Genomic DNA, 72,089 nt, shown 5'->3' on the forward strand with positions numbered 1-72,089 from the left:
ACCTGTCATCAGGAAGGTCATAAAGCAACTCAGTGTTCGTCTGTTGGTAGAGTGAGTTCCTGGGCAGGGTCAGGGTTGAGGATGATATCAGCTGGAGGGTCTATTACTTCCAGTGGTCTGAAAAGGAAGAACCCTCCATTGGCTGAGGCCAAAGCTTTTCAAATGACAGTCGATACCACGATGGTGACCGACGACGTGATAATTGGTATGTTTTTGATCAATTCGATACATGCTCGAGTATTGTTTGATTCCGATGCAAATAGATTATTTATGTCGTTAGACTTTTGTACTAAGTTAGAATCACCTAATACTTACTGTGTTATCTCAACCTATTAGTGTAGAGGTAATTGGTGGTAAGTATGTTCTAGTCACAATGTTTGTGTCTGGAGCTACTATTGAAATTGATGGAAATCGTTTCCCGTTAGTTTGTTTAGTGTTGCCCATTGCTAGTTTCGTTGTAGTCCTAGGTATGAACAGGTTAAGTTTACATATGGCTAATGTCAAGTGTCATAAGAAGATGATAGTTTTTCACTTAGCGGATGGGACACATCCCGTGGCCCGAGGAGAACATGGTGGATCTAGCTTTTCGTTACTCTCCATGATGAAGGCTAGAAAGTCTGTAGTCATGGTTTGTGTAACATTTTTTGCTTATGTTATTGATGTGAAAAAATAGAAAAAAAACTATTGTTGACATTCCAATTGTGTCTTATGTTCCCGATGTTTTCCGGATGAACTTCCAGGCTTGCCGCCTATCTAGAAAGTTGAGTATAGGATTGAACTTTTATCGAGTGCTACTCCAGTTGCAAAAGCCCCGTATCGGTTAGCTCCTTCCGAGATCCGATAAATGATGTCTCAGATTCAGGAACTACTTTATAAAGGTTTTATTCGACCGAGCTTTTCGCCATGAGGTGCGCCGGTATTATTTGTTAAAAAGAAAGACGGTACTTTACCTATGTGTATTGATTATTCGAAATTGAACAAGAGGACAGTTAAGAATAGGTATCCATTATCAAGGATAGATGATCTGTTTGACTAGTTGCAGGGTGCCTCATTCTTCTCAAAGATAGATTTAAGATCTGGGTATCATCAAGTTAAGGTTGCAGAGTCAGATATGTCATAACCCGGATTTTTCCATGATTATATATATTATGTGAGATTAATATTTACATGAATAAATGTTTCCAACATGTTAAGCAATCAAACTTGTTACGACTTGATTAATTGAAACGGTTTCTATGTAAACGTTTGACCACCCAGTTTGTCCGATGATTCTCGAACATTATAACTTGTATATGACATGATAATATATATATATATATATATATATATATATATATATATATATATATATATATATATATATATATATATATATATATATATATATATGTTTAACATGATGAATTGATATTTAAGTATCTCATTATGTATATTAACAATAAACTATATACATAAAATAAGACTACTAACTTAAGGAATTCAAAACGATATCTATATGTAACGATTATCATTGTAATAACGTCTTACTATTTATATATCATATTAAGATATATTAATACACTATGTTATCATGATAATATAACAATTTAACACCTCATTATATATAATAACAATGGATTAATTGCATTAAACGAGATCGTTAACTTAAAGGTTTCAAAACAAACGCATGCATGTAACGACTAACGATGATTTAACGACTCCATTAAAATGTATATATATGTAGTGTATTAAGATGTATTAATACACTTTTGAAAGACTTCAAGATATATATCAAAATACTTCTACTTTACAAAAATGGTTACAATTACATTCTCATTCATTTTCATCAACAATTCTACTCGTATTCAATCAGTTTTCGTACTCGTATTATACCCAGCTTCTAGGTGTACATACTATTGGTATATACACTTCAATGATCAGCTCTTAGAAGCCTTAATGAGTCATCAAGACATGTGGGAACCATCATTTGGCAACTAGCATGAAATATCTAACAAAAATACAAACTAATGGAGCATATATGGACACCCCATATTCACGTGAACCATCACCATTCTAACACATTCATTTTCCAACTTTCATGCATCAAACACATCTCTCTCAAGTTCTCTCATATTGTTCTAAGTATTCTTCATCATCTTCATCAAAATCTACATCAATCTAGCTCATAAATCCAACCTTTGATCAACCTACAAAACAACTACTCAAGAACACATCAAGAACACTTTCAAGTTTGCAAGATTACTTCCAAGCTTTCAAATCCATTCCAAGTAATCATCCAATATCAAGAAACCTTTGTTATTTACAATAGGTTATCTTTCTAATTTAAGGTAATATTCATATTCAAGCTTTGATTCAATTTCTATAACTATAACTATCTTAATTCAAGTAGTAATCTTACTTGAAACTGTTTTCGTGTCATGATTCTACTTCAAGAACTTCCAAGCCATCAAAGATCCATTCAAGCTCAAGATTATTTCTTGTCATTTCTAGTAGGTTTACCTACTATACTTGAGGTAGTAATGATATTCATAAAATCATCGATTCATACTTATATAACTATCTTATTCGAAGAATATAACTTGTAATCACTAGAACATAGTTTAGTTAATTTTAACTTGTTTGCAAACAAATTTAATCCTTCTAACTTAACTCTTACAAAAAACCTAACACACGTTTTATATCTATATGATATGCTAACTTAATGATTTAAAACTTGAAAACACGAAGAACACCGTAAAACCGGACATACGCCGTTGTAGTAAAACCGGCGGCTGTTTTGGGTTGGAAAAATAAAAACTATCTTAATCTTTGAATATAAAGTTAATTTTCTGGAAAAATGATATTTCATATGAACATGATGCTATATCCAAAAATCATGGTTTAACACAAAGTAAAAGTATGTTTTTCAAAATGGTCATCAAGATGTCGTTCTTTCGACGGAAATGACTACCTCTTTCAAAAATAACTTGTAACCTGTAATTCTGATTATAAACCTATACTTTTTCTGTTTAGATTATTAAATTTCAGTTCGATACAAAACCATAGCTATTTGATTCACTCAAATCGGATTTGTGATGAAGAAATTATGGGTAAAACAAAATTGGTTAGAATTACTAGTTTTAGCTACGAAAATTTTTATAACAAAACTATACTAATCATATCCTAGCTAACTTATCCTACATGTATTTATACATATCTTGATCCCTTATTAGTAGAAATACAAATTATAATAGTCGGAGTTTATTTCTACGACAATATATTATAGTCTTAATATAAAAATCGTAAGACACTCTATATATATATATATATATATATATATATATATATATATATATATATATATATATATATATATATATATATATATATATATATGACTAGATATCCATAGACACATATACAATGTTTTGACATATCATGTTAACATCATCTATATATATTATTTTGAATAACCCATAAGACACTATATGCGGTAATGCTCGAGTTAGCATATAATGGGTCGAGGTTGATTCTAAAATAATATATATACCATGCGTTGTGATCGAGTCTGAGACATGTATACAATGGGTCGTGGGGTGATTCAGACAATATATATATTATGTGTCTTAATTATATTAAGACAATATATAATAGTGTTAGTTAATTCTAACATATATATATATATATATATATATATATATATATATATATATATATATATATATATATATATATATATATATATATATATATATATATATATATATATATATATATAGGGGAGATCAAGGGATAAGTGGTATTTATGGGATAAGGGGATAAGTAATATGAGATTTTTATATCTTTTACATTAGAGCTTCAATTTAAAAAAAAAATTCCGTAATATACTGACATTGTGTAGATTCATAAATTTTTTTTTTTTTTTTCAATAGGAGCTCAAAATGCACCTGATGCATGTTAACGTTTTTTGAGGTTTTTTTGAGTTTTTTTTAAAATTTAGCCCGATTTAGAGTTTAGGTTTTAGGAGTTAGGGTTTAGGGTTTAGGGTTGAGGGTTTACGGAGTAAACCCGAAAACCCTAACCCCTAAACCCTAAACCCTAAACTCTAAACCGTTCATTTAAAAACTCATTCTAAAACCCTAATTTCAAAACCCTAAACCCTAATTTCTAAAGCCTAATTGCTAAACCCTAAACACTGTTTTTTTTAATCAAAAGTCATTTTTTCTTTGTTTTTTCTTAAGATGCATCTACTGCATGAAAGGCAGTTAACATGCATCAAATAACATCAAAACAGTGGATAACATGCATCAGATGTATCTTAACGCTCCATTTGAAGAAAAAAAAATTTCTGAATCTGCACACTGAAAATAGATACCAGCTATTTTTTTTTTTAAATCGTAGCTGTAGAACTCGAGATATAAAAATCACAAAATCACTTATCCCCTTATCCCACTTATACTCACTTAGCGCTGGATCTTCAACCTATATATATATATATATATATATATATATATATATATATATATATATATATATATATATATATATATATATATATATATATATATATTTGGATTATTATGGACTACTAATTGTGGACTACTAACGTTGGACTGCTAACTTGACAACTTAATATGTTAAAACGTAAATAAAAATTGATATGAATATATTTCTATCATACTTTGATATATATGTATATATTTGTTATAGGTTCGTGAATCGACCCGTGGCCAAGTCTTATTTCCGACGAAGTAAAAATCTGTGAAAGTGAGTTATAGTCCCATTTTTACTATCGAATATTTTCGGGATGAGAATACATGCAGATTTATAAATGTTTTACAAAATAGGCATAAGTACTTGAAACTACATTCTATAGTTGGATTATTATACCGGATATCACCCTTTTTAGCTTGGTAGCCTAAGAATTGGTGTTTATTATAATTGCCACCAATTGACGCGAATCCTAAAGATAGATCTATTGGGCCTAACAAACCCAATCCGGGTTACTGTCGAGTCCCCAAAATAATTAAGGATTTAATTATGACAAAACTGTAATTTATTTGCACTAAAATATTATGTGCAGCCAGTACAAGTTTGTTTATGTATAGACAGTAAATATTACTATGTCAAGTGTTCAGTATGCTGCCTAGTCTACCAGCACAAGGTAGAGTGTATTCTTCGAATCAGCATAGGATGAGTACTTATCAATTCAAGAATATCAAGTGACTCAGCATAAGAAGAACCAGTAAACCTGGTAAGCAGCATACAACACAAGACAGCCATGCTCCATTACAAGCATGGTGATTTCCTGAGTGGTCTACATCAATTGTACTATTCAATAGAAGTCGAAGATAAAGTTGAACAGAAAAGGACACGCGTCGGCGGCTGACAATCGACCTTACAAGACCACATGGGAATGCAGAAGTTTAACGCATGTACAGACATGTGTTATACTTTGTCAATGCCTAGGGAACACAACATTCTATTTGTTTAAACGAATAGTGGTGCCAAACTAAATTGGGGTGTTCCTGCAAATAACTACCAAAGAGGAAAAAGGAGAGCACGCTCTCTGATGCAGTTGTCCCCACAAGTACAGACATCCTATGTACCAGTGGACAATAGAACCATTACACGGTTAAAAGGACTACTATGAATTGTTGTATCCACTATTATAACAACTAGTAGTGTGGGTTTTGTTATTTAGAGTCCAAAACGTGTAATAGCTTTAAGTTTATCCTCATAGCTATACTTAGGTAAATCTGTATCAACCAACTATCATTCTGCCAAGGATAGTTGTAATTCTTTGTGATTTAATCAATAAAGAATAACAGTTGAAAAATTACCTTTGACTCTATTTAAATTACATGCTTGAATACTAAACTGTGTTTAATTGGTCAGTTAATTAAAAGAAATTGTATTCACCCCCCCCCCCCCTCTACAATACTCCTGTTGTTAATCAAGGGTCCAACAACTAGTATCAGAGCTTTAGTCTTGATAATTTAATATCTTGGATCTGAATTCTCTCATGGATGCATACTCAAATACAGCTTATCTTGAAAATGGCTTATCCAATAGACCACCCAAATTCGATGAAGATGAGTATGAAACTTGGAAGGCAAGGTTCATGCTTCACCTGGAGTCTATTGACCCACTTATGCTTGGTATTGCCACAGATGGTCCATTTATCCCAACTGAGACTATTGATAGCACCCCAGCTACTACTGACACTCCTGTCATTCCTGTCAGAGAGGTTATTCTCACTCCAGTCAAATGGGATGCTGAGGACAAACGTCGTGTTGGACTTGACCCTAAGATCAGAACTCTGTTAGCTATAACTTTACCTAACCACATGTTCAAACTGATTAAGGGAAAGTTGAATGCTAAGCTTATGTTAGACTATCTAGATGGTACTTATGAAGGCATGGATGAGGTTAGGCAGAACAAGATTATTTCTTTTAAAAGAGAGTATGAAATGTTCTTTGCCTATAAGAATGAGACCCTTAAGCAAACCTTCATTATGTTTAACTCCTTAGTTGCTGACCTGCTTACTTTAAAAATCACATATACTGATTTTGAACAAGTAAACAAATTCATTGACTCACTGCATACTAAATATAAACCTGTCACTGACCCCTTAAGAACCACCCAGACCTTAAAGAACTTTAACATGTCCTCTCTTTATGGTACACTTTGGAACCATGAGAAGGCAGAAGCTAAACTTAAACTGAATTTAAAAGAAAACTTTAAGCCTGCCCCCACCACCTCAAAATCCTCAAAAACTGATGATACTGTTCTTATTGCTGCTGCTAAAAAGAAAGCTCAAAAAGCTTTACTGGTTCAAAAGTTGATGGCAGAAGATGAGTCAGCTGAAGATGAGGTGGAAAGTGGTACTGGGTCTGAAGAAAGCAGCGATGATGAAGATGATGTGGAAGGGTTTGCTGAAGGTATGGCTTTACTGGCTAGGCAGTTCAAAAGAGTCAATCGTAATAGAACCAGCAAGCCATACAAAGGGAGTAAGAAACCAAGTGCTAGGTATATCAGCAAATCAGTCAAGGGTCCTAAATCTGAGTGTTACAATTGTGGTAAGGTTGGATATTTTGCTGCTGAATGCATGTCCAGGAAACCTTCAACATCACATGCTAAATCCTTCTTAAAAGCTGATAAGTACAAGAACAAGTACAAAGCTATGAAGGCTCAGATGAAGGAAAGTGCAAAGGCTGATAAGAAGGGAAAGAAGCCAGAAAAGGTTCTAGTTGCTGAGCATCATGATTGGGATGAAACCAGCTCTTCTTCATCTTCTGACAGTGATACTGATGATGATGATGCTGTTTATGCTTCTGGTAAAAAGCTGTGTTTAATGGCCAAGGAGGTCGAGGAGTCTGATGAGGATGATAATGGTAGTATGTTTTTGGCTGATATGAGGGAAGCTGATCGGAAAAAGGATTCACCTCAATGGAAATCTGAAATGTTGTATAAGGTTGATAATTTTCGAACTTATACTCATGATGAAAAAGCTGAAATGTTTGACTACCTAAGAGTTGATCTATGTAGAGGCAGTAAACATGAAGAAGTTTTGAAAAATGATAACCAATCTTTAAATGATAAACTTAAAAGGAAAACTGATGAAATTAAGATCTTGAAGGATGAAATTTCAAAACTTGAAAAACAAAATATTGCTTTAAAGTCTCTTCACGTTGAGGCAGCAGATGTTAAGAACCAGCTAAATAACCTCAAGAAGGTTGTTGCTTCATGGTGTACATCTGCTCAATGCACCGCTAAGTGTGTAAATGAGCAGGTGCCTGCCCAAGTTGAAGCTTTCTTTGCTGGTGACTATGCTGCTGCTGCTGCTCTCGCAGAAGTTACTTACATGGACCCCATTCTTGAAACAGATCCTGAAGCTGTCTTGCCAAATACCTTTGCCAAGATAGTTAAGGGTAAAAAGGACTTAACAAATAAGTTTATCAGACCTACTGAGACCCCACCACCATCCATGAAAGAAATTTTGGAGGATGAAGTAAAAGCCAAGGAAATCAGTACTTCAATTAATGAAACTACTGATCTCTCAAGCATTTACTATATGACTCCAAAGGAAAGACACATTAAAAGGGAAATCACTGAAAACAATCAAAGAAAGTTAAAATCAATTGATTCCCCTTCGCGTTCAAATTCCACCAATGCTGAGTCAGCTGAAGAAAATTGTCTTGGTCAATCAGTAGCTGCTGACAAGCCAGCAAAACGGAATACTGGCAAGTTAAAGGCAGCAATCAAGATTCACAAGAATCGACCAGCATCAGCTGATGGGTCAGTAACTTCCCACACAGACTCGTCAAACAACAAAGGCAAAGCAGTATACCATGATTATGGTACTGGTTCTAAAAGGAAAGTTGCCCTTAAGGGAAAAGCAAAAGTAAACCAAATTGTGGAATCATGTGCTGGGTCATCTATCACTAAGATAATGACTGTCAAGCTTAACCAGCTCATAGCTGCCATATCTGAAAGTAGACTCGATCTTACTGCACCCATTTACTCAGTGTATGACCAGTTACTGATACCAAATGTGAGAAAATGCTACAAATGTGGCAGCAAGTTTCACTTAGCTAACCGGTGTACTATAACCCTAACCCCATCTGCTGCTGCCACTTCAAGAAAACCAGCAGACAGGAAGAGATCATCAAAGATGACTCTTCCAGAACCCATCCTTGGATGGGTTCCCAAAAATAACTAATCTCTTAGCTACTGTGCAGGGCATTCAAAACAAGCAAATCTGGTATCTCGATAGTGGTTATTCGAGACATATGACCGGATGTAAGTCCCTGCTAATGGACTATCAAGAAAAGGATGGTCCAGTTGTATCATATGGAGATAATTCGTTGGGTTACACAAAGGGTGTTGGTACTTTAACAAATGGGAATGTTACAGTTTCAAATGGAGCATATGTCATTGGGCTTAAACATAATTTACTCAGCATAAGCCAGCTAACAAGCAAAAGTAAGATAGTTCTATTCAGAAGGAAAATTGGCACTATTTTTGATAAGACAGGGAAGTCACTGCTGACAGCAAAAAGACATGAGAACATGTATCAAATCGACATGAACACAGCAGTCACAACAACTGATACTTGTTTTTATTCAAAGGCTGCAGACAACCTCAAGTGGTTATGGCATAAGAGACTCTCACATCTCAACTTTAAAGATATTCATATATTATCTAGTAAAAGTTTGGTGTATGGGCTACCCACAATGTCTTATGTGAAGGACAGATTATGTCCTGGATGTGAAAAAGGGAAGCATCACCATGCCTCATTCAAATCAAAGCAGATTTCATTTGTTGAGAAACCATTTCACCTTCTTCATATGGATCTTTTTGGTCATGTTAATATAGCCAGCTGTAGTGGGAAGAAGTATACACTAGTGATTGTTGATGAATATTCCAGATACACTTGGGTGTTCTTTTTGAAGCAAAAGAGTGAAGCTGCTGATGAAATTATTAATTTTTATCAAAAGAATGGAACTACTGAATGGGCAACTGGTGAAGCAGCTTAGAAGTGATCATGGTACAGAATTCAGAAATGCAACATTAGAAGAATTTTGTGCTGACAAAGGTATTTCACAGAACTTTTCTGCTGTGAGAACACCTCAACAGAATGGTGTTGCAGAAAGAAGAAACAGAAGTCTCATTGAAGCAGCAAGATCTGTAGTGACCCGAACTTTTCCATGTTTATATATATTAATTGAGATTGATGTTTACATGATTAAATGTTTCCAACATGTTAAGCAATCATACTTGTTAAGACTTGATTAATTGAAATAGGTTTCATATAGACAATTGACCACCCAAGTTGACCGGTGATTCACGAACGTTAAAACTTGTAAAAAAACTATATGATGACATATATATGGTTATATATATAGTTAACATGATATTATGATAAGTAAACATATCATTAATTATATTAACAATGAACTACATATGTAAAAACAAGACTACTAACTTAATGATTTTGAAACGAGACATATATATAACGTTTATCGTTGTAACGACATTTAATGTATATATATCATATTAAGAGATATTCGTACATCATAATATCATGATAATATAATAATTTAAAATCTCTTTTGATATTATAAACATTGGGTTAACAACATTTAACAAGATCGTTAACCTAAAGGTTTCAAAACAACACTTACATGTAACGACTAACGATGACTTAACGACTCAGTTAAAATGTATATACATGTAGTGTTTTAATATGTATTTATACACTTTTTAAAGACTTCAATACACTTATCAAAATACTTCTACTTAACAAAAATGCTTACAATTACATTCTCGTTCAGTTTCATCAACAATTCTACTCGTATGCACCCGTATTCGTACTCGTACAATACACAGCTTTTAGATGTATGTACTATTAGTATATACACTCCAATGATCAGCTCTTAGCAGCCCATGTGAGTCACCTAACACATGTGGGAACCATCATTTGGCAACTAGCATGAAATATCTCATAAGATTACAAAAATATGAGTAATCATTCATGACTTATTTACATGAAAACAAAATTACATATCCTTTATATCTAATCCATACACCAACGACCAAAAACACCTACAAACACTTTCATTCTTCAATTTTCTTCATCTAATTGAACTCTCTCAAGTTCTATCTTCAAGTTCTAAGTGTTCTTCATAAATTCCAAAAGTTCTAGTTTCATAAAATCAAGAATACTTTCAAGTTTGCTAGCTCACTTCCAATCTTGTAAGGTGATCATCCAACCTCAAGAAATCTTTGTTTCTTACAGTAGGTTATCATTCTAATACAAGGTAATAATCATATTCAAACTTTGGTTCAATTTCTATAACTATAACAATCTTATTTCAAGTGATGATCTTACTTGAACTTGTTTTCGTGTCATGATTTTGCTTCAAGAACTTTGAGCCATCCAAGGATCCATTGAAGCTAGATCCATTTTTCACTTTTCCAGTAGGTTCATCCAAGGAACTTAAGGTAGTAATGATGTTCATAACATCATTCGATTCATACATATAAAGCTATCTTATTCGAAGGTTTAAACTTGTAATCACTAGAACATAGTTTAGTTAATTCTAAACTTGTTCGCAAACAAAAGTTAATCCTTCTAACTTGACTTTTAAAATCAACTAAACACATGTTCTATATCTATATGATATGCTAACTTAATGATTTAAAACCTGGAAACACGAAAAACACCGTAAAACCGGATTTACGCCGTCGTAGTAACACCGCGGGCTGTTTTGGGTTAGTTAATTAAAAACTATGATAAACTTTGATTTAAAAGTTGTTATTCTGAGAAAATGATTTTTATTATGAACATGAAACTATATCCAAAAATTATGGTTAAACTCAAAGTGAAAGTATGTTTTCTAAAATGGTCATCTAGACGTCGTTCTTTCGACTGAAATGACTACCTTTACAAAAACGACTTGTAACTTATTTTTCCGACTAGAAACCTATACTTTTTTTGTTTAGATTCATAAAATAGAGTTCAATATGAAACCATAGCAATTTGATTCACTCAAAACGGATTTAAAATGAAGAAGTTATGGGTAAAACAAGATTGGATAATTTTTCTCATTTTAGCTACGTGAAAATTGGTAACAAATCTATTCCAACCATAACTTAATCAACTTGTATTATATATTATGTAATCTTGAGATACCATAGACACGTATACAATGTTTCGACCTATCATGTCGACACATCTATATATATTTCGGAACAACCATAGACACTCTATATGTGAATGTTGGAGTTAGCTATACAGGGTTGAGGTTGATTCCAAAATATATATAGTTTGAGTTGTGATCAATACTGAGATACGTATACAATGGGTCGTGGATTGATTCAAGATAATATTTATCGATTTATTTCTGTACATCTAACTGTGGACAACTAGTTGTAGGTTACTAACGAGGACAGCTGACTTAATAAACTTAAAACATCAAAATATATTAAAAGTGTTGTAAATATATTTTGAACATACTTTGATATATATGTATATATTGTTATAGGTTCATGAATCAACCAGTGGCCAAGTCTTACTTCCCGACGAAGTAAAAAATCTGTGAAAGTGAGTTATAGTCCCACTTTTAAAATCTAATATTTTTGGGATGAGAATACATGCAGGTTTTATAAATGATTTACAAAATAGACACAAGTACGTGAAACTACATTCTATGGTTGAATTATCGAAATCGAATATGCCCCTTTTTATTAAGTCTGGTAATCTAAGAATTAGGGAACAGACACCCTAATTGACGCGAATCCTAAAGATAGATCTATTGGGCCTAACAAACCCCATCCAAAGTACCGGATGCTTTAGTACTTCGAAATTTATATCATATCCGAAGGGTGTCCCGGAATGATGGGGATATTCTTATATATGCATCTTGTTATTGTCGGTTACCAGGTGTTCACCATATGAATGATTTTTATCTCTATGTATGGGATGTGTATTGAAATATGAAATCTTGTGGTCTATTGTTACGATTTGATATATATAGGTTAAACCTATAACTCACCAACATTTTTGTTGACGTTTTAAGCATGTTTATTCTCAGGTGATTATTAAGAGCTTCCGCTGTCGCATACTTAAATAAGGACAAGATTTGGAGTCCATGCTTGTATGATATTGTGTAAAAACTGCATTCAAGAAACTTATTTTGTTGTAACATATTTGTATTGTAAACCATTATGTAATGGTCGTGTGTAAACAGGATATTTTAGATTATCATTATTTGATAATCTACGTAAAGCTTTTTAAACCTTTATTGATGAAATAAAGGTTATGGTTTGTTTAAAAATGAATGCAGTCTTTGAAAAACGTCTCATATAGAGGTCAAAACCTCGCAACGAAATCAATTAATATGGAACGTTTTTAATCAATAAGAACGGGACATTTCAGTTGGTATCAGAGCGTTGGTCTTAGAGAACCAGAAAATTTGCATTAGTGTGTCTTATCGAGTTTGTTAGGATGCATTAGTGAGTCTGGACTTCGACCGTGTTTTCTTTAAAAATGATTGCTTAACATTTTTGTTGGAAACTATATATTTTTAACATATGAATATTATGTGATATATTAATCTCTTAACGTGTTTGATATTACGTGATAGATGTCTACCTCTAGAACAAGTCCTATTGACTCACCTAATAATAATGAAGAGTCAAATGTAAATTGGAATGATTTGTGGACTGATTCACAAGTTCCCGAAGAGGAACCGGAAGAAGAGTCGGAACCGGAAGAAGAATCGGAACCGGAAGAAGAATCGGAACCGGATGAAGAAATAGAACCGGTGGGAGAAATAATAAAACGGTTAAGTAAAAGAAAATCCTCAACCAACCGACCAAAGTTAATTATGGTCAATGGTGTTTCCGCCAAGGAAGCAAAATATTGGGAGGATTACCAATTCTCCGATGAATCGGATTCCGACGAGAATTCCGATGATGTTATAGAAATTACCCCAACTGAATTTAAAAAGGCAAAAGAAAATAATAAGGGAAAGGGCATAAAAATAGAGAAATCTAATTCCAACCCCGATGAACTTTATATGTATCGTCAACCGCCGAAGTCCTTAAGTTGTAACAATGACCCGGGAACCTCTAAACCACCAGGTTTTTCTAAACCAATGTGGACAACGACGGCTCGTATTAGGGGAACATCATATATCCCTAGAAACTTGGCTCGTATTCGTGTGGTGTAATATATGGAATATAGTGTTCTTATGCTTTATGATATATGTAAAAATTGCTTGTATTAATAAGTATTTTTTTTATGAATCTAACTCTTGTCTATTTTACAGTTTAAAAACACAAAATGGATAGACAACCCAATATTTTAAGAGACCTACCCGGAGACATGATTGATGAAATCTTGTCTAGAGTCGGCCAGAATTCTTCGGCACAACTATTTAAGGCGAGATCAGTTTGTAAGACATTCGAAGAACGTTCCAAGAATGTCTTGGTTTATAAGAGACTTTCGTTTGAAAGATGGGGGATATCACATTGGGAAACCCATAAGTTACGATGTGTTTACTTTGACGCATATATTGCGGGGAACCCAAATGCTATTTTACGCAACGGGTTAAGAAATTATTTTGACTCAATATATCCGAATATTGGACTTCGTGATTTAGAAAAAGCGGCTAACATGCAACATAAAGAAGCATGTTATGCTTACGGATTAGTAATGTTCGCTTCTCACCAAAGTGAGAACAAGAACATCGGGCTACAACTATTAAACAAAATGTTTCCACAAGTGACGGAGTCGGTAATTGGGGTAAGAAATGAGGTTTTTAGATTATTACGGGACTGTTGGACATTACGTAACCCTCGTCCCTTTGATGACGTTACAACACGCTGTCTTATCAACGGCCATAACGGTTATGTTGCACAAGACCAAGGATGGGAAGTAGTCCTAGTAAAACCAGAATGCATGACTTGTTTCTGGACGTATGAATTACGTGTCTTTATTGCCTTTGCTGAACGACTTGTGTACTAGCTAGAATTGTCTTCACAACTATCTTGTATCAAAGTTATTGTGTGCTATATTTCATGCTTTATGTAAAATAAGCGGTATTGTAAGTTTGTAAAATATTGTATAAAAGTTTGAACGCGAAATATTATTATAATCAGTTTTTCATATAGAATTGTAGTAGTTGAATTGTATATTAGCTACTAAGTATGAACTTAACGGGTAGGTACTACCCGAATTTAAACTTATAAAACGCTAATATGAAGAAAAAGCTTTTATAAATGAGTTCATATTATGCTACGAAATACTATTAACTACTCTTAATATTCTGTATGATTAACTTGTTCCATTTAACTATTTTGAAGGAAATGGCACCGACTACTCGACACACCGTGAATATGAATGAAGAGGAATTCCGTACTTTTCTAGCTTCAAACATAGCCGCAGTACAGGCTGCGCTACATACCAACAATAACCTTGGATCTAGCAGTACAGGAAATCGTGTAGGATGCACCTACAAAGAATTCACTGCCTGCAAACCTTTGGAATTTGATGGAACCGAAGGACCGATCGGATTGAAACGGTGGACCGAGAAGGTTGAATCGGTGTTTGCCATAAGTAAGTGTACTGAAGAGGACAAAGTGAAGTACGCTACGCATACCTTCACAGGTTCTGCGTTAACATGGTGGAATACCTATCTAGAGCAAGTGGGACAAGATGATGCGTACGCACTACCGTGGTCAGCATTCAAGCACTTGATGAACGAGAAGTACCGTCCCAGAACCGAGGTCAATAAGCTCAAGACAGAACTTAGAGGGTTACGAACCCAAGGATTTGATATTACCACGTACGAAAGACGATTCACAGAATTGTGCCTATTGTGTCCGGGAGCATTCGAAGATGAGGAAGAGAAGATCGACGCGTTTGTGAAAGGATTACCGGAAAGAATCCAAGAAGATATAAGTTCACACGAGCCCGCCTCCATACAACAGGCATGTAGAATGGCTCACAAACTAGTGAACCAGATTGAAGAAAGAATTAAAGAACAGACTGCTGAAGAGGCCAATGTGAAGCAAGTCAAAAGAAAGTGGGAGGAAAACGGTGATAAGAATCACCAATACAACAACAACAGCAATTACAACAATAATCGCAACAATTATCCCAACAATCGCAACATCAATCGCAACTACAACAAACGGCCCAACAACAACAACAACAACAACAACAACAGCAACTACAACAATCATCCCAACAACAATAATAACCGCAACAACAACAACAATCAGAAGCAACTATGCCAAAGGTGTGAAAAGAATCACTCGGGGTTCTGCACCAAATTTTGCAACAAGTGTAAAAGAAATGGTCATAGCGCGGCGAAGTGTGAGGTCTACGGACCAGGGGTTAATAGAACGAAAGGAACAAATGGTGTTGGAACGAGTAATGGCGGAGCAAGTAGTGTCGGAGCAAGTTATGCCAATGTAGTTTGTTATAAATGTGGAAAACCAGGCCACATTATTAGAAATTGCCCGAACCAAGAGAACACGAATGGACAAGGCCGTGGAAGAGTTTTCAATATTAATGCGGTAGAGGCACAGGAAGACCCGGAGCTTGTTACGGGTACGTTTCTTATTGACAATAAATCTGCTTACGTTTTATTTGATTCGGGTGCGGATAGAAGCTATATGAGTAGAGATTTTTGTGCTAAATTAAGTTGTCCATTGACGCCTTTGGATAGTAAATTTTTACTCGAATTAGCAAATGGTAAATTAATTTCAGCAGATAATATATGTCGGAATCGAGAAATTAAACTGGTTAGCGAAACATTTAAGATTGATTTGATACCAGTAGAGTTAGGGAGTTTTGATGTGATAATCGGTATGGACTGGTTGAAAGAAGTGAAAGCGGAGATCGTTTGTTACAAAAATGCAATTCGCATTATACGAGAAAAAGGAAAACCCTTAATGGTGTACGGAGAAAAGGGCAACACGAAGCTACATCTTATTAGTAATTTGAAGGCACAAAAACTAATAAGAAAAGGTTGCTATGCTGTTCTAGCACACGTCGAGAAAGTACAAACTGAAGAAAAGAGCATCAATGATGTTCCCATTGCAAAAGAATTTCCCGATGTATTTCCGAAAGAATTACCGGGATTACCCCCACATCGATCCGTTGAATTTCAAATAGATCTTGTACCAGGAGCTGCACCAATAGCTCGTGCTCCTTACAGACTCGCACCCAGCGAGATGAAAGAACTGCAAAGCCAATTACAAGAACTTTTAGAGCGTGGTTTCATTCGACCAAGCACATCACCGTGGGGAGCTCCTGTTTTGTTTGTCAAGAAGAAAGATGGTACATTCAGGTTGTGTATCGACTACCGAGAGTTGAACAAACTTACCATCAAGAACCGCTACCCACTACCGAGAATCGACGACTTATTTGATCAACTACAAGGCTCGTCTGTTTATTCAAAGATTGACTTACGTTCCGGGTATCATCAAATGCGGGTGAAAGAAGATGATATTCCAAAGACTGCTTTCAGAACACGTTACGGTCATTACGAGTTTATGGTCATGCCGTTTGGTTTAACTAATGCACCAGCTGTGTTCATGGACCTTATGAACCGAGTGTGTGGACCATACCTTGACAAGTTTGTCATTGTTTTCATTGATGACATACTTATTTACTCAAAGAATGACCAAGAACACGGTGAACATTTGAGAAAGGTGTTAGAAGTATTGAGGAAGGAAGAATTGTACGCTAAGTTTTCAAAGTGTGCATTTTGGTTGGAAGAAGTTCAATTCCTCGATCACATAGTGAACAAAGAAGGTATTAAGGTGGATCCGGCAAAGATAGAAACTGTTGAAAAGTGGGAAACCCCGAAAACTCCGAAACACATACGCCAGTTTTTAGGACTAGCTGGTTACTACAGAAGGTTCATCCAAGACTTTTCCAGAATAGCAAAACCCTTGACTGCATTAACGCATAAAGGGAAGAAATTTGAATGGAATGATGAACAAGAGAAAGCGTTTCAGTTATTGAAGAAAAAGCTAACTACGGCACCTATATTGTCATTGCCTGAAGGGAATGATGATTTTGTGATTTATTGTGACGCATCAAAGCAAGGTCTCGGTTGTGTATTAATGCAACGAACGAAGGTGATTGCTTATGCGTCTAGACAATTGAAGATTCACGAACAAAATTATACGACGCATGATTTGGAATTAGGCGCGGTTGTTTTTGCATTAAAGACTTGGAGGCACTACTTATATGGGGTCAAAAGTATTATATATACCGACCACAAAAGTCTTCAACACATATTTAATCAGAAACAACTGAATATGAGGCAGCGTAGGTGGATTGAATTATTGAATGATTACGATTTTGAGATTCGTTACCACCCGGGGAAGGCAAATGTGGTAGCCGATGCCTTGAGCAGGAAGGATAGAGAACCCATTCGAGTAAAATCTATGAATATAATGATTCATAATAACATTACTACTCAAATAAAGGAGGCGCAACAAGGAGTTTTAAAAGAGGGAAATTTAAAGGATGAAATACCCAAAGGATCGGAGAAGCATCTTAATATTCGGGAAGACGGAACCCGGTATAGGGCTGAAAGGATTTGGGTACCAAAATTTGGAGATATGAGAGAAATGGTACTTAGAGAAGCTCATAAAACCAGATACTCAATACATCCTGGAACGGGGAAGATGTACAAGGATCTCAAGAAACATTTTTGGTGGCCGGGTATGAAAGCCGATGTTGCTAAATACGTAGGAGAATGTTTGACGTGTTCTAAGGTCAAAGCTGAGCATCAGAAACCATCAGGTCTACTTCAACAACCCGAAATCCCGGAATGGAAATGGGAAAACATTACCATGGATTTCATCACTAAATTGCCAAGGACTGCAAGTGGTTTTGATACTATTTGGGTAATAGTTGATCGTCTCACCAAATCAGCACACTTCCTACCAATAAGAGAAGATGACAAGATGGAGAAGTTAGCACGACTGTATTTGAAGGAAGTCATCTCCAGACATGGAATACCAATCTCTATTATCTCTGATAGGGATGGCAGATTTATTTCAAGATTCTGGCAGACATTACAGCAAGCATTAGGAACTCGTCTAGACATGAGTACTGCCTATCATCCACAAACTGATGGGCAGAGCGAAAGGACGATACAAACGCTTGAAGACATGCTACGAGCATGTGTTATTGATTTCGGAAACAGTTGGGATCGACATCTACCGTTAGCAGAATTTTCCTACAACAACAGCTACCATTCAAGCATTGAGATGGCGCCGTTTGAAGCACTTTATGGTAGAAAGTGCAGGTCTCCGATTTGTTGGAGTGAGGTGGGGGATAGACAGATTACGGGTCCGGAGATTATACAAGAAACTACCGAGAAGATCATCCAAATTCAACAACGGTTGAAAACCGCCCAAAGTCGACAAAAGAGCTACGCTGACATTAAAAGAAAAGATATAGAATTTGAAATTGGAGAGATGGTCATGCTTAAAGTTTCACCTTGGAAAGGCGTTGTTCGATTTGGTAAACGAGGGAAATTAAATCCAAGGTATATTGGACCATTCAAGATTATTGATCGTGTCGGACCAGTAGCTTACCGACTTGAGTTACCTCAACAACTCGCGGCTGTACATAACACTTTCCACGTCTCGAATTTGAAGAAATGTTTTGCTAAAGAAGATCTCACTATTCCGTTAGATGAAATCCAAATCAACGAAAAACTCCAATTCATCGAAGAACCAGTCGAAATAATGGATCGTGAGGTTAAAAGACTTAAGCAAAACAAGATACCAATTGTTAAGGTTCGATGGAATGCTCGTAGATGACCCGAGTTCACCTGGGAGCGTGAAGATCAGATGAAGAAGAAATACCCGCATCTATTTCCAGAAGATTCGTCAACACCTTCAACAGCTTAAAATTTCGGGACGAAATTTATTTAACGGGTAGGTACTGTAGTCACCCGAACTTTTCCATGTTTATATATATTAATTGAGATTGATATTTACATGATTAAATGTTTCCAACATGTTAAGCAATCATACTGGTTAAGACTTGATTAATTGAAATAGGTTTCATATAGACAATTGACCACCCAAGTTGACCGGTGATTCACGAACGTTAGAACTTGTAAAAAAACTATATGATGACATATATATGGTTATATATATAGTTAACATGATATTATGATAAGTAAACATATCATTAATTATATTAACAATGAACTACATATGTAAAAACAAGACTACTAACTTAATGATTTTGAAACGAGACATATATATAACGTTTATCGTTGTAACGACATTTAATGTATATATATCATATTAAGAGATATTCGTACATCATAATATCATGATAATATAATAATTTAAAATCTTTTTTGATATTATAAACATTGGGTTAACAACATTTAACAAGATCGTTAACCTAAAGGTTTCAAAACAACACTTACATGTAACGACTAACGATGACTTAACGACTCAGTTAAAATGTATATACATGTAGTGTTTTAATATGTATTTATACACTTTTTAAAGACTTCAATACACTTATCAAAATACTTCTACTTAACAAAAATGCTTACAATTACATTCTCGTTCAGTTTCATCAACAATTCTACTCGTATGCACCCGTATTCGTACTCGTACAATACACAGCTTTTAGATGTATGTACTATTGGTATATACACTCCAATGATCAGCTCTTAGCAGCCCATGTGAGTCACCTAACACATGTGGGAACCATCATTTGGCAACTAGCATGAAATATCTCATAAGATTACAAAAATATGAGTAATCATTCATGACTTATTTACATGAAAACAAAATTACATATCCTTTATATCTAATCCATACACCAACGACCAAAAACACCTACAAACACTTTCATTCTTCAATTTTCTTCATCTAATTGAACTCTCTCAAGTTCTATCTTCAAGTTCTAAGTGTTCTTCATAAATTCCAAAAGTTCTAGTTTCATAAAATCAAGAATACTTTCAAGTTTGCTAGCTCACTTCCAATCTTGTAAGGTGATCATCCAACCTCAAGAAATCTTTGTTTCTTACAGTAGGTTATCATTCTAATACAAGGTAATAATCATATTAAAACTTTGGTTCAATTTCTATAACTATAACAATCTTATTTCAAGTGATGATCTTACTTGAACTTGTTTTCGTGTCATGATTTTGCTTCAAGAACTTTGAGCCATCCAAGGATCCATTGAAGCTAGATCCATTTTTCACTTTTCCAGTAGGTTCATCCAAGGAACTTAAGGTAGTAATGATGTTCATAACATCATTCGATTCATACATATAAAGCTATCTTATTCGAAGGTTTAAACTTGTAATCACTAGAACATAGTTTAGTTAATTCTAAACTTGTTCGCAAACAAAAGTTAATCCTTCTAACTTGACTTTTAAAATCAACTAAACACATGTTCTATATCTATATGATATGCTAACTTAATGATTTAAAACCTGGAAACACGAAAAACACCGTAAAACCGGATTTACGCCGTCGTAGTAACACCGCGGGCTGTTTTGGGTTAGTTAATTAAAAACTATGATAAACTTTGATTTAAAAGTTGTTATTCTGAGAAAATGATTTTTATTATGAACATGAAACTATATCCAAAAATTATGGTTAAACTCAAAGTGAAAGTATGTTTTCTAAAATGGTCATCTAGACGTCGTTCTTTCGACTGAAATGACTACCTTTACAAAAACGACTTGTAACTTATTTTTCCGACTAGAAACCTATACTTTTTTTGTTTAGATTCATAAAATAGAGTTCAATATGAAACCATAGCAATTTGATTCACTCAAAACGGATTTAAAATGAAGAAGTTATGGGTAAAACAAGATTGGATAATTTTTCTCATTTTAGCTACGTGAAAATTGGTAACAAATCTATTCCAACCATAACTTAATCAACTTGTATTATATATTATGTAATCTTGAGATACCATAGACACGTATACAATGTTTCGACCTATCATGTCGACACATCTATATATATTTCGGAACAACCATAGACACTCTATATGTGAATGTTGGAGTTAGCTATACAGGGTTGAGGTTGATTCCAAAATATATATAGTTTGAGTTGTGATCAATACTGAGATACGTATACAATGGGTCGTGGATTGATTCAAGATAATATTTATCGATTTATTTCTGTACATCTAACTGTGGACAACTAGTTGTAGGTTACTAACGAGGACAGCTGACTTAATAAACTTAAAACATCAAAATATATTAAAAGTGTTGTAAATATATTTTGAACATACTTTGATATATATGTATATATTGTTATAGGTTCGTGAATCAACCAGTGGCCAAGTCTTACTTCCCGACGAAGTAAAAAATCTGTGAAAGTGAGTTATAGTCCCACTTTTAAAATCTAATATTTTTGGGATGAGAATACATGCAGGTTTTATAAATGATTTACAAAATAGACACAAGTACGTGAAACTACATTCTATGGTTGAATTATCGAAATCGAATATGCCCCTTTTTATTAAGTCTGGTAATCTAAGAATTAGGGAACAGACACCCTAATTGACGCGAATCCTAAAGATAGATCTATTGGGCCTAACAAACCCCATCCAAAGTACCGGATGCTTTAGTACTTCGAAATTTATATCATATCCGAAGGGTGTCCCGGAATGATGGGGATATTCTTATATATGCATCTTGTTATTGTCGGTTACCAGGTGTTCACCATATGAATGATTTTTATCTCTATGTATGGGATGTGTATTGAAATATGAAATCTTGTGGTCTATTGTTACGATTTGATATATATAGGTTAAACCTATAACTCACCAACATTTTTGTTGACGTTTTAAGCATGTTTATTCTCAGGTGATTATTAAGAGCTTCCGCTGTCGCATACTTAAATAAGGACAAGATTTGGAGTCCATGCTTGTATGATATTGTGTAAAAACTGCATTCAAGAAACTTATTTTGTTGTAACATATTTGTATTGTAAACCATTATGTAATGGTCGTGTGTAAACAGGATATTTTAGATTATCATTATTTGATAATCTACGTAAAGCTTTTTAAACCTTTATTGATGAAATAAAGGTTATGGTTTGTTTAAAAATGAATGCAGTCTTTGAAAAACGTCTCATATAGAGGTCAAAACCTCGCAACGAAATCAATTAATATGGAACGTTTTTAATCAATAAGAACGGGACATTTCAAGATCTATGTTGGCTGAGTCTGGGCTGAAAAATTCATATTGGGCAGAAGCTGTGAACACTGCTTGTTTTACCCAGAATAGATCTTTAATTGTGAAAAGACATTAGAAAACTGCTTATGAAGTTCTCAAAGGCATAAGACCCTCAACTTCATTTCTTCATGTATTTGGCACTTCCTGTTTTATTCTAAACAATAGGGATCAGCTAGGCAAGTTTGATGCTAAGGCTGATGAAGGTATATTCGTGGGATATTCCAACATGTCAAAGGCATACAGGGTTTTCAATAAAAGAAGGGGCTGTTTTGAAGAATCCATTAATGTTACATTTGATGAAGCTGCCCCTACTTAATTTTCTAGTCAAGAAGATGAGGAGTTACTGTTTGAAGAGCCAACTCAGCAAGCTCTTGATGGCGAAGAAGAACCAGCAGCAAATCCCTCACCAATCCATGTTGCTGGGTTCTCTGATGATGAGATGGAACACTCTGTTCCATCTATGTCTAAACCATGTGGACCTACTAGCTCTACTGAAGTTTTACAACTGGAGCATAGGTCTACTGATTCTGAAGGATCTCAAGCTGGTACTGGTTACACTCATAATGAATAGCTATCTCCCACTGCTGCTCATTCCTCTGAGCCAGTTGATGATCAAGATGTTGTGTGTTCCACAACAAGCTCACCTGTTCATAACACTAGATGGACAAAGGAGCATCCAATTGAACAAGTTATTGGTAATCTGGCAAGCGGTGTTAAAACAAGAAGACATACAACCAGAAACTTTTGTATGCATGTAAACTTTGTGTCTACCACTGAACCTACATGTCCTGATGAAGCAATAAAAGATCCAAGCTAGGCAGGAGCTATGAAAGAAGAGATCTCCCAGTTTGATAGGAATAAGGTTTGGACATTGGTACCTAAACCTGATGATGAAACTAAGAAGATCATTGGTACCAAGTGGGTCTTCAAGAATAAGATGGATGAAGATGGGATTGTGATCGGAAACAAAGCTAGATTGGTAGCTCAGGGTTTCAAACAGGAAGAAAGATTGGATTTTAGAGAGACATATGCTCCAGTGGCTAGGATGGAAGCTATTAGATTGTTCTTGGCATATGCTGCTAAGATGAACTTTAGGGTATTCCAGATGGATGTTAATTCTGCATTTCTAAATGGGAAGCTGCAAGAAGAAGTCTATGTCAAACAGCCTCCTGGTTTTGTAAGCAGTAAATATTCAGACCATGTCTACAAGTTAGACAAAGCTCTATATGGCCTAAAACAGGCACCAAGAGCATGGTATGAGACACTTCATGTGTATCTCACTGGTATATGTTTTAAAGTTGGAACAATTGATACCACTCTATTCTCAAAAGAGATAGATGGTGATCTCTTGCTGGTATAGATATATGTGGATGATATTATTTATGGATCTAAAAATGAGAAACATTGTCAAGATTTTTCAAAACTTATGTCAAAGACATATGAAATGAGCTTACAAAGAGATTTGCAATACTTGTTAGGATTGCAAATTAAACAACTTGATGATGAAATTTTTATAAGTCAAGATAAATATATCAAAGATATGTTAAAGAAATTTGGTCTGACCTATTTAAAAGATATAGGGACCCCAATGGCAGCATCTATTAAAATAGATGATGATCCCAATGGTGAACCAGTCAATATCACTGAATATAGAGGTATGATTGGATCCCTACTTTATCTTACAGCTAGCAGACCAGATATTATGTTTGCCACATATCTTTGTGCCAGATATTAAGCTGATCCTAAAGAGTCACACTTGCTAGCAGTAAAAAGGATATTTAGGTATCTGAAAAGTACTGCTAAACGTGGTCTTTGGTATCCCAAAGACCAGGATTTTGAGCTAATTGGGTATTCAGATGCTGACTTTGCAGGGTTTAAAATAGACAGGAAAAGTACTACTGGTGGTTGCCAGTTACTGGGTGGTAGGCTAGTAAGCTGGACGAGCAAAAAGAAAAATACTGTGTCCACATCTACTACTGAGGCAGAATATGTTTCTGCTGGTAGTTGTACTGTGTCCAATCTACTGTGACAACACAAGTGTTATTGCTATTACCAACAATCCTGTGATGCATTCTAGAATAAAGCACATTGACGTTCGGTATCATTTCATAAGGGATCATGTTCAGAAAGGAGATGTGGAGCTACATTTTATTTCAACAGACCAGCAGTTAGCAGATCTTTTCACAAAGCCCTTAGATGAGAAACATTTTAACTATCTCATCTCTGAGCTGGGTATGCTTGAACTTTAAAATAAAAGGCAGCTTTGTTGGTGTGCTGGCTCTACAACATGTAGGGCAAACCAGTAAGTCACAAATTCTTTCACTTACTGCCTACATGTCAAACAGTCAGCACAACAAGGTCTTTTATATCATAGTTATTCAATGTTCAAAACGAAATAATAAATAGCTCACAATACTTAAATGATACCTTAAATCTGAAACTCATTTACTCCCAATGATTTAAAATTAAATTCATTACATATTAAATGTCACAAAGAATTTTTGTATTTAATACAAAATTTATCTTATGGTTTTTAACTTCAAATTGAATTGAAAACTGCTGCATTTAATGCTTAATGGGAGGTATGAGTGTTCAAGCTGATTAAACGTCATGTCAACAGTCTGTGTCCCCTCAAAAACGTGCCAGTCTGTCACATCTACCCACGCGCCTGCAGATGACAGTTGCCAATTTCTCTCTCCTGCACTTTTTCCACCAATCCGAAAGGTTAAATAAGGTGATCAACTCCACATAATAACCTTCGGTTATTAACTCTTTGATTTACCTTTCAAATACACACTCCTCTCTCTAAAATTCCCAAATCTTCAAATCTTTCATACATTCATCTTCAACATCTCATCAATGGCAGAACAACAACACCAATTACCACCTGCTGAGAATCAGCCAGAGGAATAACAACAGCAACAACAAGTGGTGGAACCACAACAACTGGAACAACACCCTCCACCGGTCATTGAGGAACAAGTTGTACAGGGTCCATTGTTCAATCTTCACCCCAACCTGATCAGGGCTGCTAATGCACCAGACCATGCACTGATTCGCCTTTCCAGAGGCAATGCAGCACACGCTCTCTCTATTCCCAAGTCTAAAGCCAACATTGGCTATGAGGCTTTGATCGACTACATCAGGCGATGCCCCTTGGCAAGATCCATCACCGGAGTTCCTTCTCGCCTCTATCCGGCCTGTTTAGCGAGATTCTGGTATACTGCCACCATGGCCACCACTCAAGAGAATGCTCCTTGTATTCATGGTATGGTGACTGAAACCCTAAACTACTCGATCACTGTTGATGCCATCCGTCATGCCCTTCAATTACCCGGTGGTCCATATGTTAATTCACTGACGAGCGATGATTTTAGGAGGTAAGTGCTGGAGACAATCGGATATGATGGTGCAATTGCTCATACGCCGCTAAGGAAGAACATGCCACCGGTGTGGTATTACTTTTTCGGGCTGCTGACCCAGTGTATCAGCCAAAAGTCCGATAGTTTCGATCAATGCTCAGACTTTGAGCTCAAAATTGGTCATAGTTTGTTGTTCAACATGAACATTGACTACGCAGCTGAGATCTACCTCAGGTTAAGGGACATGGTGCTAGCACCTAAACGAATACACTTAATCCCCTTTCCAAGATTCTTGAGCCTGGTTTTTGAAAATGAGCTGGGTGAAGCTTACCAGCAGATCGTTGATGAATCATTTGACCTGCCTCTAAATCAAGGGGGGATGCCAAAGGATAAACTTACTGCTCCATATGCTGCTTTGACGCCAGTAATTCTTGAGTATCTCGCTGCTCAAGGTGGAGTTGCCCAAACGACTGCCTCTGGTGTTGCACCAGCTGAGGGGGAGGGACCTCAGTGAAAGCCAGCTGTAAAAAGGAAGAAGCCAGCTACCTCAACTAGTACAGCCACCGTCTCACATACTGGTAAAGCAGTAGTTGTATTAGAATCTAGTGCTCTCTGATCATAAAGAACAGCCCTAGTCTTATATACTGACTACCCACTTCTAGTATTGGAATCTGTTGCTTAACTATTTCTTGGTAACAGGCAAATCCAAACGAGCTAAAGCTGGCTCCAAGCAAACTACGGGAGGGATTGCCCCAGTCTCAACTGCTGCTTCTGAAAAGAAAGGTGCTATGGAACCTGGTGCGTCTCTAGACCAAACAGCGGAAATCTCTAACTTAATTAAAAATATTTTAACTGCTAACTTGAAAAATGAAAGTGGAGTTAAAGGCACATCCTTTACTCCCAAGCTGACTGGTTTTAAAACTAGTGTTAAGAAGAGTAGCAACCCATACTCTTCTAACCAGGCACTTCCACATTTTTCTAAATTGAACATCATGCAATATCCTCTGCTGACAGTACAATTAGCAGAAAACATAACTGACCCCCAAAGTAGTCTTGAGCTGGATCCTCATCGTGTTGTATCAGCTCAAGCCATTGCTTAGCCTGAATGTTACTTGGATCATGCTAAGAGTCTCACTCCTACATCATTACTAATCAGAACTCTTACACTATCTGGTTTAACATGTGTTGCCAGTGAATCAGCAGAGTCACAGTTGTACTTACAGACACCTAACTCTATCTCAATCGAAGGGCTGACTAAATCACCAGTCTGTCCCCAGAGACCAACAACCGATGCAATTGTTGAGTCAAATTTATTTAGTTCTGCAGTTGTTAACATAAAATGTTCTTTTGTTTCCGTTCTTAGCAGGGTAGATGAACAGGAAGAGGGGGCGCAAGAAAAGCATGTTATTGTTTCTACTAATGATCTCTCCGTTTCTGCTACTGGCATTGGTGCTACTGATTTGTCTACTGGTGGTACTGATACTAGTACTGTTGCTTCTACTGCTGCTGGCTCTACTGGAGACAATGTGGTTGCTGGTTCCACTGTTCTTACTGATAATGAGGAGTTAGTTACTGCTGATATTTCTGTTACTCCTCCTACTGTCTCTGGTATTGCTACTTCAACCACTGATTCTGAAGTGGTTGAGGAGAGATGATAATGGAACCTCCTCCTATACTTGAAAAGGTCATTGGTAATATTATTAAGGAGGTTCTTGATGTTGATATTTCTTGCACTACCACTGTTACTCCTCCAACTGCTTCTATTGAGGAGATTATCACAGGTGGTGACCAAGATGACGTGGTGCTTACTGATGAGCTTATCACAGCAAATGATGCCTATTCTGCACATGTCACTAGTTCTACGGAACCCACTATGGATGCTGGTACCTCTACTACTGCCACCATTGATTCTTCTCAGGCTACTGCCTCTGCTGAGAAGAAACCATATGTGTGCCAGGTACCAGATCCTGATGAAGTTGTTCCTAACTTCATCTATAGAGGAGCATCCATCACTCCCAGAGTTGCTTTGCTGGTGGATCAGCTGACTATTGATCCCCAAAGTGCTATAGTCTCAGCCAGTAAATTACCAGAAGAGGAGCTGACTGAGCTATTATCTCAGCTTGATCGACCAGCAAGAGAAGAGGTATATGAGAGGTTGGCCACACTACAACAAGTTAATGAGCAGCCATACTATCACTACTTTGGTATGGCTCCAGCTGCTTCTCCATGGCCTGGTACATGGAGGCCTCTCAAGTTCATCATAGATCCTGCTACTGGTAAATGTGTTATGCAAAATGTCCCTGATTCGCCAGTACCTTCTGATTCATCAGCTTCTTCCTCATCATCTTCTTCATCTGATGGTGATGCTGATAAAGGTACTGGTAAGGGCGGACCAGTCACTCATGATAATGTGATTGGTTCCAAAGACAAACTAGTGGATCTAACTGATGATGCTGCTAATGATACTGACAAGGATACCAGTGGTTCTAAACCTTCGGGTGAAGGTAAAAATGATGGTGATCATGGTGACGAGTCAGATTCTGACCTTCCACCTCCACCACCCCACGGAGGTATTCCTATGTTAGCTGCTAGTGATCGCCCCTCAACCAGCAGTTTTAATGCTGATGAGGTTGCTGCCATCTCCACTCTGTCTGTCTATAAGACGTTAGCCGAAGTTACACCAGATCTACAAAGCACCATTCACTCTGCTATTGTTGATAGAATGACTGAAGCCATATGCAGAGCTGGGGAGGTTACCACTTCTACCATTGAAAACCAGCTCAAACAAGTATGTGCTTTTGCTGATCTAGTAGTGGAAGCTATTGTCAAACAATATAAAGATGAGGAGGATCTCAAAAGGCGAATCATCTCTCATAATGAATATGCTGATCATATTGCCTGTCTTCAAACTGATCTTGATGCTGCTAATCGAAGGAATCTTTTTCTTAATGAAGAGAATCAGGTATTGACAGAGAGGTTAGATTCGCAGGAATAGCAAATGGCTAATATGGTTCCTATCTCTGCTTATCTTCAATTGGTGGAGACTATGCAATAAATGGCTGCCCTACAAGCAGATGTTAGGGCCACTGTTAATCAAATGGCCATGGGTGTTTCAAGAAATGAAGTTAGATCTTCAAATCCGTGTCTCCGATAATATGGTGTAGATCCTGGTGCCCATCTTTCTCCTGCTGATGCTGACTGGAATAACTTTGCATATTCAGTTCCTAAGTCAGATAGTGACCTTGATGCACAGGTTTCTCCTGATCACCCTTCTGCCCATGCTGATGACAAAAAGGGGGAGAAGAAGTCTAAAAAGAAGTCCAAAAAGAGAAAACAATCTGAGGGAGAGCGTGAGCATAAAAAGGCTCCTAAACAGAAAAGGAGAGATGGTGATGATGATGGTACTAGCACTGGTCAAGGTGCTGGCACTAAGCCCAGCAACGCTCATACTGAAGCTGGTATACAGGCAGCTGGTGAATCTCAACCCAGTGTGTCTGCAACATCAGTGGATGATATTGGTTCTAGCAGTAAGCCCAGTGATGTTTCTGAGCTGGCTGTTGCTGAATCTTTTGTTGTCTCTCAGACGATTGAAAGGAAAATGAAAAGAAAACTTGAGAGACATCAGAAGAGACGGCAAGATTTAAATGATGCCTTTAAAGCCAAATGGGAGGTTATGTTGCTCGTAAAAAACACAGATTGAACATAGAAGAAGCTGGTCCCAGAAAAGTTGGATATTAATGATGAACTACTCAGCATTAAAAAGTACAAAAGAGATGCTCGTAAAAGAAACGCTAAGTTCATGGTTAAGTATGTCAAGAAAAGGGCAAAGCTGTATGCTAAGCGAGCAGACAGGATCAAATGAATGACTCCTGAAGAAATAAAAGATTATCTGCCATCCACGGGGTCAGGAGGAGTAAGAGCTGACGTGTTCATGAAATGGCTAGATGCAATGTTAGAAACTAGCTCATCTTCTCAACCAGCATCTTCTGCTCAGCAAGCTACACAACAACAGCCAGCAGAAATAATAGACCTTGATGATGATGATGTTAAGGGGGAGCATCTTGCTATTGTTCCCTATCTGCCTCCACAAGAACCAGTATCAACACAAGAACTATCAGCTGAACCCATGTCAATCGACAAACAAAGGGTGAAATCTACTCCTAGGGACAACCAGCCCCTAAGAAAAGGACCCCTATTTGAGGCAGCTGATGAAGATAATGTGGCAGTTGTGCCAGCTGATACTAACCAGTCAACTGGTACTGAAGACACAGCAAGGAGTGCTGTGATAGAAGACCCAGCCAGTAGTGAGCTGCTGGGTGAAACAAGTGTTGAAGACCCAGCCAAGGGGCTGAGCTGGATGTTAAACAAGATATTGATACTATTGATCCTGCTGATTTTACAGTCTGGGGCAGAGGAGATCATCTGTTTGTTCAATCACCTATCTCTCCCCGGACTCTTGCATATTTTGATAGAACACAGGATGAACGTATTAATCAGTTTTCAGTGAGTTCTTCAGGCATATCAGAATCAATCATGTATCCTCCATTATGACAACCCGGAAAATTTCGACTAAATTTAAACCTAACTTCAACTAGTTCCGACGACTCACGAACAAGCATTTGTAAATAATTACGCATTACTGTGATATATTAATATTACTATTATCTTTTATAAACAATATATCAATAATTAATATCATTATTATCAGTATTGTTACTATGATTAAAAACAATATTACTATTATTATTATTAAGAGTATTATCATTACTAATATTAAAAATATTATTATTATCAATATTATTATTAATATTATCATTAATTCTATTATTATTATTTATATTTTTATTATTATTATTAATATATCTAATTATTAATTAAAATTAAAAATAAATTAAAAGTCAAATAAGGAGTACTGCTTTTTATTTTTTTCATTTTTTTCTTCCTCCTTAATTGGAATTGTTGACACCCATTTTATTCTTATGTGTACTCCTTGTCGATCAATCTAGCTATCAAACAATCCTTGTGATTATATAAATCATTCACTTGCAAAGTATATGCATCATCTACTACAATTAGTAAAAATATATATATATATATATATATATATATATATATATATATATATATATATATATATATATATATATATATATATATATATATATATATATATATATATATATATATATATATATATATATATATATATATATATATATATATTTTCCACTTAATAACCGAACAGCAGCCTTTGCTACTGTTTTCTGTTGAAACCACCACCAAAACACAGTCATTCTGCAGCCACTTTTTGTTGCTATTCACGCCACCTGTTACCACCTCAAACCGCCACCTTCGCAACCCAAAACAAACCCCCATAAAGCTGCTACGCTGCTACTGCACACTATATATATGTTCTTCTTTTTTTTCTTTTTCTATTTGAAACACAAAAACTGCATATAGCAGCTGCTATTTTCGTCGCTACAGAAACAATGAAACAGTGGAGGACATGTTTAGATGATAATGATAAACGTAATTATGATTACATGATAAGACAACGAAATAATGATGATACTGTGATGACAACCATGGTGATGATGAAATAAAGAATTATGATGAACGGAGAAGAAGATGAATAGTGGAGGTTGATGATGACGAGATGATATACGGTTATGAGGTTGATAATGATATTCGATGTTGGTGATGTATGCGATGATGATGTGCATGATGTAATAAGGTTGACGATGATTATGATAATGATACATAATTAAGATGTGATGATGTAGATGAGGATGATGGAGATGATTATGATAAGAATGATTAAGAAATAATTATGATTATGGTTATAATTATACTTATGATTATAATTATGTCATGATTATGATTATAGATGATGATATAGATGGGTAATGATAAAGATGATGAGGGTAGAGAAGATGATTAACAGTTCGTATATGATATATAATTAGATACGCGAGTTAATACATGAAATAATTAATGGTTCATTGGTCTGAAGGCTGTTTAGTTAAACTAGAGGTCGTGGGTTCGATACCAGGCAACAGCAAATTATTTTTTTTTACAAAAGAAGCTATCTTGATAAGTCTGTTGGGCCATGATCCAAGTATTGTTGTTGGACTTCCAGAGCATAATTGGGTTAAATATAAATGTGTTACGAATTTAAATAAAAATGAATGGGCAGTGGAATGGTTTGGTATGGTGTTGGGTTAACGAGAAGTCGCGGGTTCGAGCCTTGGCAAGGGCGTTTATTTTTCTTAAAGCTTGATAACCTAAGGTAGTTATATTTTTATTTCCATTATTATTATTATTATTATTATTATTATTATTATTATTATTATTATTATTATTATTATTATTATTATTATTATTATTATTATTATTATTATTATTATTATTATTAAGAATTAGTATTATTATTAAAAGTATCATTTTTATTAAAAATTATCATTTTCTTTTTATTAAAAATCTATCAATTATAAAAGTACCATTTTATTAAAATTAACATTATTACCATTATCATTATGAATATTATTATTATTATTATTACAAAATAATACAACTCTTTATTCATTATCATTATTACTATTATTTTATCAAATAAATACTTATATATAGAATATATAAAAGTATATATACAGAAATATATAACAATTGAAATAACATATATAAACTTATTCGATTACGAGTATATGTGTTAATATATATACTTGATATAGGTTCGTGAATCCGATGACAACTCTGCACTTGTTCAGTGCCATTATACTCGTAATTACTACGAAATATCATACAGTATAGTGAGTTCATCTGCTCCCTTTTTATATATATTTTTGGGCTGAGAATACATGCGCAACTTTTATAACTATTTTTATGAAATGAATACAAATACTAAAACTGATTTTTCGTGAGTTTATTTGAATCCCTTTTACTCTTTACATTTTTGGGCTGAGAATACATGCACAACTTTTATAACTATTTTACACGCTAGACACAAGTACCAACTTTAAACTACGCTCTACCCGGCTATGTCCGACTAAGTCTCTAACCAACAAGTATAAACACAACTTGTCTTTGGGGCAAACTTTGAACAACTTTTGGATCTGCGTGATCTACTAATTGGTCCCTGCGAGACCAAGCTTATGAATAACTTTTGGATCTGCGTAATCTACTAATTGGTCCATGTGAGACCAAGCTTATGAATAACTTTTGGATCTGCGTGATCTACTAATTGGTCCATGTGAGACCAAGCTTATGAACAACTTTTGGATCTGCGTGATCTACTAATTGGTCCTTGTGAGACCAAGCTTATGAATAACCTTTGGATCTGCTTGATCTACTTTTTGGTCCCTGCGAGACCAACTTTATGAACAACTTTTGGATCTGCGAGATCTACTAATTGGTCCCTCCGAGGCCAAGCTTATGAACAAAAATCTTGTGGTCTAACACTATTACTGAAATCATTATTTATGAAAAACCTATGAACTCACTCAACCTCGTGTTGACACTTTAAAGCATGTTTATTCTCAGGTACTTAAGTATTGCTTTCGCTGTGTATTTGCTAATTGAAAGCAACATTTCAACGAGTCATTCATGGATAATTTGAAGGACTTGCATTTGCTACGCTGATGATAATTGCTTGCTATGCTTGGAGTCTTCATCACATATCATATCAACTAAAGACATTTAATGCATTGTTCATTAAATACAATGTAATCTATTTATCTTCCGCTACAAAACTCAATAAAACGTCTCATATAGAGTCGTTCTCATTTATACAACTGTAATTTGATATATTTAGTGACGTTATTCTTCCAGGCCCTATCTGGAGGACATCACAGATTGGTATCAGAGTAGTTTTGTTGTAGAGAACCAGGATTGCATTTTATGTGTGCCTTATACAATTAGGTACCTTAGCAATGTAGGACTACAACTTTCCTTGACTATAGTGCCTTTAATTGTTGCCTTTAATTGTTAAATGCTACACTATACTTTAAAAACTTTACGAATCATAGAATGGCGAGCTAATCTAAGAACTCTGCTCACTTTTCTAAGTATTATCTAATTCCGCCACCGCATTTAAATGCAACACCATGATTTCAGAAATTCTTGACATTCCTATGTCATTTATCATGGTTTTGTGTATTACATATGTATTACATGAAACATTATCCATGATTTTTGAAACTCCTATAATTGTTACTATTCATACTCAAACGTATATAACTCCCTGTTATATATCACGTACCTATATGCCTTATGCCTTTATGCATCGGTTTGCGAACCAGAAAATGTCATTGGGTTATCAAAGTATACAAATTGAAAGTCTTTAATCGAAAGATTATTAGATTACATACTTATCATTTTATGATCTCAACACGTCATACTGCCATTATTAGAATATAGACAAATCATATCTTATCATATCTATCCCAATAAACTTTATCTAACACTTTTCCTAAATTTCCTCCGTAAATTACGGAATTCTTTTTGCTATATATAAATATTCAAGGAGACGAATATATCATTCAGTATTCAACAAATCATCTCATATCGAAACCCTTATCCGATAACATAATATGGATTTCTCACTTGATTCCTCGAGCTCCACAGACAGTGTAACCGGAATAAACCAACCAATTAGTCATCATCTTTTCTGGATGAATTGGGGATGAGTTCGTAGTCGACTTAATCAATGAAGAAGTGAAGAAGGTGATCCTTTTCACCCACTACATTTCCCTATTGGCGAAGAACCAGAAGCACTTACCGGCGAACCAATTTGGAACACTATTTTCACCCTCATTTCCAGGATATCCCGTCATGATTATATAATATCTAGAATTCTAGATCTTATTCATCCCCTTGTCCGAACCGCCAATCATCCCGGAATAATAGAATAAGTCAACAAGCTTCGCGCTCGAGTAGTGACTCTGGAGAATATGGTGCAAAATCTAAGAGCATCAGCAGCACCAGCATCATAACCAGCACCAACAGTACCATCAGCATCACCACCAACATCACCAGCTTCATCCACAACAACATCCGCATCCCACGCCTCAACATCACATTCGGTACCTCGGATATCAACATCATACGCCCCATAGATACCAATGAAGATTAGTAATAATGAGTTAAGATGTATTGACTCATTCTTCCTGAAAAATTATATATGTATACTTTATATATATATGGTTTGGAACAATAATAAATCTTTTCGTACTAAGCTATTACGTGTGAATCTTAACTAGTATGTACTACTTGGTTAATTCATATCACTAATATGCTATAATGTACATCCTTCGTTAATGACTTAACAATCGTTAATCACTGTTTCAGCAAAATAAACTCCATTTCATAATAAACCAAGTGTATTATTCAAATACATGTTTGATCTTACACTCCTATTTTCGAAGTACTCGAAACTTTCTAGAAAACGTTATTCGTGTCTTGTAAATTTCACAAGGATTTCACGAGCACCAACATCATATACCAAGGTATATCAATAACAACAAACGATGAAGTTTTGATTCATAACTTCATTAGCGAAATACTTCGCGACAATTATGAAATCTCTAAAGTTTTGGAGATTATTTATTCTCGTTTCAACCACAAATCAAATGATTTTAATATTATATTAACTCATTAAATCTATATTATATCTGAAGAATACATATATGAACGTATATCTTCATAAAGATTGTAACATTCTTTTCTACAAACTGTTAATTGTGAAAATATTTTAACGGGTAGGTAATACCCGAGACATATTTATATCTCACATTAATATATTACATTGTACATTCTTACATTCTGATTCAGCAATTATTAACTATACTACTTACATTCACAAGATATATGTATTCGTTCACTAAAGAACAACCACTACATATTTTGACATATCAGAATTCAAGTAAAGCTTTAGCAGATGATATCTTCCTAAAGATCAATACATTCATGAATTATATTAATTCGTATTCTATGATGAATTATCACATCAAACCACCGAAATTACCATTCATTACTTTTGAAATCAACAACGCCTATTCGTCAACCATTAGATCCATTGATGATTACAATCAGCGTTTAATCATCTAAAAAATAAAATTTCTTGAAACCATTGATAACCGATGATTCAAATATGACTGCATTAAATGCAGAGGAAACAGCAAAATTGTAGCTGGTCTTAAGGGCCAAAAGATTGATGATGAAGAATGACGCATTGAAAAAGCTCAGATTTGGAACTGAAAAACGGATTGAGCAAACCATGAAGGAAGCTGTAGACAAATCACAAGGACTAAAACTACAATCCAAGAATCTAGAATATTCGATTTCTGATGAAAACCACAAAAGATCTCTTTAAGTATTCTAAATCCTTACAGGAGAATTTTCCTCATTATCATTTGATCTTAGAGAATTCTAAAGATATCATCGTATCTTTCGTTATAAATATCCTCTATATTTCTGAAGATATCTTCATAAATTCGTGTTCTCAATCAATTATCTCTTTGCGATATCTTTATCACATCATAAAGGAAACTGTTTTAGTTTCTATATTCTGTAAAATTCAAGTTTAAATTATAAATTTTTTAAAGAAGTGTTGGGAATTGAAGCATGAGTTAGTATAATATAATGACGTCAGACCAACGTGATTATATTACAGTAAGTCATGCTAAATTTTTAATAGAAGATGATGATTCATAGACTTTATAATCATCATTCGCCATGTTACACGACTCTTACATTCTATTTAACCTCTAAACATATCAAGAAAATATTTTTCTTGATGATTCGGTCTTTTCCGGATATTCTGGTAATTTGACAAATCAAATCATGCTATTACCTTTCCTTTCTACTTTATATATTATGATCATTCGAAACTTCATACCTATAAATTCTGGACCATTACTCGCTTTACTTAGAGTCAAGAGGAGAATAAAAAGGCAAAGAGCTCCGACATATAAGGGAAAATACAAAGCTCGATAACAACCCCGAAATTACAAACCGTGTATATCAATGCGTATAGCAACATAAAGACACGGGAGAATTAAAAACACTATAACCCCAAGGTAATTGTAGAAGTAAACAGATTCCTCTGGGGTGTGACAGAGAACGATAGCCAAAAAAATATCCAGGATGAGAACTGGATGGAGCATTTTCACAATCTTTGAAAGTATGAATTTAGGAAGAAAGTATAGAAGTGGTGAAGATAATGAAACGGAAGAAGCTAATTTATAGAAAAATTTCAAACACAGCAATCGAGGTAATTCACCGCATTTAATCAAAGAAATCTCAAAATTCCTTAATTACCGTAGAATCAAATCTTATAGACTACGAAGATTTCCTTTAATTCCTTGAATTCCAGAAATTAATCGTGACTACGTCAAAAGTTAAGGCGAACATTTAAATTTCTCATTCCCTCTTTTACGATAGCTTCGTTTATATGCTTCCTATAATCGAATCGTTTTATCCATATTATTCAATAGTGATAAAACTTTATTTTTCAACTTATATTCATCATTTCTATATTCTTATTGTAAACAAGGACGATCTCTATCAAATTTCATGACTGTGATTTTCATGAAGTCCTCTCTATTTTGTCTACCCTAATATTGTGGCATAAACGCTCAAGGTTTAAACGAGCTCAATATTATTCATAACACATTTCATGTATCCAATTTACTGAAATGACTTGTATAACATCATCATTTTGAATGATCTCCGCATTAATAATAAAATGCACGTCATCGAAGAACATGTAGAATTTATGGTTCGTATGATTTAAACTCTTAAAACAGAATAATATTCTATCCGTTGGAATTCACGAAAGGCCCCAAGTATACCTGGGAACGTGAAGACCAAATAAATCGTAAATACCCTCGTCTATGTACGAACAACACTGATTGATGGCAACAACTAAATTTCGGGACGAAATTTCTTTTAACGGGTAGGTACTATGACAACCCGGAAAATTTTGACTAAATTTAAACCTAACTTCAACTAGTTCCGACGACTCACGAACAATCATTTGTAAATAATTACGCATTACTGTGATATATTAATATTACTATTATCTTTTTTAAACAATATATCAATAATTAATATCATTATTATCAGTATTGTTATTATGATTAAAAACAATATTACTATTATTATTATTATTATTAAGAGTATTATCATTACTAATATTAAAAATATTATTATTATCAATATTATTATTAATATTATCATTAATTCTATTATTAATATTTGTATTTTTATTATTATTATTAATATATCTAATTATTAATTAAAATTAAAAATAAATTAAAAGTCAAATAAGGAACACTACTTTTTATTTTTTTATTTTTGTTCTTCCTCCTTAATTGGAATTGTTGACACCCATTTTCTTCTTATGTGTGCTCCTTGTCGATCAATCTAGCTATCAAACAATCCTTGTGATTATATAAATCATTCACTTGCAAAGTATATGTATCATCTACTACAATTAGTAATATATATATATATATATATATATATATATATATATATATATATATATATATATATATATATATATATATATATATATATATATATCAGTTTCCACTTCCTAACCAAACAGCAGCCTTTGCTGCTGTTTTCTGTCGATACCACCACCAAAACATAGTCATTCTGCAGCCACTTTTTGTTGCTATTCACGCCACCTGTTAGCATGTAACGTCCTCCCAATAGGGTCTGGAAGGAACGTCACTAATATCAAAACATACCAACATATTATAATAAACGAGAACAATACTAAATGATGAATTTAACTTTAATGAGTACGCAGCGGAAAATGAAATGTCGTTACAATGACAGGAATAACAAAATCATAAATGTTCACATGCAGAAGTAATAAATGCGATATCTCTTGATCCTATGTCCAAGTAGCATCACATAAGCAGTAAGTATAAGAGCTTGAATCAAACAGCACCTGAGACAAAACATGCTAAAGTGTCAACCAAAAAGGTTGAGTGAAGTTCATAGGTTTAACAAAAAGTTTGTCGTTGTTTTAGACCACAATATTTAGTTTGTAAAGTTGATCTCCCGCAGGATCAAAAACTTATGCCAATGCGTGATATTTAGACTAAACGTTCAAGTTTTGCCCCATGACAAGTTGTGTCTGTCCTTGTCGGTTTAATTTCATTATTAAGTAATACAATGACTTGGTCAAATGTATCAGGGACGTTACTCCCGATAGGCCTACCCCCAATAATTAAGCATGCCGCAGCAATTAAAAATATCACTGTAAGGACTTAGTCGGACATAGCCGGGTATAGCATAGTTTAACAGTTTGGTACTTGTGTCTAAAGTGTAAAAAGTAAAAACAGCAAGTGTCTCACCCTAAGTAAAGTAAGTAAGTTTGCTAGCAATTAAAGAGGGGCTATGAATTCACCTTAGTAAGTAGAGAGAGAGTTATTCCTTGGAATAAAGAGTTGAACGAGTGAGCAGGAAAGTCAACCTATTGACATTTAAGAGTAGTTAAGTGTTTTGCCCATGTTTAAGTTTAAGTATGTGTTTGTTTTACTAAGTTTCTATTCCTAGTAAGTTACTATTTTTATAAAGTTTTCATTTTTAGAAAGTTTCCTACTTTACTAAGTTTCTATGACTAGAGAGTTTCTACTTTTATCAGTGTTTTCCATTTTTGGATACTTGCCGTATTAGATAAGCTTCCAATCACCCCTTTCCCTTCGAATGGCTAATTTAGATCTAGGGGCTTGAGCCATAGGACCCTTTAAATCGGAAATCCAAACCCTCTGCCTAGAATCTCATAGAAACCATTCGTCAAGAAAGTTCGAAGATCTATACATCTCTAATACATATCCCAAAATGTTTTTATGTTACAATATAAGTAGTAGGTTATAGGTGCTAGTAATAGTAATAGTGTATACATGTTATTTATTTTATTTTTAATTGCATATAATTTATAACATTATTTACATGTTTCGGTAAAAATAATAACCGAAGTAAAAAGTAAAAAGTAAAAAGTAAAAAGTAAAAAGTAAAAAAAAATAAAAAGTAAGAAAAGAATACTTACTAGTAGTAATTCTTCAAAGAGAGAATGAGAGAAATTTTGGTGTGAGTTTGAATGAGAAATGAGGGGTATTTATACTTGAAAAAATTAGGTAAAAAGAATAAAATAATTAAAAGAAAAAGAAATATTTTAATTCTTAATGGGATTTTAAAATTAAAAGTATTAAATTTTAGGTCATGGGATAATGCACAAAATAAAATAATAAAAGTAGTTGTTCCATTAAAATTTTTAATTAAAAAGTAATTTATTTATTTATTTTTTCATTTATTTTAAGGATTTTTTTTTATATAAATAAACAAATTGATTTAATGCTTTTCCAAGAATATTTGTCAATAATATTTTATTTTATTATTTTTTTTATTTAATTAATAAATACAAATTTTGCATAAAAATAATAAATAATTCGGTATTTTGTATTTTTAATAATAATTATGATTTTAATTATTAAACTATAGTTTTAGTAGGTTTGTAAATATTATTACATTTATATATAATTAGATTTATTATATAGTTAAATATATAATACATTAACTAAATAATAAAAGTGATACAAAGTTTATATACTTAGTTAAATTATGTCAAATTATATAAATTAATAATATATTATTTATTTAAGCGTACATTGTTGACTAAAAAATACTATTCGGTCAATATTTAATTGTATATAACAACCCTTAATACATATAGTCAGACATATAACCCTAGGGTTAATTCAGTAAATTTAGAAGTCGAAAAGTGAGGGTTGTTACAGTACCTCCCCGTTAATAAAAACTTCGTCCCGAAGTTTTAGGTAGACTTCTCGGATGCATCAGCGGTTGAGAAGAGATGGGGATATTTCTGTTTCATTTGGTCTTCACGTTCCCAGTTATACTCGGGGCCACGTCGTGAATTCCAAAGGATCTTAACAATAGGTATGGTGCATTGTTTTAAGTGCTTAGCAGATCAGTCCATGACTTCTACGGGTTCCTCTATGAAGTGCATTTTATCATCAATGCGAATGTCATCCAAAGGAATAACGAGAGTGTCATCAGCGAGACACTTTTTAAGATTCGAGACATGAAATATGTTGTGTACGCTGCTAAGTTCAGCAGGTAATTCTAATCGATAAGCCACGGGTCCGATCCTTTCAGTAATCTTGAAGGGTCCAACAAAACGCGGACTTAGTTTGCTTCGTTTACCAAAACGAACGACGCCTTTCCAAAGGGATACTTTCAACATGACTTTGTCACCAACTTGGAATTCCAAATCTTTCCGACCTTTATTAGCATAGCTCTTCTGTCGGCTGTGGGCAGTTTCTATTCGTTTCTTAATCTGAACTATCTTTTCGGTTGTCTCGTGTATGATTTCAGGACCAGTTAACTGTCTGTCCTCTAATTCATCCCAGCACAGTGGGGATCTACATTTTCGTCCGTATAAGGCCTCAAAAGGTGTAGCCTTAATACTTGAGTGGTAACTATTATTGTAAGATAATTCAACCAAAGGCAAATGTCTATCCCAGCCTTTGCCGAAGTCGATAACACAAGCGTGAAGCATATCTTCCAATGTTTGAATGGTTCGTTCACTTTGACCATCGATTTGCGGATGATAAGCAGTACTCATGTCAAGTTGAGTTCCAAGAGCAGTTTGTAAGGATTTCCAGAATCTGGAAGTGAATCTACTATCGCGATCGGATATGATTGATATAGGAACACCATGACGAGAGATAATTTCTTTGATATACAGTTTTGACAATCTCTCCATCTTGTCGGTCTCCTTGATTGGTAAGAAATGAGCAGATTTAGTAAGACGATCTACTATGACCCATATAGTATCATTGCCACTAAAAGTCTTGGGCAATTTAGTAATAAAGTCCATAGCGATAAATTCCCACTTCCACTGCGGAATATCGGGTTGTGTCAACAGACCAGAAGGCTTTTGATGTTCAGCCTTGACTTTTAAACAAGTGAGACACTTACTAACATAAGTAGCAATGTCGGCTTTCATATTAGGCCACCAGTAGAATTCCTTCACATCGTGGTACATCTTACTGGAACCCGGATGAATAGAATACCTAGTCTTATGCGCTTCATCCAAGACTAGTTCACGGAGATTACCGAAGCGAGGAACCCAAATTCTGTTGCCAAAGTACCGTGTACCATTAGCTTTCACTTGGAGTTGGTTCTCGAAACCGATAGGTCCTTCACCTTCGATAAGTGTTGGTTTAATAGCTTCCAGTTGAGCTTCACAGATTCGTGATATAAGATTTGATTTTATTTTCATGTTTAAGGCACGAACACGTTTAACATCGTCTTTTTGACTAAGTGCATCAGCAACTACGTTTGCCTTGCCAGGATGATATTCCATCTTACAGTCATAATCGTTCAATAACTCGAGCCATTGGCTTTGCCTCATATTCAGCTGTTTTTGATCAAAGATGTGTCGAAGACTTTTATGGTCAGTGTACACCGTAAACTGGGTACCATATAGATAATGTCTCCATATCTTTAATGCAAATACCACAGCACCTAACTCAAGGTCGTGTGTGGTATAGTTCTCCTCGTGTTTCTTCAACTGTCTAGATGCGTAGGCAATAACCTTTTCACGTTGCATTAAAACACAACCAAAGCCTTGCTTTGAGGCATCGCAGTAAACAACAAAATCGTCAGTACCTTCAAGTAAAGATAGAATTGGGGCTGTGGTCAACTTCTCTTTCAGAATCTTGAAAGCAGATTCCTGTTCTTCGAACCACTCAAACTTCTTCCCTTTTTGATTTAGCTTCGTAAGAGGTTTGGCAAGAAGGGAAAAATCCTTTATGAATCTCCGATAATAACCGGCAAGTCCCAAAAATTGACGAATATGCTTCGCAGTCTTTGGTATCTCCCAGTTCTGGATAGCGGTAATCTTAGCTGGATCGACATGTATTCCATTACTATCAACAACGTGTTCGAGGAATTGTACGGTTTTGAGCCAAAACTCGCACTTAGAAAACTTAGCGTAGAGTTGTTCCTTTCGTAAGAGTTCAAGAATCACGCGCAGATATTGCTCATGTTCCTTCTCACTCTTGGAGTAGATCAAAATGTCATCAATGGAAACAATGACGAATTTATCGAGATAAGGTTTGCAGACACGGTTCATGAGATCCATGAAAACGGCAGGAACATTGGTCAAACCAAAAGGCATGACACAGAATTCATAGTGCCCATAACGAGTGCGAAAAGTAGTCTTAGGAATATCAGAATCCTTGACTCTAAGTTGGTGATATCCGGACCTCAAATCAATCTTTGAATAACCACTTGACCCTTGAATTTGGCCGAATAGATCATCAATACGTGGCAACGGATAACGGTTCTTGATAGTAAGCTTGTTAAGTTCGCGGTAATCAATGCACATCCTTAACGTACCATCCTTCTTTTTAACAAATAGAATAGGAGCTCCCCATGGGGATGAGCTTGGACGAATGAAACCTTTATCCAATAGTTCTTGGAGCTGGTTGGAAAGTTCCTTCATTTCGGAAGGTGCTAAACGGTATGGTGCTTTAGCAATAGGAGCAGCACCGGGAGCTAAATCAATTTGAAATTCAACTTGTCGAGGAGGTGGAAGACCAGGAAGATCTTCGGGAAACACAACGGGATAGTCTCTAACCACTGGTACATCTTCAATACGCTTCTCTTCCGATTCGATCAGCTTAACGTGGGCTAGAATGGCTGGATAACCTTTCATAAAGTATTTGCGGGTTTTGATATAGGAGATGATATTGAGATTAGAACCACTCTTTTCACCTTGGATGATGAGAGTATCTCCATTCCCCAATGGAACATTAGCAGTTTTATCGTAACACATGATAGCAGCATGTAATGGACGTAACCAATCCATACCAACTACGACGTCAAAACTTCCGAATTTGACCGGCAAAAGGTCTATCTTAAATTCTTTATCGGCTAAGATTAGGTTGCAGTTTTTATAGATTTTATCGACTTGCATGACCTTTCCATTGGCTACTTCTACTAATCTTTTAGTTTCTAAGGGTTGAGGCTTTTCAGCAAATAGGGTACAAAAATCACTAGACACGTAACTTCTGTCGGCACCAGTATCGAATAAAATAGTTGCATAGAAATTATTGACAAGATACGTACCCGTGATAACTTCATCTTCATCTCGGGCTTCAGCAGCAGTAATAACAAACGCACGACCCTTCGCAGCAGTAGCATTAGCTCCAGTAGCGGGATTATCTTTCTTCTTAGGACAATTCGGACTAATGTGTCCCTTCTCTCCACAAGTATAGCATGTAGGAGGAGCTTTGGCCGGAACAATAGCCTTATCCTTTGGAGGAGTCTTACATGTCTTAGCAACGTGTCCCACTTTCTTACACAACGCACAAACCGCAGTACACTTCCCCGGGTGATGCCTCTCACAACGAATACAGAAAGGATAGGTACCCTTATTATTCGACCTTGTACCATCCGCATGCTTCTTATTATCATTCTGAGCTGAACCTTGAGATGGCTCAAACTTCCTCTTACCATCATTACCCTTGGTTTCAAATTACTTATTGGTCGACGCCCTTCTTCTCTTGGCCAACATGAGATTTTGTGCCATGAGAATCACAGCATCCAAAGTAACCTTCTCAGCAGCAATAACATTCCCTTGAACATCCTCGGGAAGACCTTCAATATACCGCTCAATTCTCCTAGCTTCAGTAGGAAACATTTCAGGACATAGAGTAGAAAGCTCCAGATAACGATTGGTATAGTTCTCAATGTCAGTACCCTTGACCTTGAGTTCCCAGAACTCAGCTTCAAGTTTCTGAACTTGACTTCAAGGACAGAATTTGTTGACCATCACGCTTTTGAGTTCATCCCATGGAATTGCATTAGCATTATCAATTCCTACGGACTTGGCATGAGCAGTCCACCAAGTTAAAGCATTGCCACCCAATGAGCTAGTGGCATACTTTACTCGATCGTTATCACCACAGTTGCAAATACGGAAAATAGATTCCATCTTCTCGAACCAACGGACTAGTTCAACAGCTTCTTCAGTCCCCTTAAATGCAGGAGGATGACAGTTTGAAAAATCCTTGTAGGAACAAGGTTTCGGTTGTGGATTAGCATGATTAGCTTGGGCGTTGCCTTGGGCGGCAGCGAATAATTGTTGGAATTGCTCAGTAGTTAACACAACGTTGTTAACGATAGGTGCAGCTGAATGAACCATGATGTCATTACATAAAAGTGAACATAAGTTGGATAAGTTAACAAATTTGAGCAATTACAAGTAGGAATAAGATAAAGTATTAATATCACATGATATAAATAAAACACTTTATTTTATTAAGGAACTAGGCATTAAATAAGCCTTTTAATATATGATTCGGAAATAGAAATAGTTTTAAGGCATAGCCTTTACATAGATGGAAAATAGAAAGATAACTAAAGAATATTAAGATTTAAGTTGTCTTCATATTCCTTCTTATCGTCCTCAACCTTCTTCATAAACTTCTCAACTTTCTCATTCTTCACCTTTTGTTTCTCATGCAGGAACTCGAGATTATCATAAAGATTAGAAACTTCATTGTTGATTACATGGTACTTGTGGTCCCTTATAGAAAGTTGATTATTCACGCGGTTTTCCTCCATCTTCAATCTAAGGTCAACATCTTCTCTTAGGTAGGAGAGAGATTGCTTCCCCCATCGGGTATTTCTATCACCTTCATTCTTCACCAACTTTATCTCTTTCTTTAGTTCAGCATTTTCCTCCATGAGCTTCTTGATCGCTAGGTCTTTTTCCTTCATTTGAAAATCGATCCTTGCAATATGGCGAATTAGGTCATCGGTAGTTTTTCACAGATTCATGAGCTCGTACTTGGCATCAACTTCATCGTAGAAAGGAGATCGTGATCTTTTCTTTGACGGCCCAGTTTCTTCAAGACATTTCCTCTTGTCTTTATTCCTCGGGGTTGGATAGTATTCAGGAGACCCATGTAACTTTAGAATAGTATTTGGGCTATAATTTGGTGAGGGAGGACCACCAAAGCCATAAGGTGGACTTTGGACTGGTCTTTCTATGGAAGACCTTTCAGTATCTTTTTCGGTTAGCTTGAAAAGATTCATTTTGGTCGTTTGATGATAATTAGACATCCTAACATTAGGAAGGATATTTTGATTAGAATCTTTAAGTCAAGTTTATTAAAGTATAATCATTAAGATTATGGGGCAATCCTAAGTGCTTTAATTCTAAGGCAGGAAAGGTTATAGTTTCCTAGATTGCTAAGGCACCCTAGCTAACAAGTAAGGCACACATAAAAATGCAATCCTGGTTCTCTATAACAGCCTGGTTATGCTCTGATACCAATCTGTAACATCCTCCCAATAGGTTCTGGAAGGAACGTCACTAATATCAAAACATACCAACATATTATAATAAACGAGAACAATACTAAATGATGAATTTAAATTTAATGAGTACGCAGCGGAAAATGAAATGTCGTTACAATGACAGGAATAACAATATCGTAAATGTTCACATGCAGAAGTAATAAATGCGATATCTCTTGATCCTATGTCCAAGTAGCATCACATAAGCGGTAAGTATAAGAGCTTGAATCAAACAGCACCTGAGACAAAACATGCTAAAGTGTCAACCAAAAAGGTTGAGTAAAGTTCATAGTTTTAACAAAAAGTTTGTCATTGTTTTAGACCACAATATTTAGTTTGTAAAGTTGATCTCCCGCAGGATCAAAAAGTTATGCCAATGCGTGATATTTAGACTAAACGTTCAAGTTTTGCCCCATGACAAGTTGTGTCTGTCCTTGTCGGTTTAATTTCATTATTAAGTAATACAATGACTTGATCAAATGTATCGGGGACGTTACTCCCGATTGGCCTACCCCCAATAATTAAGCATGCCGTAGCAATTAAAAATATCACTGTAGGGACTTAGTCGGACATAGCCGGGTATAGCATAGTTTAACAGTTTGGTACTTGTGTCTAAAGTGTAAAAAGTAAAAACAGCATGTGTCTCACCCCAAGTAAAGTAAGTAAGTTTGCTAGAAATTAAAGAGGGGCTATGAATTCACCTTAGTAAGTAGAGAGAGTTATTCCTAGGAATAAAGAGTTGAACGAGTGAGCAGGAAAGTCAACCTATTGACATTTAAGAGTAGTTAAGTGTTTTGCCCATGTTTAAGTTTAAGTATGTGTTTGTTTTACTAAGTTTCTATTCCTAGTAAGTTATATTTTTATAAAGTTTTCATTTTTAGAAAGTTTCTTATTTTACTAAGTTTCTATGACTAGAGAGTTTCTACTTTTATCAGTGTTTTCCATTTTAGGATACTTGCCGTATTAGATAAGCTTCCAATCACCCCTTTCCCTTCGAATGGCTAATTTAGATCTAGGGGCTTGAGCCATAGGACCCTTTAAATCGGAAATCCAAACCCTCTGCCTAGAATCTCATAGAAACCATTCGTCAAGAAAGTTCGAAGATCTATACATCTCTAATGCATATCCCAAAATGTTTTTATGTTACAATATAAGTAGTAGGTTATAGGTGCTAGTAATAGTAATAGTGTATACATGTTATTTATTTTATTTTTAATTGCATATAATTTATAACATTATTTACATGTTTCGATAAAAATAATAACCGAAGTAAAAAGTAAAAAGTAAAAAAAATAAAAAGTAAGAAAAGAATACTTACTCGTAGTAATTCTTCAAAGAGAGAATGAGAGAAATTTTGGTGTGAGTTTGAATGAGAAATGAGGAGTATTTATACTTGAAAAAATTAGGTAAAAAGAATAAAATAATTAAAAAAAAAAGAAATATTTTAATTCTTAATGGGATTTTAAAATTAAAAGTATTAAATATTAGGTCATGGGATAATGCACAAAATAAAATAATAAAAGTAGTTTTTCCATTAAAATTTTTAATTAAAGAGTAATTTATTTATTTATTTATTTTTTTCATTTATTTTAAGGATTTTTTTTATATAAATAAACAAACTGATTTAATGCTTTTCCAAGAATATTTGTCAATAATATTTTATTTTATTATTTTTTTATTTAATTAATAAATACAAATTTTTCATAAAAATAATAAATAATTCGGTAATTTGTATTTTTAATAATAATTTTGATTTTAATTATTAAACTATAGTTTTAGTAAGTTTGTAAATATTATTACATTTATATATAATTAGATTTATTATATAGTTAAATATATAATACATTAACTAAATAATAAAAGTGATACAAAGTTTATATACTTAGTTAAATTATGTCAAATTATATAAATTAATAATATATTATTTATTTAAGCGTACATTGTTGACTAAAAATTACTATTCGGTCAATATTTAATTGTATATAACAACCCTTAATACATATAGTCAGACATATAACCCTAGGATTAATTCAGTAAATTTAGAAGTCGAAAAGTGAGGGTTGTTACATACCACCTCAAACTGCCACCTTCGCAACCCAAAACAAACCCCCCTAAAGCTGCTATGCTGCTACTGCATACTATATATATGTTCTTTTTTTTCTTTTTCTATTCAAAACACAAAAACTGCATATAGTAGCTGATATCTTCGTCGCTACAGAAACAATGAAACAGTGGAGGACATGTTTAGATGATAATGATAAACGTAATTATGATTACATGATAAGACAACGAAAGAATGATGATACTGTGATGACAACCATGGTGATGATGAAATAAAGAATGATGATGAACGGAGAAGACAATGAATAGTGGAGGTGGATGATGACGAGATGATATACGGTTATGAGGTTGATAATGATATTCGATGTTGGTGATGTACGCGATGATGATGTGCATGATGTAATAAGGTTGACGATGATTATGATAATGATACATAATTAAGATGTGATGATGTAGATGAGGATGAGGATGATGGAGATGATTATGATAAGAATGATTAAGAAATAATTATGATTTATGATTATGGTTATAATTATGCTTATGATTATAATTATGTCATGATTATGATTATAGATGATGATATAGATGGGTAATGATAAAGATGATGAGGGTAGAGAAGATGATTAACAGTTCATATATGATATATGATTAGATAGGCGAGTTAATACATGAAATAATTAATGGTTCATTGGTCTGAAGGCTGTTTAGTTAAACTAGAGGTCGTGGGTTCAAAACCAGGCAACAGCAAATTATTTTTTTTACAAAAGAAGCTGTCTTGATAAGTCTGTTGAGCCATGATCCAAGTATTGCTGTTGGACTTCCAGAGCATAATTAGGTTAAATATAAATGGGTTACGAATTTAAATAAAAATGAATGGGCAGTGGAATGGTTTGGTATGGTGTTGGGTTAACGAGAAGTCACGGGTTCGAGCCTCGGCAAGGGCGTTTATTTTTCTTAAAGCTTGATAACCTAAGGTAGTTATATTTTTATTTCCATTATTATTATTATTATTATTATTATTATTATTATTATTATTATTATTATTATTATTATTATTATTATTATTATTATAATTATTATTATTATTATTATTATTATTATTATTATTATTATTATTATTATTAAGAATTAGTATTATTATTAAAAGTATCATTTTTATTAAAAATTATCATTTTCTTTTTATTAAAAATCTATCAATTTTAAAAGTACCATTTTATTAAAATTAACATTATTACCATTATCATTATGAATATTATTATTATTATTACAAAATAATACAACTCTTTATTCATTATCGTTATTACTATTATTTTATCGAATAAATACTTATATATAGAATATATAAAAGTATATATACAAAAATATATAACAATTGAAATAACATATACAAACTTATTAGATTACGAGTATATGTGTTGATATATATACTTGATATAGGTTCGTGAATCCGAGGACAACTCTGCACTTGTTCAGTGCCATCATACTCGTAATTACTACGAAATATCATACAGTATAGTGAGTTCATCTGATCCCTTTTTATATATATTTTTGGGCTGAGAATACATGCGCAACTTTTATAACTGTTTTTATGAAATAAATACAAATACTAAAACTGATTTTTCGTGAGTTTATTTGAATCCCTTTTACTCTTTACATTTTTGGGCTGAGAATACATGCACAACTTTTATAACTGTTTTACACGCTAGACACAAGTACCAACTTTAAACTACGCTATACCCGGCTATGTCCGACTAAGTCTCTAACCGACAAGTATAAACACAACTTATCTTTGGGGCAAACTTTGAACAACTTTTGGATCTGCGTGATCTACTAATTGGTCCCTATGAGACCAAACTTATGAATAACTTTTGGATCTGCGTGATCTAGTAATTGGTCTATGTGAGACCAAGCTTATGAATAACTTTTGGATCTGCGTGATCTACTAATTGGTCCATGTGAGACCAAGCTTATGAACAACTTTTGAATCTGCGTGATCTACTAATTGGTCCTTGTGAGACCAAGCTTATGAATAACTTTTAGATCTGCATGATCTACTTTTTGGTCCCTACGAGACCAACTTTATGAACAACTTTTAGATCTGCGAGATCTACTAATTGGTCCCTGCGAGGCCAAGCTTATGACAAAAATCTTATGGTCTAACACTATTACTGAAATCATTATTTATGAAAAACCTATGAACTCACTCAACCTCGTGTTGACACTTTAAAGCATGTTTATTCTCAGGTACTTAAGTATTGCTTCTGCTGTGTATTTGCTAATTGAAAGCAACATTTCAACGAGTCATTCATGGATAATTTGAAGGACTTACATTTGCTAAACTGATGATAATTGCTTGCTATGCATGGAGTCTTCATCACATATCATATCAACTAAAGACATTTAATGCATTGTTCATTAAATACAATGTAATCTATTTATCTTCTGCTACAAAACTCAATAAAACGTCTCATATAGAGTTGTTCTCGTTTATACAACTGTAATTTGATATATTTAGTGACGTTATTCTTCCAGGCCCTATCTGGAGGACGTCACATCCATTTTCCCCAAAACCTCATGATAAACACACAACTTGGGAAGATGATTCAGTTGCCCGTGGTGAGCCAGATCTAAGAAGGATGAATCCAGATGAAAGAGAGGCTTACAGGCTGGAGATCACTGTATCAGAATTGCTTGAGCAAAGACAAGAAGCTATTTCTGAAAGGATACGTCAAGTTAGATTGCTGCATCATCCTCTTGATCAGCCATTCTATATCACTACTTTTGAAATGTCCCTTTCTTATTGATTAAAAACATTACATATTAATTGATTTCGTTGCGAGGTTTTGACCTCTATATGAGACGTTTTTCAAAGACTGCATTCATTTTTAAAACAAACCATAACCTTTATTTCATAAATAAAGTTTTAAAAAGCTTTACGTAGATTATCAAATAATGATAATCTAAAATATCCTGTTTACACACGACCATTACATAATGGTTTACAATACAAATATGTTACATCGAAATCAGTTTCTTGAATGCAGTTTTTACACAATATCATACAAACATGGACTCCAAATCTTGTCCTTATTTTAGTATACAACAGCGGAAGCTCTTAGTATTCACCTGAGAATAAACATGCTTTAAACGTCAACAAAAATGTTGGTGAGTTATAGGTTTAACCTATATATATCAAATCGTAACAATAGACCACAAGATTTCATATTTCAATACACATCCCATACATAGAGATAAAAATCATTCATATGGTGAACACCTGGTAACCGACATTAACAAGATGCATATATAAGAATATCCCCATCATTCTGGGACACCCTTCGGATATGATATAAATTTCGAAGTACTAAAGCATCCGGTACTTTGGATGGGGTTTGTTAGGCCCAATAGATCTATCTTTAGGATTCGCGTCAATTAGGGTGTCTGTTCCCTAATTCTTAGATTACCAGACTTAATAAAAAGGGGCATATTCGATTTCGATAATTCAACCATAGAATGTAGTTTCACGTACTTGTGTCTATTTTTTAAATCATTTATAAAACCTGCATGTATTCTCATCCCAAAAATATTAGATTTTAAAAGTGGGACTATAACGCACTTTCACAGATTTTTACTTCGTCGGGAAGTAAGACTTGGCCACTGGTTGATTCACGAACCTATAACAATATATACATATATATCAAAGTATGTTCAAAATATATTTACAACACTTTTATTATATTTTGATGTTTTAAGTTTATTAAGTCAGATGTCCTCGTTAGTAACCTACAACTAGTTGTCCACAGTTAGATGTACAGAAATAAATAGATAAATATTATCTTGAATCAATCAACGACCCAGTGTATACGTATTTCAGTATTGATCACAACTCAAACTATATATATTTTGGAATCAACCTCAACCCAGTATAGCTAACTCCAACATTCACATATAGAGTGTCTATGGTTGTTCCGAAATATATATAGATGTGTCGACATGATAGGTCGAAACATTGTATACGTGTCTATATTATCTCAAGATTACATAATATATAATACAAGTTGATTAAGTTATGGTTGGAATAGATTTGTTACCAATTTTCACGTAGCTAAAATGAGAAAAATTATCCAATCTTGTTTTACCCATAACTTCTTCATTTTAAATTCGTTTTGAGTGAATCAAATTACTATGGTTTCATATTGAACTCTATTTTATGAATCTAAACAGAAAAAGTATAGGTTTATAGTCGGAAAAATAAGTTACAAGTCGTTTTTGTAAAGGTAGTCATTTCAGTCGAAAGAACGACGTCTAGATGACCATTTTAGAAAACATACTTCCACTTTGAGTTTAACCATAATTTTTGGATATAGTTTCATGTTCATAATAAAAATCATTTTCCCAGAATAAAAACTTTTAAATCAAAGTTTATCATAGTTTTTAATTAACTAACCCAAAACAGCCCGCGGTGTTACTACGACGGCGTAAATCCGGTTTTACGGTGTTTTTCGTGTTTTCAGGTTTTAAATCATTAAGTTAGCATATCATATAGATATAGAACATGTGTTTAGTTGATTTTAAAATTCAAGTTAGAAGGATTAACTTTTATTTGCGAACAAGCTTAAAATTAACTAAACTATGTTCTAGTGATTACAAGTTTAAACCTTCGAATAAGATAGCTTTATATGTATGAATCGAATGATGTTATGAACATCATTACTACCTCAAGTTCCTTGCATAAACCTACTGAAAATGATAAAAATAGATCTAGCTTCAAAGGATCCTTGGATGGCTTGAAAGTTCTTGAAGCAGAATCATGACACGAAAACAATTTCAAGTAAGATTTCCACTCGAAATAAGATTGTTATAGTTATAGAAATTGAATTAAAGTTTGAATATGATTATTACCTTGTATTATAAAGATAACCTACTGTAAGTAACAAAGGTTTCTTGATCTTGGATGATTACTTGGAATGGATTTAGAAAACTTGGAAGTAAACTTGCAATCTTGGAAGTATTCTTGATTTTATGAAACTAGAACTTTTGGAATTTATGAAGAACACTTAGAACTTGAAGATAGAACTTGAGAGAGATCAATTAGATGAATAAAATTGAAGAATGAAAGTATTTGTAGGTGTTTTTGGTCGTTGGTGTATGGATTAGATATAAAGGATATGTAATTTTGTTTTCATGTAAATAAGTCATGAATGATTACTCATATTTTTGTAATTTTATGAGATATTTCATGCTAGTTGCCAAATGATGGTTCCCACATGTGTTAGGTGACTCACATGGGCTGCTAAGAGCTGATCATTGGAGTGTATATACCAATAGTACATACATCTAAAAGCTGTGTATTGTACGAGTATGAATACGGGTGCATACGAGTAGAATTGATGATGAAACTGAACGAGGATGTAATTGTAAGCATTTTTGTTAAGTAGAAGTATTTTGATAAGTGTCTTGAAGTCTTTCAAAAGTGTATGAATACATATTAAAACACTACATGTATATACATTTTAACTGAGTCGTTAAGTCATCGTTAGTCGTTACATGTAAATGTTGTTTTGAAACCTTTAGGTTAACGATCCTGTTGAATGTTGTTAAACCATTGTTTATTATAACAAATGAGATGTTAAATTGTTATATTATCATGATATTATGATATATAATATATCTTAGTATGATGTATATACAGTTAAATGTCGTTACAACGATAATCGTTACATATATGTCTCGTTTCGAAATCATTAAGTTAGTAGTCTTATTTTTACATATGTATTTTATTGTTAATACACTTAATAATATATTTACTTATCATTTAACATAATTAACCAAGTGTATCAATATCTTAATATGATTCATATGTACCTAGTAAGACGTTGTTATAACGATAATCGTTATATATATCGTTTTCGAGTTTCTTAAATTAATAGTCTCATTTTTATGTATATAACTCATTGTTAAAATACCTAATGAGATACATACTTATAATAAAATCATGTTAACTATATATATAACCATATATATGTCATCGTATAGTTTTTACAAGTTTTAACGTTCGTGAATCACCGGTCAACTTGGGTGGTCAATTGTCTATATGAAACCTATTTCAATTAATCAAGTCTTAACAAGTTTGATTGCTTAACATGTTGGAAACACTTAATCATGTAAATAACAATTTCATTTAATATATATATAAACATGGAAAAGTTCGGGTCACTACAGTACCTACCCGTTAAATAAATTTCGTCCCGAAATTTTAAGCAGTTGGAGGTGTTGACGTATCTTCTGGAAATAAATGCGGGTATTTCTTCTTCATCTGATCATCATGCTCCCAGGTGAACTCGGGTCCTCTACAAGCATTCCATCGAACCTTAACAATCGGTATCTTATTTTGTTTAAGTCTCTTAACCTCACGATCCATTATTTCGACGGGTTCTTCAATGAATTGAAGTTTTTCATTGATTTGGATTTCGTCCAACGGAATAGTGAGATCTTCTTTAGCAAAACATTTCTTCAAATTTGAGACGTGGAAAGTGTTATGTACAGCCGCGAGTTGTTGAGGTAGCTCCAGTTGGTAAGCTACTGGTCCTACACGATCTATAATCTTGAATGGTCCAATGTACCTTGGATTTAGTTTCCCCCGTTTACCAAATCGAACAACGCCTTTCCAAGGTGAAACCTTAAGCATGACCATTTCTCCAATTTCAAACTCTATATCTTTTCTTTTACTGTCCGTGTAGCTCTTTTATTGACTCTGGGCGGTTTTCAATCTTTGTTGAATTTGGATGATTTTCTCGGTAGTTTCTTATATTATCTCCGGACCCGTAATCTGTCTATCCCCCACTTCACTTCAACAAATCGGAGACCTGCACTTTCTACCATAAAATGCTTCAAACAGCGCCATCTCAATGCTTGAATGGTAGCTGTTATTGTAGGAAAATTCTGCTAACGGTAGATGTCGATCCCAACTATTTCCGAAATCAATAACACAAGCTCGTAGCATGTCTTCAAGCATTTATATCGTCCTTTCGCTCTGCCCATCAGTTTGTGGATGATAGGCAGTACTCATGTCTAGACGAGTTCCCAATGCTTGCTGTAATGTCTGCCAGAATCTTGAAATAAATCTGCCATCCCTATCAGAGATAATAGAGATTGGTATTCCATGTCTGGAGACGACTTCCTTCACATACAGTCGTGCTAACTTCTCCATCTTGTCATCTTCTCTTATTGGCAGGAAGTGTGCTGACTTGGTGAGATGATCAACTATTACCTAAATAGTATCATAACCACTTGCAGTCCTTGGCAATTTAGTAATGAAATCCATGGTAATGTTTTCCCATTTCCATTCCGGGATTTCAGGTTGTTGTAGTAGACCTGATGGTTTCTGATGTTCAGCTTTGACCTTAGAACACGTCAAACATTCTCCTACATATTTAGCAATATCGACTTTCATACCTGGCCACCAAAAATGTTTCTTAAGATCCTTGTACATCTTCCCCGTTCTAGGATGTATTGAGTATCTGGTTTTATGAGCTTCTCTAAGTACCATTTCTCTCATATCTCCAAATTTTGGTACCCAAATTCTTTCAGCCCTATACCGGGTTCCGTCTTCCCGAATATTAAGATGCTTCTCCGATCCTTTGGGTATTTCATCCTTTAAATTTCCCTCTTTTAAAACTCCTTGTTGCGCCTCCTTTATTTGAGTAGTAAGGTTAGTGTGAATCATTATATTCATAGATTTTACTCGAATGGGTTCTCTGTCCTTTTTGCTCAAGGCGTCGGCTACCACATTTGCCTTCCCCGGGTGGTAACGAATCTCAAAGTCGTAATCATTCAACAATTCAATCCACCTACGCTGCCTCATATTCAGTTGTTTCTGATTAAATATGTGTTGAAGACTTTTGTGGTCGGTATATATAATACTTTTGACACCATATAAGTAGTGCCTCCAAGTCTTTAATGCAAAAACAACCGCGCCTAATTCCAAATCATGCGTCGTATAATTTTGCTCGTGAATCTTCAATTGTCTAGATGCATAAGCAATCACCTTCGTCCATTGCATTAATACACAACCGAGACCTTGCTTTGATGCGTCACAATAAATCACAAAATCATCATTCCCTTCAGGCAATGACAATATAGGTGCCGTAGTTAGCTTTTTCTTCAATAATTGAAACGCCTTCTCTTATTCATCCTTCCATTCAAATTTCTTCCCTTTATGCGTTAATGCAGTCAAGGGTTTTGCTATTTTGGAGAAATATTGGATGAATCTTCTGTAGTAACCAGCCAATCCTAAAAATTGACGTATATGCTTTAGAGTTTTTGGGGTTTCCCACTTTTCAACGGTTTCGATATTTGCCGGGTCCACCTGGATACCTTCTTTGTTCACTATGTGACCGAGGAATTGAACTTCTTCCAACCAAAATGCACACTTTGAAAACTTAGCGTACAGTTTTTCTTTCCTAAATACTTCTAGCACTTTTCTCAAATGTTCTTCGTGCTCTTGATCATTCTTTGAGTAAATAAGTATGTCATCGATGAAAATAATGACAAACTTATCAAGATATGGCCCACACACTCGGTTATTAAGGTCCATGAACATAGCTGGTGCGTTAGTCAATCCAAACGGCATAACCATAAACTCGTAATGACCATAACGCGTCCTAAAAGCAGTTTTTGGAATATCATCCTCCTTTACTCGCATTTGATGATATCCAGAACGTAAATCGATCTTCGAATAAACCGACGAGCCTTGTAGTTGATCAAATAAGTCGTCAATTCTTGGCAGTGGATAACGGTTTTTGATGGTAAGTTTGTTCAACACTCTGTAGTCAATACACAACCTAAATGTACCATCCTTCTTCTTGACAAACAAAACAGGAGCTCCCCATGGTGATGTGCTTGGTCGAATGAAACCACGTTCTAATAGTTCTTGCAGTTGGCTTTGCAGTTCTTTCATCTCGCTGGGTGCGAGTCTATAAGGAGCACGAGCTATTGGTGAAGCTCCTGGTACAAGATCTATTTGAAATTCAACAGATCGATGTGGAGGTAGTCCCGGTAATTCTTTCGGAAATACATCGGGAAATTCTTTTGCGACGGGAACATCATTGATGCTCTTTTCTTCAGTTTGTACTTTCTCGACGTGTGCTAGAACAGCATAGCAACCTTTTCTTATTAGTTTTTGTGCCTTCAAATTACTAATAAGATGTAGCTTCATGTTGCCCTTTTCTCCGTACACCATTAAGGGTTCTCCTTCTTCTCGTACAATGCGAATTGCATTTTTATAACATACGATCTCTGCTTTCACCTTCTTCAGCCAGTCCATGCCAACTATTACATCAAAACTCCCTAACTCTACTGGTATCAAATCAATCTTAAATATTTCGCTACCCAGTTTAATTTCTCGATTCCGGCATATATTATCTGCTGAAATTAATTTACCGTTTGCTAATTCGAGTAAAAATTTACTATCCAACGGCGTCAATGGACAACTTAATTTAGCACAAAAATCTCTACTCATATAGCTTCTATCCGCACCCGAATCAAATAAAACGAAAGCAGATTTATTGTCAATAAGAAACGTACCCGTAACAAGCTCCGGGTCTTCCTGTGCCTCTGCCGCATTAATATTGAAAACTCTTCCGCGGCCTTGTCCATTCGTGTTCTCCTGGTTCGGGCAATTTCTAATAATGTGGCCCGGTTTTCCATATTTATAACAAACTACATTGGCATAACTTGCTCCGACACTACTTGCTCCACCATTACTCGTTCCGACACCATTTGTTCCTTTCGTTCTATTAACCCCTGGTCCGTAGACCTCACACTTCGCCGCGCTATGACCATTTATTTTACACTTGTTGCAGAATTTGGTGCAGAACCCCGAGTGATACTTTTCACACCTTTGGCATAGCTGCTTCTGATTGTTGTTGTTGTTGCGGTTGTTATTGTTGTTGGGATGATTGTTGTAGTTGCTGTTGTTGTTGTTGTTGTTGTTGTCATTGTTGTTGTTGTTGTTGTTGTTGTTGTTGTTGTTGTTGTTGTTGTTGTTGTTGTTGTTGTTGTTGTTGTTGTTGTTGGGCCGTTTGTTGTAGTTGCGATTGATGTTGCGATTATTGGGATAATTGTTGCGATTATTATTGTAATTGCTGTTGTTGTTGTTGTATTGGTGATTCTTATCACCGTTTTCCTCCCACTTTCTTTTGACTTGCTTCACATTGACCTCTTCAGCCGTCTGTTCTTTAATTCTTTCCTCAATCTGGTTCACTAGTTTGTGAGCCATTCTACATGCCTGTTGTATGGAGGCGGGCTCGTGTGAACTTATATCTTCTTGGATTCTTTCCAGTAATCCTTTCACAAACGCGTCGATCTTCTCTTCCTCATCTTCGAACGCTCCCGGACACAATAGGCACAATTCTGTGAATCGTCTTTTGTACGTGGTAATATCAAATCCTTGGGTTCGTAACCCTCTAAGTTCTGTCTTGAGCTTATTGACCTCGGTTCTGGGACGGTACTTCTCGTTCATCAAGTGCTTGAATGCTGACCACGGTAGTGCATACGCATCATCTTGTCCCACTTGCTCTAGATAGGTATTCCACTATGTTAACACAGAACCTGTGAAGGTATGCGTAGCGTACTTTACTTTGTCCTCTTCAGTACACTTACTTATGGCAAACACCGATTCGACCTTCTCGGTCCACCGTTTCAATCCGATCGGTCCTTCGATTCCATCAAATTCCAAAGGTTTGCAGGCAGTGAATTCTTTGTAGGTGCATCCTACACGATTTCCTGTACTGCTAGATCCAAGGCTATTGTTGGTATGTAGCGCAGCCTGTACTGCGGCTATGTTTGAAGCTTGAAAAGTACGGAATTCCTCTTCATTCATATTCACGATGTGTCGAGTAGTCGGTGCCATTTCCTTCAAAATAGTCAAATGGAACAAGTTAATCATACAGAATATTAAGAGTAGTTAATATTATTTCGTAGCATAATATGAACTCATTTATAAAAGCTTTTTCTTCATATTAGTGTTTTATAAGTTTAAATTCGGGTAGTACCTACCCGTTAAGTTCATACTTAGTAGCTAATATACAATTCAACTACTACAATTCTATATGAAAAACTGATTATAATAATATTTCGCGTTCAAACTTTTATACAATATTTTACAAACTTACAATACCACTTATTTTACATAAAGCATGAAATATAGCACACAATAACTTTGATACAAGATAGTTGTGAAGATAATTCTAGCTAGTACACAAGTTGTTCAGCAAAGGCAATAAAGACACGTAATTCATACGTCCAGAAACAAGTCATGCATTCTGGTTTTACTAGGACTACTTCCCATCCTTGGTCTTTGGAACATAACCGTTATGGCCGTTGATAAGACAACGTGTTGTAACGTCGTCAAAGGGACGAGGGTTACGTAATGACCAACAGTCTCGTAATAACCTAAAAACCTCATTTCTTACCCCAATTACCGACTCCGTCACTTGTGGGAACGTTTTGTTTAATAGTTGTAGCCCGATGTTCTTTTTCTCACTTTGGTGAGAAGCGAACATTACTAACCCGTAAGCATAGCATGCTTCTTTATGTTGCATGTTAGCCGCTTTTTCTAAATCATGAAATCCTATATTCGGATACATTGAGTCAAAATAATTTCTTAACCCGTTGCGTAAAATAGCATTTGGGTTCCCCGCAATATATGCGTCAAAGTAAACACATCGTAACTTATGGGTTTCCCAATATGATATCCCCCATCTTTCAAACAAAAGTCTCTTATAAACCAAGACATTCTTGGAACGTTCTTCGAATGTCTTACAAACTGATTTCGCCGTAAATAGTTGTGCCGAAGAATTCTGACCGACTCTAGACAAGATTTCATCAATCATATCTCCGGGTAGGTCTCTTAAAATATTGGGTTATCTATCCATTTTGTGTTTTTATACTGTAAAATAGACAAGAGTTAGATTCATAAAAAAAATACTTATTAATACAAGCAATTTTTACATATATCATAAAGCATAAGCACACTATATTACATATATTACACCACACGAATACAACTATCTTATTCCGACTCGCTCGTTTCTTCTTCTTCGGTTTTGGTTCATTTTGCCAAGTTTCTAGGGATATATGATGCTCCCCTAATACGAGTTGTCATTTTCCACAACGGTTTAGAAAAACCTGGTGGTTTAGAGGTTCTCAGGTCATTGTTACAACTTAAGGGCTTCGGGGGTTGACGATACATATAAAGTTCATCGGGGTTGGAATTAGATTTCTCTATTTTTATGCCCTTTCCCTTATTATTTTCTTTTGCCTTTTTAAATTCAGTTGGGGTAATTTCTATAACATCATCGAAATTCTCATCGGAATCCGATTCATCGGAGAATTGGTAATCCTCCCAATATTTTGCTTCCTTGGCGGAAACACCATTGACCATAATTAACCTTGGTCGGTTGGTTGAGGATTTTCTTTTACTTAACCGTTTTATTATTTCCCCCACCGGTTCTATTTCCTCCTCCGGTTCCTCCTCTTCCGGTTCTGATTCTTCTTCCAGTTCTGATTCTTCTTCCGGTTCTTCTTCGAGAACTTGTGAATCAGTCCAATATATATTCGACTCTTCATTATTATTAGGTGAGTCAATGGGATTTGTGCTAGAGGTAGACATCTATCACACAATATCAAACATGTTAAGAGATTAATATATCACATAATATATACATGTTAATAATATATAGTTTCCAACAAAAATGTTAAGCAATCATTTTTAAAGAAAACACGGTCGAAGTCCAGACTCACTAATGCATCCTAACAAACTCGATAAGACACACTAATGCAAATTTTCTGGTTCTCTAAGACCAACGCTCGGATACCAACTGAAATGTCCCGTCCTTATTGATTAAAAACGTTCCATATTAATTGATTTCGTTGCGAGGTTTTAACCTCTATATGAGACGTTTTTCAAAGACTGCATTCATTTTTAAAACAAACCATAACCTTTATTTCATAAATAAAGGTTTAAAAAGCTTTACGTAGATTATCAAATAATGATAATCTAAAATATCCTGTTTACACACGACCATTACATAATGGTTTACAATACAAATATGTTACATCAAAATCAGTTTCTTGAATGCAGTTTTTACACAATATCATACAAACATGGACTCCAAATCTTGTCCTTATTTTAGTATACAACAGCGGAAGCTCTTAGTATTCACCTGAGAATAAACATGCTTTAAACGTCAACAAATATGTTGGTGAGTTATAGGTTTAACCTATATATATCAAATCGTAACAATAGACCACAAGATTTCATATTTCAATACACATCCCATACATAGAGATAAAAATCATTCATATGGTGAACACCTGGTAACCGACATTAACAAGATGCATATATAAGAATATCCCCATCATTCCGGGACACCCTTCGGATATGATATAAATTTCAAAGTACTAAAGCATCCGGTACTTTGGATGGGGTTTGTTAGGCCCAATAGATCTATCTTTAGGATTCGCGTCAATTAGGGTGTCTGTTCCCTAATTCTTAGATTACCAGACTTAATAAAAAGGGGCATATTCAATTTCGATAATTCAACCATAGAATGTAGTTTCACGTACTTGTGTCTATTTTGTAAATCATTTATAAAACCTGCATGTATTCTCATCCCAAAAATATTAGATTTTAAAAGTGAGACTATAACTCACTTTCACAGATTTTTACTTCGTCGGGAAGTAAGACTTGGCCACTGGTTGATTCACGAACCTATAACAATATATACATATATATCAAAGTATATTCAAAATATATTTACAATACTTTTAATATATTTTGATGTTTTAAGTTTATTAAGTCAGCTGTCTTCGTTAGTAACCTACAACTAGTTGTCTACAGTTAGATGTACAGAAATAAATTGATAAATATTATCTTGAATCAATCCACGACCCTGTGTATACGTATCTCAGTATTGATCACAACTCAAACTATATATATTTTGGAATCAACCTCAACCCTGTATAGCTAACTCCAACATTCACATATAGAGTGTCTATGGTTGTTCCGAAATATATATAGATGTGTCGCCATGATATGTCGAAACATTGTATACGTGTCTATGATATCTCAAGATTACATAATATACAATACAAGTTGATTAAGTTATGGTTGGAATAGATTTGTTACCAATTTTCACGTAGCTAAAATGAGAAAAATTATCCAATCTTGTTTTACCCATAACTTCTTCATTTTAAATCCGTTTTGAGTGAATCAAATTGCTATGGTTTCATATTGAACTCTATTTTATGAATCTAAATAGAAAAAGTATAGGTTTATAGCCGGAAAAATAAGTTACAAGTCATTTTTGTAAAGGTAGTCATTTCAGTCGAAAGAACGACGTCTAGATGACCATTTTAGAAAACATACTTCCACTTTGAGTTTAACCATAATTTTTGGATATAGTTTCATGTTCATAATAAAAATCATTTTTCCAGAATAATAACTTTTAAATCAAAGTTTATCATAGTTTTTAATTAACTAACCCAAAACAGCCTGCGGTGTAACTACGACGGCGTAAATCTGGTTTTACGGTGTTTTTCGTGTTTCCAGGTTTTAAATCATTAAGTTAGCATATCATATAGATATAGAACATGTGTTTAGTTGATTTTAAAAGTCAAGTTAGAAGGATTAACTTTTATTTGCGAACAATCTTAGAATTAACTAAACTATATTCTAGTGATTACAAGTTTAAACCTTCGAATAACATAGCTTTATATGTATGAATCGAATGATGTTATGAACATCATTACTACCTCAAGTTCCTTGGATAAACCTACTGGAAATGAGAAAAATAGATCTAGCTTCAAAGGATCCTTGGATGGCTTGAAAGTTCTTGAAGCAGAATCATGACACGAAAACAATTTCAAGTAAGATTTCCACTCGAAATAAAATTGTTATAGTTATAGAAATTGAATTAAAGTTTGAATATGATTATTACCTTGTATTAGAAAGATAACCTACTGTAAGTAACAAAGGTTTCTTGATCTTGGATGATTACTTGGAATGGATTTAGAAAACTTGGAAGTAAACTTGCAATCTTGGAAGTATTCTTGATTTTATGAAACTAGAACTTTTGGAATTTATGAAGAACACTTAGAACTTGAAGATAGAACTTGAGAGAGATCAATTAAATGAAGAAAATTGAAGAATGAAAGTGTTTGTAGGTGTTTTTGGTCGTTGGTGTATGGATTAGATATAAAGGATATGTAATTTTATTTTCATGTAAATAAGTCATGAATGATTACTCATATTTTTGTAATTTTATGAGATATTTCATGCTAGTTGCCAAATTATGGTTCCCACATGTGTTAGGTGACTCACATGGGCTGCTAAGAGCTGATCATTGGAGTGTATATACCAATAGTACATACATCTAAAAGCTGTGTATTGTACGAGTACGAATACGGGTGCATATGAGTAGAATTGTTGATGAAACTGAACGAGGATGTAATTGTAAGCATTTTTGTTAAGTAGAAGTATTTTGATAAGTATCTTGAAGTCTTTCAAAAGTGTATGAATACATATTAAAACACTACATGTATATACATTTTAACTGAGTCGTTAAGTCATCGTTAGTCGTTACATGTAAATGTTGTTTTGAAACCTTTAGGTTAACGATCTTGTTGAATGTTGTTAACCCATTGTTTATTATAACAAATGAGATGTTAAATTGTTATATTATCATGATATTATGATATATAATATATCTTAGTATGATATATATACAGTTAAATGTCGTTACAACGATAATCGTTACATATATGTCTCGTTTCGAAATCATTAAGTTAGTAGTCTTATTTTTACATATGTATTTCATTGTTAATACACTTAATAATATATTTACTTATCATTTAACATAATTAACCAAGTGTATCAATATCTTAATATGATTCATATGTACCTAGTAAGACGTTGTTATAACGATAATCGTTATATATATCATTTTCGTGTTTCTTAAATTAATAGTCTCATTTTTATGTATATAACTCATTGTTAAAATACCTAATGAGATACATACTTATAATAAAATCATGTTAACTATATATATAACCATATATATGTCATCGTATAGTTTTTACAAGTTTTAACCTTCGTGAATCACCGGTCAACTTGGGTGGTCAATTGTCTATATGAAACCTATTTCAATTAATCAAGTCTTAACAAGTTTGATTGCTTAACATGTTGGAAACACTTAATCATGTAAATAACAATTTCATTTAATATATATATAAACATGGAAAAGTTCGGGTCACTACAGCTTTAACCTATGGCATTGAAATAGGCGTGTATCTAAATAACAGTGGTCAAGGCTTCATACTGATGAAGAGAAAGCTCAATTTCAAGAGGCTCGGCAACTGGGTATGGATCTAAGGCAGTATTGTGATGCCCGTAGAACTGATGAGGGAAGGAAAATGATTGAAACAGCAAAGTCCTTGAATATTACTGTCGATGATTATCTTTTGGGCTTAGAAGTTGAAAGGCAAAGAAGGGAGGATGATGATGCTGAATATGATGAAAGGGTAAGGTTTCAGGAAGTAGAAGCTAAATTGGATGCTGATAGAAAGCAAGAGGCTGAGTCCCTCAAGCTAGCCAAAGCTATTGTTAAGGAACAAGATAAAGCTCTTGATGAACTGGAAGCTGCTGAAAAAGCACCTGCTACTGCTCCTATAGAAACTGAACAATAGAGCTATCTGATCACTATTATAGGAGCAAGTATGGTGATGTACTGACCAGGAGATCAAATCCCAGCAAGATCATCAAAGTGCACAGAGGCACAAAAAGAGCTTTCGGTATCAGCAGAGAAGATAACATTCAAGAAAGGGTAGACTACACCGATTTGAGAACCTTCAGATTCAGTGAATGGATGGAGATATTGGAGTACTTCATTGGTAAGGCTGAAAGTGGTATTAAAAAGACATTGAAGCCAGAACTCCAAGAGCTCTTCAACAAAGCAACAAAATTTGGGAATGCACCAGTAGTAAACGTAGAAGAAGTTCTTTCTCAAAAGCCTAAAAGAAAGAAATCTACTGGTGAAGGCCCACACAGTAGAGATCCCATCATTCTACCTCCTCATGTTCCAGTTTATAACCCTGCTGAGCTGCCTTTCTTGTTTCCTGAAGCCTGGGCTACCTTGAAAGTGAAACAAGAAGACCTATCTGGTGATGAACTAGAAAAAGATAAAGATAGAGACAGATAGCCTTCTAGTGCTCAAATTGTATCTTTTGTTAATTCATTGTTCATTATGATGCTCTGTAATTACTGTATATACTCTGTTGTAATGAAAATGAAATTAGTTTATCTTCAAAATCATATCAAGTTATAAGATATGGATAATTCAGCAAAAGATCCCAAAAACAAACTTAAAAGGGACAAATTTACTGCCTATTTTTCATTAGGTCCCTCAGTACTGGATTTAGTGTTTTCTCTAAATGTCATAAGTTTTCTCATCATCAAATAGGGGGAGATTGTTGAGTCCCAAAAATAATTAAGGATTTAATTATGACAAAACTGTAATTTATTTGCACTAAAATGTTATGTGCAGTCAGCACAAGTTTGTTTATGTATAGATAGCAAATATTGCTATGTCAAGTGTTCAGTATGCTGCCTAGCCAACCAGCACAAGGTAGAGTGTACTCAGCAATTCAAGAATATCAAGTGACTCAGCATAAGAAGAACCAGTAAACCTGGTAAGCAGCATACAACACAAGACAACCATGCTCCATTACAAGCATGGTGGTTTCCTGAGTGGTCTACATCAACTGTACTATTCAACAGAAGTCGAAGACAAAGTTGAACAGAAAAGGACACGCATCGGCGGCTGACAAGCGACCTTACAAGACCACATGGGAATGCAGAAGTTTAACGCATGTGCGGACATGTGTTATACTTTGTCAACGCCTAGGGAACACAACATTCTATTTGTTTAAACGAATAGTGGTGCCAAACCAAATTGGGGTGTTCCTGCGAATAGCTACCAAAGAGGAAAAAGGAGAGCATGCTCTCTGATGCAGTTGTCCCCACAAGTACAGACATTCTATGTACCAGTGGACAATAGAACCATTACACGGTTAATAGGACTACTATAAATTGTTGTATCCACTATTGTAACAACTAGTGGTGTGGGTTTTGTTATTTAAAGTCCAAAAAGTGTAATAGCTTTAAGTTTATCCTCATAGCTATACTTAGGTAAATCTGTATCAACCAACTATCATTCCGCCAAGGATAGTTGTAATTCTTTGTGATTTAATCAATAAAGAATAACAGTTGAAAAATTACCTTTGACTCTATTTAAATTACATACTTGAATACTAAACTGTGTTTAATTGGTCAGTTAATTAAAAGAAATTGTATTCACCCCCCCCCCCCCTACAATACTCATGTTGTTAATTAAGGGACCAACACTTACGGATGCTTTTGTACTTCGATTTATCATATTCGATGAGAGTCCCGAAATGATGGGGATATTCTAGATGCATTTTGTTAATGTCGGTTACCAGGTGTTCACCATATGAATGATTTTTATACGCTTGCGAGTGTATGGTTATTTATAATATTTGTAATCTTGTGGCCTATTATTATTATCACGATTTATGATATAGGTTAAACCTATAACTCACCAACATTTTTGTTGACGTTTTAAGCATGTTTATTCTCAGGTGATTATTATGAGCTTCCGCTGTTGCATGCTAATTAAAGAAAAGATGTGGAGTCAGCATGCTTGTTTAATATTGTTTAAAAACTGCATTCGAGAACTTATTTTGATGTAACATATTATTATTGTAAACCATTATGTAATGGTCATGTATAAACGTTATATTTTAGATTATCATTCCTTGATAATCTATGTTATGTCTTCTAAACCTTTGTCGATAAAAAAAATAAAGATTATGGTGTGTTTTAAAAACGAATGCAGTCTTTGAAAAACGTCTCATATAGAGGTCAAACCCTCGCAATGAAACCAATTAATATGAAACGTTTATAATCGATATGAATGTGATGACCCGGAAATTTCCGACTAAATTTAAACTTAATTTCATATGATCTTAAAACGATAAGCAAAGTCTGTAATGTTGAGTCTCAAAATTTTTGAACTATTTTATGAAATCAATTGACCTTCGACCATTCCCGACGATTCACGAACAATTAATTGTAAATAGATATGTGTGTATATATATAAATAATAATTAAAAAATATAATTTGAAATATTATATGTTGTTGCTATTAAAATTAATATTGTAAAATAAAATAAAAATAGGATATTATAATAATTATTATTTAAAACATATCTATATATAAATAAAATATATTAAAAATAAATATTAAATGATTGTAAAACTCGTTTAATGTTTCGATTGATATTAAGCAAGTTAAATTCAAACTTATATGATTTTAAAATAAACGGTGATTCGAAAATGAGATCTATAAATTTTAGGCTTACTAAAAATGTATTTAGGACCTAGTTATTAAATTTGAACACTTTTTATATTTTACCCATAAATGAGAGGGACAGTTGATGTAATTTTTATTTATTAAATTAATGACTGAATTTTATACCATAATGATCAAAATAAATAAATATAGTTAATCTAAAAATTTGGGATTTTTTCGTAGACTTTTATCCGCCCCTGATTTCAAATAGTGCACAATACACAGTCCGTGATATTGTGTCGGCAGAGAAATAGATTCTTACACACGTGATGATTAGAATTGTGAAAATGGTGTACTGGTTACTGTTCTCATTTCCCCCACCATCATATATATATTATTATTTATTTATTTTTAATATTATATTTATATAAGTATTATATATAAATGTATGTATGCATTAAAAAAGAGAGAGATTGAAAAGCTGGAACACTTTGAATACTTCAACCACAACCATCATCACCGACAACTACTACAGTTCACCGCCGGCCTCCTTCAACCACCATCGGAACAACATCACCACAAACCCACAACCACCATCAATTTCCATTATTTTTTGTTTCTAAGTTATTAACAAACTATCACCAACGCGCCACTATGATCTCCGGAAACCACCACTACAAACCAAAACCACCATTACCTTGAACTCCTTTGAACAACCACTTCATCACCATACAATCACCCTACGTACTACCAAGAAAACCACCACCTTCACCACTTTATTTTTTTTTTTCTCATTTCTCTTTTTCTTTGTCATCTGTTTCTACTCGCTACTTCACATATCCGAGTACCATCAAAATATTGCTGTTGTTACGAGGTTGTCCAGCTTCTGTTGTCCATCTGAAAACATCACTAAAACAACCACCAGTACCGTTACATATCACCGTTTATACCTCCTGTTCGGACAGCAACAGCTACTGGTGTTTTTCTATCGTAAGCCACACTAATCAACTATTATTTCTGTTGCTGCTCGTCACTATCCTGTTTATGTTCTTTATTTTATTCAAATTATTGATGACAGCCATTCTTGAATCTAGCTGTTATCATCTAAACAAAATCACCTTTTTTAAATTATGTTAGTGGGCTAGTTAAGTGGATCCAATTAATCAAGTATATGGGCCATTATAATGGACTCCTTTGTTATTTAATCAGGCTGCTTGAATCACAAAACCCATTTAAGTATCTGATGATGGAACCTTTCTATTTTAAAATTTTTGTCACCTGTTACAATTCGAATGCTTGTTTTGCTGTTGTTATTCGTTGATGCAAAGAATGATGTAAATGGATGTTAAGGTAATAATGAAGATGATGATAGATATTGATCACGATGAGATAATACTTGACTAATATAATTAGATGATAATGATACGGTGAACAAGAAGATAGAAGATGACGTTATGATTATGATCGATGACATGTAGAAAGATGATCACGATAGTATGATTATGATTAGATCCATGAATGATGATTAAGTTATAAGTATGATAATGGTATATAGTATACGAATTTGCTAATGATATCATGAAATAATGATGATGATGATGATGAGGTCATGATGTTGTGAGCATGATGGTAATGATATATGGTAACATGATATACATAATAATGGTGATGTAGTGATGATGATGACGATGCCATGGTATGATAATAATGAAGTTATGATAATAAGATGATGATGATAATTAAAAAATATAAATGATTATGGTTAAAAAGATTTAAGGAACGAATTTCAATAGAAAGTAAGGGGCAGATCAGTGGTTATGGATGTTATTGGGTTAGCGGGACGCCGCGGGTTCAAACCCGGACTTGGGCATTTTTCTTTTAAGGACTACTTCATTGAGGTAGTTTACTTATTACTCATTATTATTATTATTATTATTATTATTATTATTATTATTATTATTATTATTATTATTATTATTATTATTATTATTATTATTATTATTATTATTAGTATTGTTAGATTATTTATTATTATTAACAAAATTATATCATAATTATTAGTATTATCATTAAACGTTATTAGTATTATCATTACAAACAATTTTTATTATTAGTACTCTCTTTATCATTAATATTAAAATTATCATTATTATTATTATTAGAATTATCATAATTTTTATCATAATTAGTATTATTTTTATCATTATTATTATTACTACTATTAATATATCAAATGAAGATTTTCTATATAAAAATATATTTATGATATAAAACCTAATCACATTAATACTTTTGTAATAAATGTTAATTATCTATATAAAGATAAATATATCTAATTAAGTTATTAATAAAACACATGATATAAAATAACAAATAAAATCACTAATAATATATATATTTGTTTGATTACCATTACATGTATTAATATACATGATTGAATAATAGGTTCGTGAATCTGAGGCCAACCCTGCATTTTTCAGTTCCGTCGTATGCATATTTTTACTACAAAATATCGTATCATGAGTTTCATTTGCTCCCTTTTTAAATGCTTTTGCAATATATATTTTTGGAACTGAGAATACATGCGCTGCTTTTATAAATGTTTGATGAAATAGACCCAAGTACTTAAAACTACATTCTATGGCTGGATTATTAAACTGAATATGCCCCTTTTTAGTCTGGTAATCTAAGAATTAAGGAACAGACACCGTAATTGACGTGAATCCTAAAGATAGATCTATTGGGCCCAACAAGCCCCATCCAAAGTACCGGATGCTTTAGTACTTTAAAGTTATCATGTCCGAAGGGAGTCCCGGAATGATGGGGATATTCTATATGCATCTTGTTAAGGTAGGTTACCAGGTGTTCACCATATGAATGATTTTTATCTCTATGTATGGGATGTTTATTGGAAATGAAATCTTGTGGTCTATTATATTATTGGAAATGATTGATTATGATAAACTAATGAACTCACCAACCTTTTGGTTGATACTTGAAGGCATGTTTATTCTCAGGTATGAAAGAAATCTTCCGCTGTGCATTTTCTCATTTTAAAGATATTACTTGGAGTCATTCATGACATATTTCAAAAGACGTTGCATTCAAGTCGTTGATTTCATCAAGATTATTATTAAGTCAATTATAGTTGGATATATTATGAAATGGTTTGCATGCCGTCAACTTTCGATGTAATGAAAGATTGTCTTTTCAAAAACGAATGCAATGTTTGTAAAATGTATCATATAGAGGTCAAGTACCTCGCTATGTAACCAAATGTAATGTATTCATCCAGATGGATTAGGAAGGGTCACTACAGGTGGTATCATAGCGGTGGTCTTAGCGAACCAGGTCTTGCATTAGTGTGTCTAACTGACAATTGTTTAGATGCATTAGTGGGTCTAGACTTCGACCGTGTCTGCATGTCAAAAGTTTTGCTTATCATTTCGTGTCAAAAATCATCTACTTATCATCCTTAGGAAATTACCTGCTTATCATTCCTAGTCTAGACACATCTTACTGCCTCTATTGCCTAGATAGTGTAGAGACAAAACTCATATCTTAGCATATCTGCTAATTCATATCTTAGCGTATCTGTTACTGTTACCTTTGCCTGACAGCTTCCGTAGATTCCTCCGTAATTTATGGGATTTTAGTATTATATATGCATATGTAAATTATGTATTGCAGGGTACTAATCTACATCCTATAATCTATTTCTTATCGAAAATCCTTCATCTGATCGTACGAGATGAATCCCTCAACCAGATCGAATTCCTCGGATTCCGATGGCTATTCCGATATGGAGTTTCACCTAAGCTCCGAAAGCAGTGTCACCAGAATGAATCAACAAATCATCCATCCCCAATTCATCTGATGAGTTCGTAGTCGACTTAATCAATGGAGACGCGAAGAAGGCGATCCTTTTCACCAACCGAATTTACCTCTTGGCAATGAACCTGAAGCACTTATCAGCGAACCAGTCTGAAACACCATTTTCACCATCATTTCCCGAATATCTCGCCATTATTATATACTATCTCAAAATTTGAAACCTTATTCATCTG

Source organism: Rutidosis leptorrhynchoides, chromosome 5 (assembly GCF_046630445.1).
Source record: "Rutidosis leptorrhynchoides isolate AG116_Rl617_1_P2 chromosome 5, CSIRO_AGI_Rlap_v1, whole genome shotgun sequence".
NCBI lineage: Eukaryota > Viridiplantae > Streptophyta > Magnoliopsida > Asterales > Asteraceae > Rutidosis > Rutidosis leptorrhynchoides.